The sequence below is a fragment of the Prunus mume genome, linkage group LG4 (assembly GCF_029339155.1).
Source record: "Prunus mume cultivar Tortuosa linkage group LG4, ASM2933915v1, whole genome shotgun sequence".
In the NCBI taxonomy this organism is placed as follows: Eukaryota; Viridiplantae; Streptophyta; class Magnoliopsida; order Rosales; family Rosaceae; genus Prunus; species Prunus mume.
In genome coordinates this window covers 10,571,767-10,635,790 of record NC_142701.1, presented here as the reverse complement: position 1 = coordinate 10,635,790, position 64,024 = coordinate 10,571,767, and the positions used below count along the sequence as shown (strand labels likewise).

Here is a 64,024-nt window from a genome sequence, read left to right as displayed (position 1 = left end):
TCCTCACCGCCAAGGTCCCAGCAGCTTTTGGTATTTCTACTGTAAAAATTTGAGGGTCAGAGAGACAAAGGAACAGGACAAGACCACATAAGACAGGAAAAGACAGAGTAAGGGCAGAACTCACCATAAAGCCGAACGGCAGCAGCCTACTACGGTTTCAGGAGCAGAACCACTTGTTCGCTTACTCCCTGTGCTCGATCCGGATTGCTCGCTGGTCTTCACCTGGAGCAGCAGAGAATGTTCTACTCTGGATCATCAAAAGGGCCACCTCTGAGTTAGTTAGCCCTGTCCCTATATCTTCCTCGCTACTCCGAGCCAAGGCAATGCTCTTCGCTATCACCTCGTGAGAATTTCCTCCTACTGGATGCAAGTCGAATGAAGAAATAAAAGTGCAACATGAACAAATCGCCAAATATATAAGACTCACCTCTTCTTCCACTGTCTTGGCCTTCTCTTGAGGCTCATCTCCTACTTCTTCTAGCTCTTCCAGCTCCTTTTCTTGCTCCACAGCTTTGAAAGCTTCTCTCAGATCATCATCCGTGAGTGGTGGTAGGAACTGCCCTAGTTCCCTCCGGCCACATATTCTTCTACAATCTTCTTTCTAAGTCTTTTTGACTTAGTAAGAGGAGGAGAATGACTTCCAGCTGCTACGAACAGAAAATGAGCCTTAAAAATATGGTAGAACAGGATTATGAAGAACTCAAAAAAGGAAATCAAAGAATACCTGGAGTCACAGTTGGGTAGTTTCTTTTCTTTTCTTCTAACAGAGAAGTGACCTCAACAGAGTCTGTTCTACCTGATCTTCTTCTTCTTCCTCTTCTCCATCCCCGGAGGGCAGCTCCAAATCCCCAAAGAGCAATAATGAATTAACTATGCAGAAAACAAAAGTCAATGGTCAATCCAGTAGAGGAGTAATAGGAGAAGCTGAACAAACATCAAAACTTACCAAACACCTCTCCACTCTGGGCAGGTTGGCTACCAATATTCTTTGTCAAAGAGGGATCTGATTACAGATAGAATAAAAGATTAGCATCATCACTGAAAAAAAGAATGGGCAACAACAGATAGAATTGAGAAATTACCTTCTATAACTTGCATATTGATGTCTTTAATGGTCTGCACCATGAATTTGTGGGTCTCCTCGTCTGCATGGATAGTCCAGTTGTCCCTTAAAGAGAACCGAAGTGTGGTACTAGAAGGTGAAGATCACGGAATCTGGCCTTCCACCAAGCATCAAACTCCGCATAAAGGATAAAGGGCATCTGCACTATTGTTAATCTTATTCACTGCACACTGGCATCTTTGTGGACCTCCAAGTCATCTGCATCCCTCTAAGAAGAGCCCCGATTGCGCTTCAGTATGACTTGAGGGGTATGAGCTGAGGCAGCCAAGCCGCCTTGCACGAAGTTGGGATGGTAGACTTCCGCCCCAAATGATAATTTGGAGGCTTTCCTCCTCCGTGAGGCAGATCTCTAGGTAAGGTCACACTCAGAACTTCTTCCTTGAAATCGCCTGCATATTCTTCTTTTGGCTCCTTCTCAAGCAGGACGATGTCCAGAAACCAAGGATAGGTTCTCCCGATCACCACTTGCCATCGCTGCAGACCTCTTGGTACAATGCCCAAGAACATCAGTACTCATCAATTGACCTCTTGGGACTTCACGACAAATGGTCGAGCGAACTCGATCCTCAAGCGTAACTATGTCCGAACCTCAATTCAGTGGAAATAGACCTACGGCCAGATCTGAATCATCCAAAAGGCACCAGGGCAGATTTAGCGGATACTCCAGGTGGCGATGCGTGTTCTTGAATAGATAAGCGAATCAGGCCCGAGTCCAACATCGCAGTGATTGTGCAAAGCTTCGCGGATGTCTATACTCAAGCAGAATGCAGAGGAACAATTAAGGTAATAAACTGTTCAGCCAATACAAAAGAAACAAAGATATGTCGATGGTCCTTGTCCTTCTCAAAGACTAAATTTTCTAAGATAATTGGAGAAGGAGCAATTATGGTTAATCAGTATGGAGAAATGTTGAATGGCTTGGCTAGCTTCTGCTGGTCTTTCTTCCCTGTGATAATCACCAACAGCATCAACAGGTCTTCCATGAGGCCTAAATCCAAAAATCTGAGCCATATCCAGCAGAGTTGGAGCCATGGGGCCTATACGAAAGTCGAAGGTGTTACTTGGCGAATTCCGAAACACAGAGCAAAGAACAAGTAGGTTCTCATCTCTGTTGATAGATTGCTTGGATAGGAGTATGGCATCATAAATTCCAGCCCGTTTGTGTGAACTTACCCACCAAATAAAATGAGGCCCGAATAAGGTGCAAAAAATTAAAGCAATTTGGTCTTCAAGAAACAGAAGATGAAAGCCCAAAACTGTAAGAGCCCACCAAGGCTTATCAAAGCAAACAAAACTAACTGGGCCTCATAGGCCCGATGTGATAAAAAGGGGGAGCCCAAAACAGGAAACAAACCCACGTGACATATCTAGGATAAAGGAAAGTCAACAATGGCAACTGTCATAGAAGAAGTGATTGAAAAGTTTATGACATCAAGCTCGTTTCAAAACTCTGAAAAACCGAAGATCAAAATCCCTTTACATATATATATTCAGAGATTTTTTCTTCTATTTTTACAGAGAAGGTAATTCTCCCAAAGAGATAAGCAAGCTACAATCTCAGAGAAAGATAAGCAGGAAGGCAGGGAGCTGTCCAGAAAAGAAGTCAAACTAACCATCACGGGTGAAATCTCACAAGGGGCAGTTGAAATTGGGAAAAGAGATTAGGTTCTTTTTCAAGAAAAACAGGGAAGTGATTGCCTATTTGAGAGCCTATCTGCCAAAACTGATGAAATCCTATTTTCTTTCTTTCCATTAAAGAAGAAAAAAGGGGAGATATCTTTTTGCCGCCCAATATTAAACAGAATCACCCTACTCCAGAAAAACATTTTACTATAAATACAAGAAAGAGTGAATAGGGTAAAGAACAACAAAAAAAATTCATCATCCAATCAAACAAAGATCTTACACAAGGAAACCGTCAAATAGACAGCTTGAATTTCAAGTGAAACGACAGATCAGAATTCCCAAGGCCCGGACTTAAGAAGCAAGTCATTCAAAACGAGATTTCTCTCGTTACAAATTTGGTTCAGCAAAAACCAAGACAGTAGAGCTTGAGCTTCCTCCAAACAAGGAAAACCTCAACAAGATTCACAAAGTCTCTAGCCCACTGAAGTCCTCAAAATAGTCACTTTGCCGTGTAGACCGAGAAAACCGCATTCTGTCCACTCAAAAGCTTCACAAAAGCTTAAGGTACATTGAAGCTCGCAGAATCAACCTTTGGTATCGATTTACTTGAAACCTAGCAAGTCAAAGTTGTCAACGGTCCAGCCATGCATTTCCAAATCCGGCCGGATCAGAACCTTCCATCTCGTGAAATGGAGTTCCAAAGCTGTCTCTTCATCTCTCTCTAGCATGAGCATTTATTGTTATATTTTTGTAAAAGGCAGTTCCGCCTAAAAACAGTTTAAATCCCATCAACCATTCTGACCAGAACAACCTCTTTATACTGAGATAAATTGTTAAAGTCCTCACCAGTTTGAGGCAAGAAAAGAACTTACTTGGGAGATATTCTCACCCAAATTCACAATCGCTTGTTTGCAGAAATCAGTAACTTGGGACGCAAGTTATCCATTCCAAACTAAGTATGCTATAATTTTTATTACTAGCAGTGGCACGCTCGCACACCAAAGAAAGCTGACTTGTTGACTAGTCTATGGTTCTCAAGGCAGTGGGGAACTTTGCCCTTCCATCATAGGAGTAAACGCAAAACGGGTGAACACCTTGATAACAAATAACCCTTCAAAGAAAGCTTGGAAAAACAAGTATGCCTTTGCTTCAGGGAATTGGGAGTTTAGAGAGGGTGATTTGGGCTCTGGTGCTCGAGTTCAGACTTGCTTCATCGAGCAGGTGAGTACTTGCATGTCATGTAGATCAACATGTTTTTAATCAGTGCACCTTTGTATGATTGGTTGACAGTCTAATACACGGTGTATACGGGGTTTTGCAGATAGGTGGGTCAGACCTTCCATTCGGGGTTGAAAGTTGGAGCATATCATGAGAGTCTGAGCTGAGAGGACCACCTCATCTTTAGAATTCTCAAATCTCCCTTTCTTGTAGTCTGGCTTCTCGTGTACATCATTCCGATCTTATCTCTGTTTATCTCCTACACCAGGCTGTGACGGATCCTTCCCTTCTAGTGTATCATATGTCATCTCATCAGCTATGGCGTGACGATATGCCTTGGACACCAGATCCTCATAGCTTTAAGGTGGAAACTTGTTGTAACATGGAACAGAAAATGTCCTATTCGGAACCCAGCTAGAAGGGCAGTATAGGCCGTAACTTTGGAGCAACTAGGGATGCTAATTACTTCTTGATTGAAATGGTTGATGTAGTCTAGCAACTTCTCCTTATGACCTTGCCTGATACTGAGGAGGTAGTTAGGTGGGTATCTCTTTTTTTAGGCAGATAGAAATTGGTTCATGAAAAACAGGTCAAATGAGTTGATGGAGTCCGACTTTTTAAACCAATCCTTAGCTGATACTTCTAATAGCAGAGGAAAAGCTCGACATTTCATGGTATCCCCGGCATCCTACACGTTCATCTAGTAACCAAAGTCGTTCAGGAAGTCCACTAGATCGGTGGTCCCATCATAGAGTTGCATCCTGGGTTGTTTGAAATCCTTTTGGGAGCTTGAATTCAATGATGTCCCTAGTGAATGGTAGGGTATTAGTTGTCATGGCTAGGTCGAGAGGTCCTGGACCTTGCTCACACTCAAGGCCTGTTAGGTGGACTTCCAGCTTCTGATCCATCTCATCTTGCATCCACTTCATGGCTTCCAAATTCTATTTTCTCCAGCATGCTTGTCTGCATTAGGGCGAACTTCAACTGATCGACTTCCCAATCACGATCATGATTGACTTCACGATCGCGATATTGAACTTTCTTTGTCTCAAGCAAATCCCTTTAGTCAAGATATTCCTTCTAGTTTCGGCTGGCATGCAAGAGACACTAAAGAATAAGTCGTGAAGGCTAGGCTTGAAAGTTTACAACTTCACACGATTCGTTCCATTAGGAGATAGGGGATGGCTCTCACCCTCTTCATCATCATGTCCCTTACGTTGAAGTTTGTCTCAGCGTTAGGGTTCGTAGCATTAACAATCTCCATGTTCTCGGCGCCACTCTTCTAGCCTTCGTTGTCTTCCTATATGGGTTTTCTCGGCTTCTTCTCCAACCTCCTTGTTCTTATCACGAAGTTTGTTAATGTCTTTCCTCATCTCCTTTAGGTAGGTCTCGATGTTAGTTAGGCGATTGGATTTCTTTCTCCCTTTTTTAGGCACAGCGGGGGTGACTAGTCCGCCTTGGCTGGACTCCTGACTCATGGTGTCAAGCAAATGATTGTTGTCTAAAAACTTAGATGAAAAATCAACAAAAAGTCTATTCCCATAGACGATGCCAAATTGTTAATGCCTAAAATTGGTTCAACAAAAGATGACCTCTTCGAGATCAAGGTCCGACAATTCTTCCGGAGTAAGTCAACATGACCAACCAAGTTGTCCTTCAGAACCTATAAAACAAGATAGCTTCAGTGGGTGACATCGGTGTGGTGTCGGCCAAGGACCCTCCGATGCTTAAGTCAGTTGAGTGTTTGAGAGTAAAATTGCATAATAGGTTATAGTGCTTAGAATTGCATACCTTTCATAGAGGATGGTCTTAGCCTTTTATATAATCCCAGACGACCTAATCCTTCTCGGAGTGGGACTTTAGAGCAAACCATATATCCTCGAACTAGGACTCCAGAACAACCTAGCCCTCCTCGGACTAGGACTCCGTTCAGATCGGCGTCTTGGTGATCCCGAAACATCCAAACTTCTTTGGGATTAGAAGTCCTTTGAGTGAACACCACGTAAATCAAACTTATGTACACTGAGGCTGAGCTCAAATGGGCCCACAAGTCCACACGGGTAAGGGTGGAAAAATATATGGCCACTAGGCTCGAGCCTAGCCTGACCGCTCTGGTCCAGCCTGACCACTAAGATCATGGTCTGGCAAAGCCCGACCACTAACACCATGGTGTAGCCTAGCTCGGCCTAGATGTATTTTACCTCACAAACAAAAGAGTATAAGGTTTAAATGTTCTAAGTTATCTAAAAGTATTTTTTTTTTCTTCACATTGTTGTTTCTTTTCTCTTGTAACTTCTGAAACAATACCATTTGGCTTTTTTCGAACGCCATCTCCTTAACGGTTCTTAGGAGGTGGATAAAGAGGAGGGCTTAGTTTTAAGACATATTATTAAGCTCCTTAGGTTTAGTTACCGCTTCTTCAAGTTTATAAAGTCAATTTCTATGTTTCTGATCAAGGGAAAAAGGAAGAAGAAACAATATTGTTGAAGACTTCACAATCAACCCTCCAAATCATGAACTAATGGATTAAATATTTATTGTTATCAACATTTGTATTAAAAAACATAAATGTAATGTTAAATAGCTAATTTTTAACTCTATCAAAATAAACAAATAAAGTTAAATGAATTAAATGTCTTGGATTGTAAAGGAATTGGCACTTGGTGGATTTACTTGGAAGTTATCCGTTTATTAATTGGCTCTCAAACTTTATCTCGACATTTTTCATCTTGTGGGTTGACATGCATAACTTCGTGTCCCAATTTCATTTGTATAAAAATGGTATGAGATTTTATAGTGCGGTTGGATGAGGAAATTTAAAAGTATGAAGGATTTCAAAAATGACGGCAAAACCAAACCCCTCTCCAAACTCCAAGAAACAAAGAACAACCTCCAACTAAATTATTGAAATGCCCCCTATAACTCAATTTCAATCTCGAAGTTTCCCCCCTGAAACTCCAAGTGTCTCACTTTTCCCTATGAAACTCCATATATTGTCTCAGTTTGCTTAGATTTCATCCAGCCCTACGACGTATGATATATGGGGTGAATGAGATAATGGTGTCCAGCGCCTTGAAAATCAAGGGTTGTATGATATATTGATGAAATCTTCACCCACTAGGAAAGCAAATAAAAGTATTGAAAAACAATTTGCTCCATGAGAGGCTTTTGGTTTGGTGTTTCCCTTACAAATTCAGATACTCTCTAAATCTGCAACTACACCAAGACTCATTTGCAAAACCAAACCCCTCTCCAAACTCCAAGAAACAAAGAACAACCTCCAACAATGGTGGCAGCCCAACTCCTTCTCTCTCTCATCATCCTCTCAGTTCTCTCTCTCTCCTTTGCCCTCCCCACCCAAACCCTCGTCAACGCCGTGAAATGCAATCATGGGTTTTTCTCTCAAATCATTTGTCTCGTCTGAGTTGGGAAATGAGCAATCCTCCATCTTTCATCGCCATGTGGTGCCCTGCAGGCTTTTGTAGAGCGATTTGGTGAGTTTCAATGATGGGCCGGTGTTGAGGACTAATCTGATGGGGTTTACAAACAATATCACTTGATCCCAAGACGTGTTGATGCTCAACGGTGTGTCGATCATTTTGCCGGAAGTGTATCACAATGGTGGCTTTCGGTTCACTAATCAGTGAGGTTCTTGAGGTGCCACATAGAATAGAGCAAGTGACTATGGCTCCGTTTTGCCAGGGACAAAAGAACCCAGAAAAAATGCACATGAGCCTCATTTGTGCAAGTTTGACGACTTCTGTTAGGGCTGGATGGAATCTAAGTAAAGTGAGACAATATGTGGAGTTTCATAGGGAAAAGTGAGACACTTAGAGTTTCAGGGGGGAAACTGAGACTGAAATTGAGTTACAGGGAGCATTTCAATAATTTAGCCATGACGGAATTTAAAATGACGGAAATTAATGTTCTAGAATTTGTAAAGTTTCTTGTTTGGGTGACTGATTTAAAACACGGAATTTAACCTTTATTTGTAAAGTTATCTTTTTTTAAAATTCAATATCTCTTGGGATTTTAGAAATGATGACTTTTAGATAAAATTTAAAATTGGGATTTATGATCTCCAAATTCCATGTTTTTTCCCATGCAAAATTTCTATATTTTTATTTATTTTTTTATTTATCCAAACACTGGAATTGGTTCATGTCAATTTAGAAATTCTGAGTTTTGTCAAAATCCCAAGTTTATTTCCCTCGTCCAAACTTACTTTGTACATAAATTAGAAGTAGGGGTCGATACAAGGCTGGGTTGGGTACCTTTTGGTCCCACCCCGTAACTCAACCCATACATAACAATTTATGATTTATTGAGTTCAATACCTTCTCATTATTAGGCCAACCCAAATCACCCCGACATCTCTTGTAATTGGGTTGAGTCGATCAGTTTCAACAATTTAGGATTCAAATTAAACTATTAAAGGTTTAGTTTTTTTTTTTTAATTTTGTTTTAAATTTTATATATTCTAATTATCAAGTTATATGTAACTATATTGGGATTCAAACACAAATATTAAATATGATGGTTTATTAAAAAAAAAATTAAACATGACAATTTCAAAACAATCTACCATATTGTATGAAAATGCATGATGACAAACTTTAAATTATGAGCTATGTCAAATGTGACCGTGTTTCAGTTCTTTGTCTTTTGTGATTTTACAAGTTTTTTGTATTAATATCATTTGTCATCCATTTATCAATCATCCTAGGAGAATTTCATTGGTATACATAGTTTTTTTTTTTTTTTTTTTGGGACAAATTGGTATACATAGTTTGATAGTTTGATAGCTTTTTGTATGTATGTGACTTAACTAAAAATAAATAACTTCATGTCCCTTTTTAAAACTCGTATACATTTTTCTATGTAGGTGTGGGTAGGGTTAAATTGGGTCGGGTGACCCGACAATGTGCTCACCCCTAATTAGAAGAAAGAATGAAAAGGCAAAGTAAAAAAATACAAACAGAAAAAAGAAAAAAAAAAAAAAAAAATCCTTCCCAGAAAAAAAAGAAAAAATCCTCACTAGAGAAAAAAGAAAAGAAAAAGAAAAGTAACAAGAGGCATAGAGCATCCACAGTGGAGGTGTATGTTAAATATATACCGATTCACGAATCGTCTCCAATAAGGAGATATAAATGGATATAAATATACATCACCAACAAGAGATTCAAAATAAAATTATATTTACATCTATTTTTACATCCGTTGCAGTAGATTCGAGAAAAGAGAAGAAAAATGAAGAAAAGTCAACATAAAAAGACCACGATTACACCCCATTCGAGAAAACATATTTACACCAAAAGTGTAAAGGGATGTAAAAGTGGTTTTACACTCCCGAATTTACATCCCATTATGAATGCTCTTAATCTTCATTTCACACGCGGACATAGAAACTCCTAAACCTCTCTTACCCATAAAATAAAATAAAATAAAATAAAAAAAAAAAAATCCCAAGAACTTCGAGGTCTTATTATATTCTCTCTCTTTGCTTTTCTCCTTCACAGTAGGGTTGCAGCAGATAAACGCCACCATTTTCTCCTCTCTCTCCGAACGCAGCTCTTCACCACAAAAACACACTCTCGGAGACCTCTTCAAGCGCTCTTGGACTTGAAACTCTCTCTCTTTCTCTTCAACAATGGGTGCCTCACTCCCCCCAAAAGAGGCCAACCTCTTCAAGCTCATCGTCGTAAGCTCCGATTCCTCTCTTTCTCTTACTGATAATCACTAGGATCCAAGTTAGATAACTTATTCTCACTAACACAATCACGGAAAAGTAAAAAGAAGCAAAACCCTAGATTTTGTGTCCGATTCTATGCTTTGATTTTATACTTCTTTCTCTTTTGCTCAGAAATTAGAGAACTTGAGTAAAGTGTAGTAATTGGGGCTCTTTGTGATTGATGTTGGGGATTTTAAACAAAATGAATGGTCAAGTCTACTGGGTATTCTGTAATTTCGTTAGCTTAGTTGAATTTTTTGGTTTTATCGCTAAGGAAGCATAACAGTTTAAGTTGTGTTTGTTTTCTTTGGTTTTAGTGAGTGTAAAGGTTTAAACTTTGGTACTCAATCGGGTATTATGATTTAGTGTTTGAGCAGAAGAAAGTGATTGAGAAGTGAAATTTTGAACTGGGTAGTGATTATTATGTACACAAAAATTAGTAAGAGAAGCTAATTTGAACACACTCCTTTTTCTGGTAATTTGTTGTGCTATGGTAGTGCATTCTTAAGCTTATTGAGAGTTGTACAGTGTAGACTTCAAAGCTCTGTGATGGCCTTGTTTGTTGAGTTGAAATTGGTTTAATAACAATATGTCTAATTTATATGGTGCTGATTCTGATGCCAGATTCGTAATTTGGATTGCAAGCATTTTACTCTAACTTTAACTGAGGTTGACACTACCATGACTACATTGCAGACAGTTAACTTATGAGATAGTATTGTTGACTGTATCAAACAATCCTCTTAAAATTTTACCTTTTTTTCTTTTTCATCAAAAGAGCTGCCTCGGTAGAAGAAAGAAATACATCAAAAAATTCTAAGTAAATTTCTTTTGCTGGGTGCATTGATGAGATTTAGTATCCAAGTTATTACCAGAGATTATTTTTAATTGAGCTGTTTGACTTTTCTAGTTGAAATATGATTATGCTACCGGGTCTTGTTGGTGTCTATTATTATATTGATATGGTGATAGTAATTGGCAATATGATCTGTATCTCTTGTAATGTACTTATCACAAATTATTAGTGTCAGAAATCTTTTTGCTACGACTAATTCGAACCTGTTTTTTCTTGTTTACATCATGGCAGAAATCATATGAAACTAAACAATATAAGAAGGGACTGAAGGCAGCAGATGCCATATTGAAAAAGTTTCCAGACCATGGAGGTATGCTTATAGCCTTTACTAAATGCAATGTTTAATTTAGAAGTGCTTATCTTTTGGCCCAAGTAAATTTTGATGTTGACTCATATTTGGACATTTTCGTTGACTTGTTTAATGTTTTATTTGTTTAACTACACAATAAAAGATACGAAGCACGTGAGCATGCATAGAAGCTTAATACTATGATTGCTAGGTGGGATGGAAAATGAGGGAGGGTGGAATTTTCATGCCTTGAGTCGTTCGGTAGAGTGGAAAGATAAGAGGAGGTTGAGATATCCTAGAGTTTTCCGTTTTTCTATATATTTAAACCGCAAGGAGATTTTTTGTTTTGGTTTCGCCACTCTCTCACGAGCGCAGGCACCCACACATATTCCCTCAATTCGTACAAATGTGTGGCCCTGAAGGGGTTGTGTATCCCTCTTCCACTCAATTCCATGATTCCAACCTTCCATTTTTCACTTCTAAAAAGCATATTTTAAAGGAAGAAGAGGGCATGAGATTCTTCATGAGAGTTTTTTTAAGGTGAATTCTGAAAAATGGGCAAATCTGGTAGAACAAGTGATATGACAGAGTACTGTTCTGGAAAGATAGGGAACCAGTACAACTTAAATGAAAGTATGGGATGGTGGAAATTCTTGAGCTAAAAATATGATTGCTTAACCACTTGAAATGCTCTATTATCTATCCCATATTTACAAACACTTACATTCAGACTAAGATAATTAGCACTTCTCAGAAAATTAAGACTGATACTGAAACCATGATCCTAGTGATATAGTCGTTGTCACCATCATCTTGTGGGTATTGATGTCATTAGTTAGGTTATCCATTGTGTAGGATTCCTCTGACGTGGAATATGTAATGATGATGCTGTTGTCTGCCTTGTCAAAAAATATTATTAATTAGTAGTAATCTTTATGAATTTGTAGCACGGCCCATGAAGCTGAAGATATTGGAGATGGTGATGGGTTTAGGGTGCTTTTATTTGATATGTTTTGTTTTTATTGGGGCTATGATGCTTTACTTGTCCACCCAAAAGTTTCCTTGTTTCTTTTCCCCCAATTTGCTGTGGTTTCCTTGTGATATACTACTTATGGTGTTTCATGAGTTGGTAGTTGATTTTATTTGCTGTTTTTGTTTATGGTAGACTGCTTAGTCATCTTGAATGTAAATCTTGTGACCTTTGCAGAAACTTTGTCGATGAAGGGGTTGACATTAAATTGCATGGACCGCAAATCCGAAGCATATGAACTTGTCAGGATTGGATTAAAGGTCAGGATGTTGTTTGAACTCTTTTGATATTTTAGTATTGTTTCCAAGATAATTGCTAAGGCTTTGTATTTTGTCTGGCTTACTTTTTTGTCTTTGTTTTCCCAGAATGACCTCAAAAGTCATGTTTGCTGGCATGTTTATGGTCTACTTTATCGGTCAGACAGAGAATACAGGGAGGCCATAAAATGCTACAGAAATGCGCTGAGGATAGATCCAGACAATATTGAAATATTACGTGACCTGTCACTCTTACAGGTATGCGTTAGATGCCACTTAAAGCTTGTAACCAAGTAAATGTCTGTTGAATAATTCTTATAAATTTGCGCACGAGAAGACAGTAGTCTTGCCTAAGAAAAAGGTAAACATGACATTGTGATTTATCAGTGTCTGACATTGTCGAATGACTTCACATTTTGCAATCTATCAATTGCAACATGGCTTCTTGTATGGTTTGAAAATGAAATGTTATGTATTAAGAGTGTCTTGGTATGCTAATGCTAATATTTACTGTTAGTCCTTGTGGTAACAGTATTGGATGTTTATGCTTGTCTGGTAAATTGACAGGGTTCAAGGCATTTTCTGCCAGCATGTATACCATTTCATGTTTATTTAGAGTCATTGAGTTGTGATGTCATTTGTCACAGTACTTTTTTGGAGGATATCATAAAGTCTGACTTATGAAGAATTAAAAGATTATATATAAAGAGTGACTTTATGTTTGAGATAGCTTAGAAGAGAAAGTCTCCAAATCTTGTGACCTCATTGCTCTAACAGGCCTGTAACTAAAGTTGTGAATTAAACTTGGTATAACTTGGATGAGATTTGGACACATGGGCGTATGTGAGGAGAAAGGGAAATGCATAACTAGAGGTTATACATTTTTGACACCAATAATGGGTTGCAAATGGAAGTCAACATTGGAAATGGCTAAACAGCACACATCTGTTTGGCTACTATTGGAGAGATGGTTCGCAGTATGTTGAATTTGGCTATCTGCCATTGCCTATTCCTACCTTGCGCTTAAAATCAAATCCATCTTTCTTATGGGTCTCGGGTCTCTACCACCAAAAAGATTTTGTGCTACATTTCATTGAGAACTAAGTTGAAGTGCTGGGGATTCACCTCTATGTTATATAGAATGCGGATCCTGGTCGTTTGAAATATGGCACACTTGTTTAGAAAGTGGGCAGTAATGATAGGCTCATTTAGACTTATGTAATTTGCATTTTTATTTTCTAGCTATTAGGAGTTTACGACACTGTAAGGTGCTCCATGGAAACACATTATTCTATCTTCTGATTGCCCTACAACGTCATAATATGAAATGTTTGTTAACTAATTTCTAATTTATTTATTATAGGTACCATTAATTATTTATGTAAAATATATAATATACATAGAAATATATATGAAATATAATAAAATTATGTAATAAAATATTTATGTATTTATTTTAATAGTAGATGATATTTTGCCTGGGGTCTATCAGACTTGCACAAAAGGGAATTGATATAAGAAAATATTCTGATAGCTAATATTAGTGTTCTGGTAGTGTATGAGGCATCTAGTCAATACTCCTGTATAATAATCTATTTGAAGTATGAAATTGCAGTAAATCTTTCCCACCTGTTTCACCTATATAGGATGAGTCCACCTTACAGGTTAACAACAGCTTCAAAAGTTTTTCAGGACCTGGGTGTTGAAGTTATGGATGTTCCTTTGACTCTCAAGTCTTTCTGGGTTTTTTTTTTCCCTGTTCATGTACACTTTGCACTAGGTTCACTTGTTTTGTTACTATGGTTATGATGCTTTTGTTACATTTCTTTCTTTTCTATTGCGATCTATACAAACTTTTATACTTGATTTATTTATAAACAAATTTCAATCAGCTACTGACGCATTTACCAATCATGTGTCAGGCTCAAATGCGGGATTTGACTGGTTTTGTTGAGACAAGACAACAACTTCTGACTTTGAAACCAAATCATCGCATGAATTGGATTGGCTTTGCTGTTGCCCAGCATTTAAATGCAAAGTATGATCTAACCTGTGATTTGTTAAATTCTGTAACGAGTACTACGCTAAATGAATGTTCTTGTTATCTATTAGTGCTTTAAAAGCTGTTGAAATTCTCGAAGCATATGAAGGGACACTAGAAGATGATTATCCTCCAGATAATGAGCGCTGTGAGCATGGGGAGATGCTTTTATATAAGGTATTTTTCATTGATGTTTTTCATATAAGCTCAACTCTCCATTTGCAGTACAAAATGGAGAACGCCTGTTTAATCTGGAGCCATCTGGGACCCATGGGGGGTCTGCTTCCAGTACAGGGGCAGTGTACATTGAACAGTCTGGATCAAATACTTGTACATCCCCATTTCTTATACAAATAGAGTGGAGCTTTGCCCTTTAATATAAAGCTTTTGTTCAGATACCCCTTGCACTTATTAGACACTTTTGCGGAGTTCCTAATAGGTTACTGTTCTAGTCTAGAAAACATAAACTTGCATGTATTCATTTATGATTTTTATTTAGGCTTCATACTGTCAAGCATGTTGGAACTAATGAGTTACTTTGGTTAGATCAACTTTGGTTTGAAATAAATTGATTCTTCGGAGGTTTTTAAGTAATTCGCATAAGTAGTTTTTTTTTGTTGCAATCGTATAGTTTATGTTAGATATATGTGATGAATATAGGGTTAATCGTTTTATTAGTCCCTAAACTTAGACCCGATTTGCATTTGAGTCCCTCAATTTCCAAAATCGTTCCCCTGGTCCTTTAACTTCACTTTCGTTAGGACAAATGGTCCTGCTGTCAATTTTGTTAATTTTTACTGTTAAATGCAGGGGCAAAATGGTATTTTTATATTAAAAAAAAAAGAATGAAAAACTCATATCTTTAAAATAACAATAAAAGAAAATCAAATAAAAAACCAACAAAAAAAAAAAGAAAAATCAAAATTTTGGGGGAGTAGAAATCGGGATAGAGGGGGTGAGAGAGTTTAATTTTAATTTTTTAATTTTTTATTCACATTTTAATCAATTTAATACAAAAATACCATTTTGCCCCTGCATTTAACAGAAAAGTTAACAAAATTAATGGCAGGACCATTTGTCCTAACAAAACTGAAGTTGAAGGACCAAGGGAACAATTTTGGAAATTGAGGGACTCAAATGCAAATTAGGTCTAAGTTCAGGGACTAAATGATTAACCCATGAATATATTTAGAAGTTTGGATATGCCACGGGAAGAATCAACAGAACTTAAAGGCTGAAATTGGAAGATAAAGTTGGGGAAGCTGGATTTGCTAGATCAAGTTTTCATCAGTACTGAGCTAGTATACCACAAGTAAAAATACTTTTATCTGAAGTACTTTCTGTTCACTGGTAACAGTGCCATTAAAATGATTTGTTTAATAATAGCCATAACATTTTAATTATCATTTTTTAAAGTAAATCTTTATGATATGGCTTTGTACAGTGATTTACAAAACTTTTTGTTGTTGTGGGAAATGGTGCCATTGCTCAAGATAGGAATAACTGAAAATTTGGCTTATCTCCTTTTAAATAATCATCCCTAGTTCTTTATAATTCTTTCAGCCATGACTCCATTAACTTGTTATGGTACAAGACCTTTCTAATTGTTAGTTGATGCAAATTAATGTTATATTTTAGTAGCTACCTCATAAGTTTTTTATGGTTGTTGCGTATTAATGTCTGCAGATTTCATTGTTAGAGGAATGTAACTTAATTGAGAGAGCTCTTGAGGAATTGCACAAGAAAGAGACAAAAATTGTAAGTGTGTATTTCAATTTTCTGGTCAATATGGGCTGTTTAACTTTATGCTTTGACTATTAGGATCCTATGGTACTTACCATTCTTTGTTGATGCTTTTTCTAGGTTGATAAGTTAGATTATAAAGAACAAGAAGTTTCTCTTTTGGTGAAGCTTGACCACCTGGAAGAAGGTGCTGAATTGTATAGGATATTGCTTTCCATGAATCCTGACAATTATAGGTAATTTTCTTTTTACACTTTCCACGTTTACAAAACGTTTACAGAGATGGTTTCTAATTTCTTTTTTCAAAAATTGGAGGATCTGCAAGAATTTTTTTTGAGGGAATGGAGATGTGCTTAATTTGAGTTGAGATTATAGAGAACGGTGGTTGGTTTTTCTTCGTTGTTTTTGGACAATAATATTGTTGATCATATTCTATCTTAGGACTAAAGCTTTATTGATTAAGTGAATCAATGGGTTGTGACCTTGGTCATCTCATGATTGTGTTCATCTTTTCTGCTTTTAACTTCTTTAATTTTGTATACTAAGTTTAGTATTACCATGTATTATGTAATCTCTCTCTCTCTTTGTCCCACGTGTGTGTGTGCGCACACACACACACACTCACTCTCTCTCTCTCTCTCTTATTTGTGCATGCACGTATTCCCTTATTGTTTAAGGTGAGTTTATTGTAGTTGCTTTTCAATGCTCAGATATTATCAAGGCCTGCAAAAATGTCTTGGGCTGTATGCCGAGAATGCCCAGTATTCACCTGATGAAATTGAACGGTTAGATGCCTTATACAAATCACTGGGCAGAAATACAGTTGGTCGTCTGCTGTTAAGGTAACATTTTCCATCTATTTATGTTTATAGTTTTATTGAGGGTGTCCCAGATTTATGTGGTATATAACTTATGTCCAGCATTTATCCTTTGCATGTTATTCTTCGTTCTCTCTGTCACCTCTAAAGCATGTTAGTGATTATCATTTATTAAAGTTGCTCATTCTTTTGGGCAATAATAGCACTCTAGATTATCTGGTGATTCTGAACTCTGACAGAAACCTTGTTCTGTGATGCTTTTTGCAGTGTAGGAAGTAGTGTTTTTGCATCTTCATTTTGTTGTATTGCTGGAAATTGGGATATCTAGAAAAGAACCAAGGGAACTTTGTTGCTGTTAGGAATTATTTTAGAGTTTCTTTTTGGTGATGCAATGGTATCATGTGTTCTGAGTACCTTTTTACGTCGGAAAATGTGGAAGGTCATAATAGAATTTATTTATTGTTTCGTTCTCATGGCAAAGAGAGATGAACGATCAGTGTGATATTTGATGTGACTCCATTGGTACCTTCTTGGTTGGGAAGGATATTATAGTTTACTACATAAGAGGATAAGGGGACTTTATCATCTTTGCTGCTGCTGCTGCTGTTTTTGTTGTTAGTCTAAGATGCATGCTGAAGATTTCATAGCATATCTTATAACTTTTCTTTGGTTTCCCTTCTCTTCCATCAGAGAATACCACTTGATTTTTTACAAGGTGACAAGTTTCGAGAAGCAGCAGATAATTATATCAGGCCCCTTCTTACCAAGGTATTTAGGGTCATTTGCATACAATTCTTATCAGTCTGCCTAATTTTTGGTGTTCAACTTAAATTGACTGATCTTGTTGATGCTTCTAGGGAGTTCCTTCATTATTCTCCGATCTTTCTCCTTTGTATGATCACCCTGGAAAGGTAATTCTTATCATCCTTATTAATCATTTGGTATTATTGTTTGGATTTGTTTATGGAGGTTATGAAACTGAATGGTATTTTTTGTGGAATCATTAACTCATTGGGTTTTGAAATTTTTACTTTGGAAACTCTTGTCCAGGCAGACATTCTGGAACAGCTTATTCTTGAGTTGGAACATTCAATTAGGATGACTGGCCGATACCCTGGGAGGTAATATACGATTGTAAAAAATTATGTGTGATATAAAACCAGTACGTGTTGATGCTTCCCTATGTGCCAATGATGCCTTGTTTAGAATAAAGAATGAAAACCAGTCAATAAATTCTCATGCAAGTTTAGCTAAATGGAATCACAGATGTTTCTTTTCGGTGTTCTCTTTTTAATACTGGTCCCACATGAACTCCACCCATATTAGATGGCCACTTTTTTCTTTACTTGTTCCATTATGATTTGAGAAGAATAAGCTTGAAGAGTTATGCTTTGGTTAGATTGCATATCAGAAATTATATTTTGAAGGCTCGGGTAACAGCATACCAGTTTTAAAGAATGATAAATTTAGAGACCAAAGGGATGTTGGCTTTCTAAATATATAGATTTGGAAGCTGATTTAGTTTGCGCTTCACTTGTTGGAAAGATAGGAGTTATGCAATGAACATTATGTATTTTTGGGCCATCCTTTCTTGAGGTGTTTTTCTGTCTGTACTGGCAAGGCTTTTACATGTGCTAAGAGGATACTATTTGAACTCTGTGCCTTATCAATCAGTTGCGCTTATTACTTGGGTAGTAGACCATAGTTATCACAATACATTGAATACCATATTACCCTAACAAACTGTGATCCAGGATCACTCAGTCATAAATGAGATACCTTTTCATTCCAATTCTCTACTTTTAGTGATCCAGGGTATTTTTTTTTTGTTTTAGTTTTCCCATTTCTTATTTATCCTTTCCTAAAAGAAAAATTATAACCAACACTTTCTAATATATTTCATGAATTTAGTTGTATTTGTGCCTTTGAATTCTTTTAGTATTGATTTATATTTATGTGCTGTTGTTTTTCATCTTGAATGCAGGGCAGAGAAGGAGCCCCCTTCAACACTTTTGTGGGCCTTGTTTTTGTTGGCTCAGGTTGACTGTCATTCTTTGACTATATGGTTTTTATTTTTATTTTTCTCTGGTGCTTCTACGCCTTCCATCCTTATTTATCTGAATTCACATGTACTAATGGATTCTGTGCTGATGCAGCATTATGATAGACGAGGCCAATATGACATTGCTTTATCTAAAATTGATGAGGCCATGGAGCACACTCCAACTGTGATTGATTTATACTCTGCCAAGGTTGGTTTGATACATATTACTAAGTTTATCAGCTTGTGCTGTTTATGCTCTCTTCTGATTTCACTTTCCATGGCTTTAAATAATTAGTTTCCTGAAGTGTTGCTATTCTATGTTTTCTCTTGCGAAATATAACAATGTGTGCAAACCATAGAGATGTCGAGATTGATATTGTTTATTGAAGTAATGCATATAAGCAATGGGAATTAGTACATAAGCATATATATATTTTTTTTTTGAATTTTCGATTAAATTTTAAAGTGGTGCACAAATGAGATTCAGTGTAACGTGTAAGAACCTGGTACTGAGATAATGGAAGCCTTGATAACTTCTGACATGCGTCATTATCGAAAGGTCAAACAATTAAGTGCTGTATTCTGGTATTTTCCTGTGTGGTTTGTTGGAATGCATTAAATAAAAATCTTTCCCCGGCCATATTGGAAGTCCACAAGCAAGGCCTTACGTAGACTGTCTAAATTTTCTTCCTTAGGTTGTAATTTTTTAATTTATATTTTGCATTAATGTTAGTTTTAATTATCCAAATTAGCATCCTTGGGTAATTATGTTTTTCTCATTATATTCTGTCTTGGACGTATGTAGAAAAATAGTGGATTATTTAAACTGAATGATGTTTTACATGGATTGTTGGAAAGCTTTCATTTTGTACCAAAAAAATAGTTCTCACATGTGTTATGTTCACAGAGCCGGGTTTTGAAGCATGCTGGTGATTTGCCTGCTGCTGCTGCATTGGCAGATGAAGCTAGATGTATGGATCTTGCAGATCGCTATATAAACAGTGACTGTGTTAAGCGTATGCTGCAGGCTGATCAGGTTTTAATCTCCTTTCTTACTTTGTTTTTTTTTAATAGAAAAAAACTTCATAGAAAGAGGGAACACATTGCAAAAGGGGGTGGACAAGGGGTCCAGCCGAACCAAACCACCTAAAACAAAACAAGTAATGCCATACTTAGACCAAAACAAACAAAACTATATAGGCCGCACACTTTCTATGCATTTTTAATGTGAAATTAGATTTTGATTTGTGTTGCTTTCTTCTCTATTTCTTCCCTATACTGATTGTGTTTCTACATGCTTTTTTCCTCCTTTGTTAGGTTCCTTTGGCAGAAAAAACTGCTGTATTGTTCACAAAAGATGGTGATCAGCACAACAACCTTCATGATATGCAGTGCATGTGGTGTGTATCGATTTTGTTTACTGCTTTCATGAAATCTCACTTTTGGTGAGAATGCTTAATGTTTTATGTTGTCCTTTTGAAGGTATGAACTTGCTTCTGGTGAGAGTTATTACCGCCAAGGTGATCTTGGACGAGCTCTGAAAAAATTTTTAGCCGTGGAGAAGCACTATGCTGATATTACAGAAGATCAGTTTGACTTCCATTCTTATTGCTTAAGGAAAATGACTCTACGTGCCTATGTGGAAATGCTTAGATTTCAAGATCGGTTGCATTCACATGCATATTTTCACAAAGCTGCAGTTGGTGCAATCAGGTGAAGTATTTTCATTAGAACTGTGAAGTAAGTTGTAATGAGTATAGATACTTTTGGAGTTTGTGTGTTTATTATTATTGTTGTTATACTTTTTAACATTAGTTTGTGACTTGTATTCCTTGATTTCTTGTTTCATTGAACGCGCTCTCAGATAAGGTAAACCCTGAGGATTTTGTATATATATTGTTGGCTGTAAAAGTGGTGGTGTTTTTGCATTACTGATTATCGCATAAGTTGCTTCAAAATTGGAAAAAAGGCCTGACTGAACATTGTTCTTTTGATTCCGTTATCACAAATAAAGTCGTATTATCTTTTATTTTTAATGATGTCAGAGGGGACTTCTATTCCAACAAGGGCCCCCTAGAAAAATTTTAGGTGAAAGAGGATAATTAATCTGTCCAATTTTCACAACTGCATCCAAGTAATAGTGCTATGTTTGTCACTTTGCAATAAAGCTACATGCAGTTCTTTAAATATTGACCCACACTCATACTAATGGTTGTATTTGACTTGCAGATGCTATTTGAAGCTGTATGATTCTCCTTTGAAATCTACCTCTGAAGAAGATGATGAGATGTCTAAGTTGCTCCCTTCTCAAAAAAAGAAAATGAGGCAAAAGCAGAGAAAGGCGGAAGCACGAGCTAAGAAAGTATTGTATTTTGTTTGTGTTGTTTGGGGTTGTTAGCATTTTTTCCCCATTCTAATGTTTAGCTTTCTTTTAGGAGGCAGAGGGAAAAAATGAAGAATCTAGTGTGAGTGGTGTATCTAAGTCTGGGAAACGACATGTAAAGCCTGTTGATCCAGATCCACATGGGGAGAAGTTGTTGCAGGTTATTTTTTCTATTCCTGATTGCTTCTTACCCCTTCACTTCACGTTTCTAACTGCTGTACGGGCATAGAGTAAATGGCATTATCCTGTCTCTCTTACGCTGTTACATATTTACACAGGTTGAGGATCCGATGTTAGAAGCTACAAAGTACTTGAAGCTGCTTCAGAAGAACTCGCCCGAGTCCTTGGTGACACACTTGCTTTCTTTTGAAGTAAATATGAGAAAGCAGAAGATTTTGCTTGCCTTTCAGGTAAAAATTTGTTCAAATGTTGAGTGAGATGTTTCTCATTAAGTTTGATTTCCTTGAAGCACTCCCATTTTGTTTATTGGTTCAAAGAGTTAAAGCAAAGATTTGTCACAAATATTGATACCGAAGACATCTGTCAGAAACGACAAAAGGAATACTTAGAATTTGTTCTTGTTACTTTTTCATCTCTAACAAAGAGCAGTCTGTCAGAAATGGAATTTCATGTTTGTTAGTTAAATCACTTCGCAAGATTTTAGACGTTTGTTATAATTAAACTTTCTTTTGATTTATCACAGCTTTTTTTAAATTAATTTTTTTTCTTAACTATAGGCCTTGAAGCAGCTTCTGAGGTTGAATGCTGACCACCCAGATTCGCATCGCTCCTTGGTATTTTTACTTGTTTAGTGTCTGCTTGCTTGTTTGTGTGTTGGTGTGTATGTTGTGATCTTTCTGTAGGCCCTATTGTAAGATTTCATGTATTGCAGATTAAATTCTTCCATAAAGTTGGCTCCATGCCTGCTCCTGTGACTGATAATGAGAAACTCATTTGGAGTGTGTTGGAATCTGAGCGCCCATTGATCAGGTTCTCTTTTAATGTGCACTTTGCTCTCTCTCTCTCTCTCTCTCTCTCTCATGCTCCTGTATGTGTTTGACAATTTTAATTTCACTTACCAAACATCTTTTTTTTTTTTTTTTTTTAATCTAGTCAATTGCGAGGGAAGTCTTTAATTGAGGCAAACAAGAATTTCTTGGAGAAACATAAAGGTGACTTTTAGGATTATCACTGTAAAAGAAAAATGCATAAGCATTCGTTTTCCTTACGTCTTTTGTTGTTTTTGTGTTTTGTTTTTTCTGCAGATTCCTTGATGCATAGAGCTGCAGTTGCAGAAATGCTATATACTATGGAACCAGAAAAGAAATCTGAGGCTATTAAATTAATTGAAGAGTCAACCAACAATATGGTGCCCAAGTAATACCCTGTTCCATTTCCTACTTCTAAGTTGCCTTCAAAAATTGTAAATTGATTTACATGTCTGTAAGAGTGATTGTTCTTAAATGTCTGCATGCATCAAATCAGAAGTGGAGCACTTGGACCTGTCAAAGAGTGGAAACTCAAAGATTGCATTACTGTCAACAAACTCCTTGAAACAATAATTGTTGACCTTGCGGCTGCTCTGAGTAAGTAAAGTAGCTAGAGTCTATTTCTGTTCTTTTTATATTCAACAGAATGTTAAAAGCAGTTGTACATTGATGTTTGTTGGCATATTTTAGCCTATTTATGTTTGTATATTAAAAGCTGGGTTAGCTCTCACAAATTTGGAGACAACAGTCTAGATGGCGTCTTCGATTGCTCCAGTTCATGTCGCTCTAGTTTCCATTTGCTATTGACAAAATATGCTACCTGTGCTTGTTTTCTTGTGATTTTCTCCTTCTGGGTAGTAATCCATGTTGCAAAGATGACACCTTTTTTGTTTGGGGAAAATAGGTCCTTAGGGAACTGTGAAGACTGCTGGGATTTTGTATAGCTTTTTACATGTCTTCATCCAATTTAAGAGTATGCGAATCAGTAATATGTTCATCTGGTTCAAGATATGGGCTCCTATAATTCTTTAATTCTTTTGTAGGATGGAAAAGCGATGTGCTGAGTACTTCCCTTACTCTACGTACTTTGAAGGGAATCGTAGCTCTGCAGTACCCAACTCAGCATACAACCAAAATGGAAGTGCGAACCACTCAGAAGGTGGGCAAAGTGCAGATTCAATCGCAGTAAATGGGAAATTAGAGGCATTTAAAGACCTCACCGTGCAACCATAAAGTTGAAGAGAAACATTAGCCAAGGAAACTTGCAAGTTCACCATGTTTGATTGGTGAATCCCAAAACTAAGCTGCAGGTCAGAAACATATGCCCAGCAAATAGGTTGCAGCTCGTTGAAGAGAACTATGCTGGGGTTTTGTGCACAAAGTTATGGTTTCCTTTCAAGATCAGGTTTACTTTTCCCACCAGTTCTGCCTTTCCAATTGTGAATCTGAAAATGTGTATAATCTACTTTTCCATTGTGACTCTAGGGTTTATTTTCGTTCTTTTTGAATTTGCTCACATTTTTTGTGAGGATCTTAGGTGAGGTTACGTATTGGGGATGTGCGCCTAAATTTGATCTTACTAATAGGTTGAGGGAGGAGCTACAGAATATCATTTTTTTTGGCACTGGTTTTAGATCCGGTCAGAATAGATACCGGAGCATGTTGTACTTTTCCCATTTCATTGACTTCATTATTATGTATAAACCCTAAATTATTTGAAATTTTTTGCCATGGATTCCAGCGTTGGTGGTTTGTGACATACAGGCCACGAGACTCAACAAATTTTATTTTATTTTTTCAATTAAGCTCCTTGGAATCATTGCCTTTTGAATTCCTTTACTTTTTTCCGAGCTCGTGTTTTCATTTCAAATTCTTGTTGGAACTTACACTAGTTTAATCGTTATAAGCTGAACTCAAATTTAAACTCGGATCTTACCGGGTTGCCTGCAGCATGTCTTTTTGGTATCACGTTTGGGTTAACAATATTTTTGTCTCTTTTGGGTCCAAATTGTGGCTAATAATTCAGGCCAAGGTGAGAAGAGAACTCCGGTTGTATTTTATCATGTCTGGAACAATGTTGGTATCTGGCCAATAGCAGGGAAAGAATTTTAGCTATCGCTGGTTGTGTATGCCCTTGTGCATAGAGGTGGGCATCTCATCCGAATTATCCGTATACCGACCGTACTGTATAAACGGTTTGATTTGGTTTGGTTAAATAATTATTTTTTAATTTTAATTATTCCGATCCGATCTCTATCGAAATATTTAGTTTGGTTAACGAAAACAAAATTCCTAACTCGATGGAAACTTGTACCAATCCGATATTTATACTTATTTTATTATTTAAATACAAAAGAAATCAAAGGTAAATACAATTAGCATTTTGTATCACTCATTTATCATCATTATATCATTGATTTATCACCATTTTATCATTGTTTTACCACCACTGTATCACTTCTTTATTACCATTGTATCACTTACTCAGGTATTGTAGCAATGTTTGGTCAGAGAGGAATTTATGAATTTCCTAGGTTTTCAGTTTTGACCTTTGTCCCGTTTTTGACCTGTAACTTTCCAACTGTTGATCCAAATTTTATGTTCTTTATATGGTTGGATTCAACATGAAAAACTAAAGAACTCATCACGGAACAAATGTCAAAATCATTTACATAAATATAGAGAATTCAATAAAAAGAACACTCAAAGGTTCAAACAACAAACACAAGTGGCTCCTAGTACATCTTGAGTACATATTGAATGATATAGTGACTAAGTTATTTGATTTCATACTTGGATGAATTAGACTATTGGATTTTTATATTTTACAAGGATAATTTGGTGTATTTGTTCAAGAACTTATGTTATGTGAAGTATTATAAATTGTATTTTTATCAGTATGTTTATATTACGATACTACCGGCATACTGACCAATCCGAACTGAATATGGTTAACCGATTCGAAGTCTACTGAAATCTTTGGTTTGGTTAACAGAAGAGAAAATGGTTTGCCGAAGTTTTTGGTTTGGTTAATGAAATAGTCTTCTACCGTTCCGAACCGATCCGCGCCCAGGCCTACTTGTGCATATAGCACACTTTGTCGATACAGGGGATATACAACCGGTTACAAGGCGGATTCTCACATTGGTGAGACACTGCTGCGGTTGGAGACGAGTGTTGTAGACACAAATGGGATGTACAAGGAGGCAGATGGTTTGAAATGGTGATACACTGATGCTCGCTTCAACCTCAATTTTTTTTCCTTTTTCATTTGACGCAAGCGCGATATTGGGGAATGAATTATTCAAACACAGGACCTTGAGTGCATGAGTAGATTCTCTTAACCACTTGAGTTACAAGCCCATTGTTAGGGGGGGATTATGCATTGATTTTTCAACAATTTGTCAACGCACTCCACATGAAAGCATGTAAATATGGTAGCTCTCTTAGCTCAACCTCATCTGCAGACTTGGCCAATCAAATTCAAGAAGTCTGCATCATATTGAAGGAGAAAAGCACATCAAATATTGAATGACGACAATTGTGGATACTTAAATTATTGTAATTCTTCTGACCGAAAAATTTACTGTGATTCTTAATTTCCTCTGTTTGTCCTAGTTTACGCATATAGAAAATCCTTCATGTCGGATGTTTAAACATGGACCTTACCATGTTTGCAAGCATGTCTTTGGAAATGCCATTTGTTCGGTGTCTTTAGGTTAGCAGTTCTGGTCATTAAAAAAATAATAATAATAAATAAAACCAAAAAACTCCTAAATTGTATCATATTTTGAACGGTCTGGGAATTGGTCTACATATGATTCCTTCAAGAATCAATCGACCATCATTCTGAATCTTGTGGTCACAAAAGTAGTGGATATTTCAAATTTCTAAACCTCAGTATGCATCAGTTTTAACTTTTAAATAAGAAAGCCAAAAACTAATGTATCAGGCATTTGAACATCCTGTCATGTTCAAATGTTGGCAGCTCAATATCAGAACCCGAACGGAATGGAATTTAGATAAAATTGCTTCTTAGGTGACAAGGTTTACTTGCAGGGAGTGTAGTTTGGACATGAGACATGTTTATCATTTTTTCCTTCCATAGCAAGGGCTCCATGAATGTGCCCACCAAACAAAAAGAGTACAGGACAAGGCACAAAACTCACCTGTATATTTGAATAGTACATATGAAATTTACAGATATACTGAACCGCGTGTCCCCATGACAGAACCTGAGACAAGAGACTCGTCAAAGGCTCTTCTGTGAAACAATATGGAATTTTTTGCACTTCGACGAACACCCAATTGGGGTTTGACCATTTGAGAATTCAGAATAAAGCCTGTGCTTTCATATACAATGTCATCAGCTGAGCCCATCTCCCTCACTCTACTGCTGGTCCGAGTCTCTGGCCAATGGCGAGGCACTGCTGCTCTCTCCAACCTCACTTTTACAGAGGGGACACGATGCATTGATTTTCAACCATTTGTCAACGCACTCCACGTGAAAGACATGTAAACATGGTAGCTCTCTTAGCTCATCCTCATCTGCATACTTTGCCAAGCAAATACAACAAACCTGCACCATATTGAAGGAGAAAAGCACATCAATCAAATGAAAATTTTGGAAATTGTCTCATTGTTACTTCTACTTTGCAACAATTTAGTAATATATAAACAGGCACCAGGTAGTTGATTCAGAAAAGAAAGTTACAGATAACCAATATTTTAATAATGAGGAAGGAAAGTTATATAAACAGGCACCAGGTAGTTTAGATAATTTATTACTCTACATAAACCCTTTGTTTCCCATAATAAACGTACTGTTATAGATAACCAATTAATCCACAATATAACTTAATAGTTTTAGCTAACCCAAAAAATTATCACAGCCAATTAACCAGTATCAACATCGACTGTGTTTTATATTTTCATTAATATTATGTTCAGATTATAGCAATTCAAATTCTATTTGTTCCAATACTAGATGCATCCAGCTAGCCTAATAAGTAATGAGGCAAGTTAATCAAATATTGAGGGATGTCATGGCAGCGTCTTCCTTAAAGCACTGGAAAAATGAAGTGATATCTGGATACAGATACAGAAACTGTTATGAGAAAGGGATGTTCTCAACATGAATACTTCATATTCAACATAAAAGCAACTTCTACCAGCAAGCTATGCAGAAGAAGCATGAATTTTAATTTTCTGTTAGGTAGAGTTTCCTGAACTTGATGGTGAAAGTTGGTGTGAGAATCCAAATTTGGTTAAGTGTTGCTTAATTTCAAGACCAGGAACTCAGCAGGCACAGAACCTACTCACCGCATCTTCTCCTGATATTGCGCGCTCCTTTTCTGTCCCTGCAGCCAAGAGCCCACCTTCACTATCCAGGTTGCACTCGTGATCATTATTGGTCTCATTTTCCTTTAACTTGAATTTGTAGGTTGGGAGAGCATTAATTGATTCCGCAGTGGCTCCTCTAGTCTGAGAAAAATCCCCTCGAAATCCCAGGACAGAGATGATGCAGGGCAGGCAGCAACAAATTGTTGCACATAGTATGAATGGCATGGCATATCCGATACAACTAAAGGTTAGGAACACTATGCATAACCTATGAGAAACCCAGAAAACGTTAGATGACTCAATAACCAGTATAAATTAAACATTATGTCATTAAGAGGTACCTGTACAATTTTGGAGCATCAGAGGGAGAAGAGTGACCTCCAAAAATCCACACATTGCCTACCACAAACCAGACTGCAAAAAAGCAATCTAAGGCCATCTTGAAATGATCCACTAACCCATTAAGTCTGCAAAATAGAACCAGCTTCTTCACTTCACTACACCATCTATAAATCATGTGTAAAATGTAGGGAAACACAAAGAGAAAAGAAAAAGATGCTTAAAACTTGAAGATAGCATTTAAATTGTTTGTTGTAGCAAATAGGACTACAAATCTTAGTGTAGTTATGAAAGGGTGTATGTGTGCGTGTGCAATTATCAGAACAAACACAAATTAATGAATTAAACCAAATCCATTCCCCTAAAAGCAACCACACCAGGAAACTTTACAGCTGAAGATATCAAGTAAAATGCAATACATCACCCATCAATTAAAACATAATATGGAAAAATGAGGGCAAAATTGAAAACCTTGCACTTAAGGGTCCTGCAATTTGAGGGTTATTTGTGACTGTTTCTGAGGTGCGATTGTTTTCTTCATCAGATGCTTGAGAAATTGAAATAGCTGTATAAGACATTGGTTCAGGAGGATTGCTTTCAGAAGACCCTTGATGCGATTGAATGGATTCTTGCTCAGCACCTCTGTTGCGGTTACGGAACCTCCAGTAAAGAATAGGAAGTGTTGCAACACAACCTGATGCATAACCCACAACCCATGCAAACAAAGGGGCTTGTGGATTTTCATTTGTTGACAATGACAAAACAACAATAGATGCTATAATCTGACTCACAGTGACAACAAGCTCAACAGAAATCCATAACCCTGAATTCAAAGGGCTTCTTCGGCGACGACTGTACCCATCACCTCTCCTCATAAATGACGAATTCCTAGAATTTAATCTGTTTGAGGATGAAGCAGCTTGATAGGTGGGGGCATGTGTACTAGCCAATGGTCTGTCTTCATGCTGAGGCAAGTCCACTCTAGGAGGTTGGTCATCACTAGATGAACTTGCTGAAGTATCACGATTCCTTGTTACATCAATTATGTGCACATGATCATTAGGGCTTTCCATCTGCTCTAATAGCAAAGGAAATTGGTCACTTTGAGCATCACTATTTGGTTCTGGAGAGGGAACATCCATCTAAGTCCGCCAACCAAATTGGAAGGTGAGGATGCATAGATTATACTTAACTTTCACTTTATCTACAAATCCTCCTCCTCCTTTACTTTCAACACTGTCTGAAGCTAAATGATTCAAATAATTTATTTCTATTCATATGTAAGCTGCAACAGAATCAGAATCAGAACTATAATTAGGTTTTTAAAATCATTTCTATAAAACACAAATTGAACAATGCTACATTTAAAGCATTTTTTAAAGAGAAAAGTAAAATGCAGGAGAGCAGGATTGCAATATCACAAAATTGGTAAATGAGCAATGCCAGTCCACCAAAAAGATGATCAGGATCACATAACCAAACAGACTAGTTGTTGTTCATACATTACTAATTTACACCTCAAATTTTTGGGGAGATCACCACTATACAGAAACAAGAATGGGAGCGAGATACATAACAAACAAAACCATGTTTCAACAAAAAGATAAAACCAGACAAGTGGAAGGTGAATAAATCTATCCAACAGATATCATGCAAAACTAAAGATTTGCTATCAAACGTCCCTATGTGGGTGATTATGGGCAAGTATAAGTTGATCGGATATGCATTACATTTTCAACTAATTTCTTAGTTCTCAAACCAGTACAACAACACAAGTCAATACACAACAGCCTCAAAACTCAGAGACCCACATAGTGGAAAAGCAAAATAAATCCAATTTCAGAAAATCAAAAACATATGTCAAGCATAGAAGCAAAACCCATGACTCAAAAACTTCATATACACTCAATTCACACACTAAATTACACTAAAGATAAGAAATTTCCCAAGTTGACCATCCCAAAACGATCAAATCAAGCAATGATATCAACTCCACGAAAAGCTTAAAACCCACTAACAATCCTTCAAATTAAGCAAGATATAACAATATTTCACAGAAAACAAAACCCACAACCCAAAAACGATGATGAAAAATAAATGCAAGAAGAAGAAAATCGTAGCAGATTCAACTAGATTATACCTGATAATATAAGATGCAATGAGTATCACAGTCAGGCGACCAGCTTTAGAGCTTACTTTCTTCCCATGTCTTCTATTTTTCTCTCAGATTTTCAGTTTTCTCGAGATAAAAAAAAAAATATAACGTCAGCTTTTTTGCTCCATTGCTCACGCAAACTCATCATAGAGAGAGAGAGAGAGTATACGTTGAGATCAAAGCTGAGCTGTGGCAATGAGCGATATGAATTTTTGCACCGTTGGATTGTGGACAGTGATGTCATCATGTTGTTGTCTTTGATGGACGGTTGAAATTCACTTGGTATGGTTGGACACGCCGTACCAAATCCCACTAAAATCGATTACAACTCGGGCTTGTCACGACTCACGAGTCAAAAATCGAAGCTCCAGTCTGCTACCAAACTCAAGTCAACTCGCTTACTTGTCCAAGTTATTATAATATTTAGATGCAAAAAAAAAAAACTGGCTTTTTTTGGTCGCGCAAAAATTATAACTAGGGTAAAGTACAGTAAACTCTCTAACTTATAGGGTCATTTATGAGTTCATACTTGATTTTGAAAACATTTACAAGCACATATTCAACGTCGCAGAAAACTTACAATTTGCTTCTTTAGCGAGATCGTCAGAAAATCCATTATATACTTATGTAGCATTTATGGGACCCATTTTTTAATTAACGTGGACTTACAAGTGGACAAATAAATAATAAAAAATTATATACATGTTAAAAATAATTTTTAAATAATATTAAAATCATTAAAAATAAAAAATCTCTACTCTCTTCTCCTACCCAGCCGGTCTCTTCCTCCCGACTCAACCCCACCACTCAACCACCCCTCTCTCGTCGCCCACCAAACCATTAGGAAAATAAACCATCAGACCCACCCTCCCTCCTAGTGGCTCAAATCTCTCACCACCCACCTAACACCACCCCCAAGTCTCTGAGCCCGACATCCAACATCCAAAATGAATTAAACCCAGAAAAGAAAACAGCTAGAAATCAAAGCATCCAAAGCTAAACATCAGATCAAGTGTAGAGAGACAGAGAAAAAAGAGAACTTTAAGAGAAAGAGAGAGAGACAGACGCTTCTGAAGGCCTCATGTGGAATTCCACGTCAATTAAAAAAATGGGTTTCACAAATGCCGCATAGTCAGATAACGGATTTTCTGACGATTTCGATAACGGAGGGGCAAATTGTAGGTTTTCCGCGACGTTGAGTATGTACTCATAAATGTCTCCAAAATCGGGTATGAACTCGTATATTACCCTATAAGTTGGGGGATTTACTGTAGTTTACCCTTATAACTAATTATAATTAAAATCGATACACATATTTTACTCACAAACTCTGTGGGAGAGTGCGTTGTGTGCGCATAAGAGCACTTCCAGCAGTTTGCCCTTTGTCATGGCAGGGGGCTAGGGCAGCTACTATTCACATGAATAGTGGTTGCCCTTGCAAAAAACAATGTGTGTTTCAAGCAGTTGCCTTTTGCCATGGCAAATACTATTAATTTTTTTACAACTTTTTTTACCTGAACAATTAATTTGGATAATATTTTCGAATAAGATCTTTGGGTTCCTACGTGTCAATACTATTCATATGGAATAAGATTTTCGGTTCAAATTTCAAATAAATTTCAAATTCATATCGAGTATTGGTTGGTATTTATAGAAAAAAAAAATTCAGTAATTTTTGGTATGTTTTTAAAAAAAATTTGATTTTTTTCATTTTTTATTGCAAAAATTGGCCGCCGTTGGATTGGAGGAAAAATTATGATCGGAGAGTCTAGAGTGCGATGAGGCGAGAGCGGTGGTAGTAGCGGCGTGTTCAAATTTTTTTAACGTTGGAGCGGGCACGTCGTCATGACGTCGGACCAAAACTCGGGCTCTCCTCGCCCTCAGTCAACCCAATCTTCCGGTCCCACCATCTGCCGGGCCATTTTTTGTTTGGAACGTGATTTTGGGCCAAACCCCCCCTCCCCTCACCAGCCCGAGTTTTGCCTACACTGCTGGAAGTGCTCTAAGAAGTTGATTTCAATGTCTTTTCTTTATATGATTTTTTTTTTATAATTACTCTTATTTATTAAAGTTGTTTTAATATTTGATAACAACTTGTCAATATATATTTGTTTTTACCATTTATGTTATGAGTTGACAAAAAAATAACAAGTTTAAAAATTCAACAACAAAAAAAATATAAAAAAGTATTTATTTGACCAACTAATAATTTTTGTTTAGTAATACTTCTTTTTTCCTTCTATTATTGAAAGACGTCTCAAGTTTGAATCTCCAATTCTTTAATGACAAAAAAAAAAAAAGAAAGAAAGAAAAAGAAAGTGATGTGTTTATTTTTATAAAAAGTAATCTTGTGTATATTCCTTCAAGATGAAGAAGAGAAAATCGTATATAGGGTTCGGTCACCAACGTGAATAAGAAGGTATATAGGGGTGGGTCTCCAACATCAATATCACTTTGGCTGAGTCAACCTTGAATAAAGATTTCCTGCAACATGAAGATCACATTGGTATATAGCTGTCTGTTTGATAAAACTCTGTTTAGGTGTGGTCTAAAATCCAAGCCGAGGTCGGGGTCAAGCAACTCCACTCCAAGGTCAAGGTGGAACCCAACTCTAATCTAAGGTCAAGGTGGAAAACCCAACTCCAAAAGGCCTAGATAGACAAGGAGGTTGTTATTTATAACGTCAATAAATAAATGAATAAAACGAAAAGACCCACAAGTCTTGTGGTATTAATTTATGGGACAAAAATAAGTTATCTAATGAGGTGACCTCTGGGCTACGTAGCATGACAAAGGAGACTCCCTTGGCTTGATAGGCATCAACCGAGTCAAGGTCTTCTACCAGTTGAGTCAAGGTGCCCCCGACATTAGACACAAGAACTTATTTGTTGAGAGTGAATCCCCCATCAGCCTTGTTTTATAGTTTTAAAAGATTTTGGGCCACTTCATCCATTACCAATTGATTTTGAGTTGGATATTCTCATTTTAATAGATGCGTTGTAAGTTAAAAGAAGCCAAGTTTTTTATTTTAAACTTTATATTAAGAAGTCTCTGTTTATATATGATTATGATTATAAGTTTAGCTGAGGACTTCCTTGCAGTTATTCAGTTCTTAGATGAGGGCCTCCTTGGAGCAAGACCCGGGAATGTAGGTTACAATTGTTAGATATGTCCTTGTTTTGGGTCTTTGGCCGCCAAACGTAAGAAACGTGCTGGCAAGAAGGTTGGCAGATTATACAACTCATGCAAATATGTCTCTAAGCGTTTGGTATTGCTATGTTCATAAAAAAATAAAAAAAAATAAAAATTATTTCTGTCGTACTGCGAGAATAATAAGTTATAAAATAAAATAGTGAAGTGTTTGGTAAATTGTATTTAAAAGTGTTGTGAGTGATAAAAAGGAATAAGTAGAGTCATTGCCACCATGCTAAACTAAAGGAATATAAGAAAAGAACAAAAGCTATAGGGTATTGAGCCCACTAGAGTGTTGTTTGGTATTCCGGGAAGGTCACAGAACAGTCAATATATACAAAATAACTGTTGAGAATTATGAACCAAAAATTGTTAGTTAATCCTATCCTACAATAGAGAAGGGACCATTTTAATATTAAAAATATAGTGAAATGCGCCTTATAAGTTGTATTTATAATTAAAATCTGGCATGTAAGCACTACGAGGTGATTTGGTAGCATATTCATAAAAAGTGGGCTTAAGGCTATAAGTTGTTTGGCAGGCTACATGATGAGCGCCCAACAATAACAGCATGGATTGTAAGTAATCTCACCTCACTCACTCACCCCATGAACTTATATATTGAGTGTGCATAAGTAATTTGTTTGCTCATAACCCATCATATATTTTCACATTTTTTGTTTTGGCAGATTAGAATTTGATCTGATTTGCTTGAATATCACAATGGTGCTTACATCTGCTCCACCAACACTGCCCATGCCAAGGTTGCTATCAACCCTTCCTACAAATAAATCAATATCATGTTGTGGAGGAACAAATTATGGCTCCAGTCAAAGTAAGCCTAATTCTGCACCTGCTATTAATTTTCAAGCAAAGGTCTTTCCCAAAGAAAATGTCATCACTTCCCCCAAACAAGATGATGATAAAACTGTCACACCCGCAGCTGAGAAAATACCACAACATTTGAACTGGGAATCGAGGAAGTTGGACGGGGTTTATGACACTTTTGGTGGAAAATTGGGGCGGGGGGGGCTTGTTTTTCAACAGAACTTCTCAATTAGATCATATGATTTAGGCCCTAATGGCAAAGCAACCATAGGGTGCTTGATGGAACGCTTACAGGTAGGTTTTGGATTTCTTTATCTTTATTAAAAGATAGCATAAGTAGTGTGCTAAAACTAATGCTTTATATGTGGCTAGTTCTTCATGGCTTTTGTATGTGTAGGAAACATCAATTCAGCATTGTAGGAGTGTTGGGCTCTATGCTGGTGGTTTTGGTTCGACACCAGAAATGAGCAAAAGAGGCCTAGTATGGGTGCTGTGTAAATTGCAGACTGTAGTGGAAAAATATCCTTCTTGGTAAACTTTGAATATTATTTGTTTATATAGCTAGCCTTTCATTGTTTATAACCTCTACTACTCTTAACATCTTTTTTTTTCTTTCATTCAGATATATGTATATGAACAGCCATTTTAACTTCTATGTTTGGAACTTAATTTGTAGAAATTATTTTTCATCAAACAGTTCTGTTCTGTGTTTGAAGGGCCGATGTAATTCAAATAGATACCTGGACTGGTGCATCAGGAAAGAATGGTCTGTTCCGGGATTGGATCTTTCGTGATTACAGCACCGGAGAGATCTTAATTCGAGCAACCGGGTTGGGATCCAAACTAAGATTCTCAAATGCAATACTATCTTTATTTTTTGTCTTTTTGGCTCTGGTTTGATATTGGTCCTATATGCAGTCTTTATATGATGATGGACATGAAGACAAGGAAATTTTCTAAAGTTACAGCAGAAATCACAGATGAGTTAAGATCTGGTCTCATGGATTCTGATCCTCTCATTGACATCAAAAATGCTAAACTAGGACGATTGGATATTGATGCTAGAAACTATTTTCAAACATCTGTAGCAGTAAGTATATCTTATGCTTAAAACATGGAGACATTGAAACATTGTTTTTTGTTCTTGAAGCAATTGACTGACACATTCTTAGCATCTTAAAATCGCAGAAGCCTGGTTGGAGTGATTTGGATGTCAATCAGCACGTGAGCCATGCAAAATACATAGACTGGGTTTTCGAGGTGAATCTTTTTTCAGGGCTACTTGTTCATAACTTATAGTTCATGTTCATATATATATATATATATATATTAATTGTTTCAAAAATACTCTCTTCTAATTGGAAATTCATGATCATGGTTTCAGAGCATTCCCTTCTCAGTGCTGGAGACTCATGAGCTTTCATCTTTGACGTTGGAGTATCGAAGAGAATGTCGGAGGGACAGCGCGGTGCAGTCTCTGACTGCAGTTGCTAGAGATGGAACAGGTGACTCCACTCATAACCAAGGGGTAGAGTTTGATCACTTGCTTCGCCTCGAGACAGGGTCTGAAGTTCTCAGGGCAAGGACCGTGTGGAGGCCAAGATGTGATGGCTTTTTGAGCACACTGAAGATTCCAGCCACAAATGGATGTACGTACATAACCTATTGTGGAGAAAAATAATAATTGCTACTTGCACTTGATGGAACCCTAATATTATATGAAACTAGTTTCTAATTGTACTATGTTTTATTGAATAACTGCTACCGCAGTCGCTTGTATCCTGATATATGCAACTGGTTTTTAATAAATGTACTACGTTTTTCGAGTATACTTTGCTTGGAAATAAGCCAAGAGCTTGTACAGAATGCATCAAACTTGATAGCTTTCTTCCATAACTGGGCAAAAGCCAATTTCAAAATGCATATAGCTATAGGGCAAAAAAAAATATATATATATATATATATATATGTCGAAATCGCTAAACTAAAGCATTTTATCCGTCGAAACAATTAACAAACTAGTAAGAAATGGCAGACCCAAAAGGGTTGGCTGATTTTAAGTGATGCAAACTTATATCAAAATAAGTTCCATTCTTAACATTCTAGTTCTACCGGATGCTCTGGTTTGCACTCTCTTTCTAGCTCAAATTAAGTTTGGGAGTGATTAATATTTTATTTTTATGCATCAGAAATTTTGGGAGTGATTAAGGACTTTTTGCTAATCCCAAGCAGCTCGAGTCGCAAACATAATAGCTTGACATACAACTCCCAAGAAGAACTTGTATGTCATGGGGAAAACATTGTTTTGCTATTTCTATTCAATCACATTCCGCCATATGGGCTTGGCAGAAGAACATGGTTGGTTAGGGATAGCAAAACAGTGTTATTCCCGAGACATTCAAATTTTTCTACTACTTTTGGCATAAATATCTTATCTTTTACTTATGTGCTTTTTTTTGGTCAAGTTACTTATGTGCTTTTAGTTAAATACATAAGTACTTTCAGCGGTATTTATTTAAGTTGATGGCCATATATTCTCGAGACATGCAAGTTTTTCTACTACTTAAATATCTTATCTTTTACTTATGTGCTTTTAGTTAAATACATAAGTAATTTCAGCAGTATTTATTTAAGTTGATGGTCATCATAAATTTCCGAGACATGAAAGTTTTTCTACATAAGTACTTTCAGCTGTATTTATTTAAGTTGATGGCCATATATTCATCATGTGATATCAAATCAATGGACCATCTTAATACCCATTAATAAACTTCCAGCACAACTTCAATATCTTCCATCAACAACAAAGAAACCAGATGCTGCGGTCCATATCTATCAAGAATTCTATAAGGTCCTCATTATAGAATTCTTTAGGAGAGGCTGTATCTCTTAACTGTTGGATCAAATTAGTTAATCTTTTGATTAAATTGGTTAATTTGATCCAACGGTTAAAAATAGAACCTTACCTAAGGACCATATATAAGGCCCTTACTATAGAATGGCTCTCATATCTATAAATATTATGGGTCATTTGCCTAATATCTTATTGTTTACAGGGAGGCTTTAATGAGAAGGTTGTTTGAAGTCATTAGAGCCGGCCTTGGGAGTGGGCGAGAGGGGCCTTGGCCATGGGTCTCCAATTAAGGGCCCCAAATTTTATATATATATATATATATATATACACACTATTGTCCAATTTATTTTTTTGTAAAAAAACATAAACAACAGGTGATAATTAAATTAGGTTTCTCCGTTTCCTCTTCCCATAAAGTTTCTTCGTTTCCCACGCAGAAACAGAAACATGTGCTTGAGGAAGGCGATTCCTCTCCTAGTTAGTTTCTCCATGGAAGAACTCTATTTAATCCACCCATCTCTTAATAATCCACCACTGTTATATAACTAAGGGAAAATTGTAGAGAGAATTGGAAATTAGAGAAAGACAATAGAACTGGAAATTGTTCAATCAACTTGTATCTCTCATCTTAATAAGACCTCTTATTTATAGGCTTATAATGGTAAGAAGACATTAACAACTCACAAGTTGCAAGCCCATAACTATGGTATTTAATGTATAGGTTACATAGAATTAGAAATTGTGAATGCTAAGAGGTATGGTGGTCATCCACCAACTCATGCATTTACAACACTCCCCTTTGGATGTCCACCATACAATGACATAGTTGCCTCATTAAAAACCTTGCTCGGAAAACCCGGTGGGACTAAACCTAAGCAAAGGGAAAAAGAGTGCAACATTCTTATGGATCATTAATATGGTGTTGGACGCGCTTATGCTGCCTCATTAAAACCTTACTAGGAAAAACCCAATGGGACAAAACCCAAGTCGAAGGGAAAAGAGTACAACGATCATATAATGCTCTCCTTGATGAATTACTCCCCCTAATGTCGACAAACATGAATTATTTGAAGATGCAACACAAATGATATTGATATCTCAATTTCCTCATGCAAAGTGAGCTTTGGTAATGCTTGTATAAAACTTTCTTCAATATTATCATTGGAGGATACTCCTTTGAATACCTGTTGAGGTTAGAGTAATACCAAAAATATCTAGATTTTCACAAATCCTTTTACATTAACAGTTCTTAAAATAACATCATATTTTATAATATCATCAAAATAATAATATTAGCAAACTTATATATTACCATTACGAGGACAAGAGTATAAAATTGCATGATGTAATAAGGTATGCATATAAATTTTTGTATACTATGCTAGCATGTCAAAGGCTCTTCAAGAGACCTAAATATTCTAATAACTTCTTTTAAAAATTTGAATATGTTGCAACGATTTTGAACATGAATTCGAATTCATAACTCAATCAATACCCTCACTTGAGGCAATTAGACCATTTTCATTTCATGAAAATTGAGTATAGACATTGAGTTTCAGGCTCCTTAACTTCTTAGAGATTTATTTTCAATAATTTATATAATGTATGACATTTTATATCTCTTAGAATTTATTCCTATGTATTCTTCAAAAGATTGCTTCTGGCGATACGCTTAACTTCATAATCTTTTTAGATTTTTCATCTCCAATTCATTTATTAAATCAAGGGAATCCTTTGTAAACTTGTCAAGAGTTCTAACAAAATTCTTCATATATATACTGCAATGATGGTAAACTCATTTCCAAATTATTTATATATCCCTTTTGTAATAGATATTCATTAAGACGATTATACCATATTCTTCCACAATACTTTAATCCACACAAGGATCATTACAAGCCATCATATTTTAATCATTTGCTTCAGACATTCTGAATCCTTCAGGAATTTTTATACACATGAATTTTCCATAAATATGCATAACATACCTGCATATGTTTACCATCATAATCCCGTACCTTTACTGAGAAACGTTGTGCCATATCATCAAGTGATTTATTTCACTTCATCTCAAACACCAAATTTGTAACATATACATTTTTATATCCTTTTGGTGTTTTAACTATAGGTTCAATCATTGCACTTTTTCCGAAAATATCCAACTTTACTGGACTGCCTCTTCTAGTTGGCCAATCTTTATTTATATTTGTCGACAATTATAACAAGTGGTGCAATATCATCATGTATAGCCCTTAATAACTTTAGTACGTACTACAAACCAATATATCAATTCATGATCCCACGATTCTCATGTGCATGCGCATGCATACTTTATAAGCATCTCATTGCTTTTATTATTTTCTGGTACCGGTGCCACTTCAGAGGCTTTCATTGTCACTTCATGGACAAATATCTCTTCTAAGATGTATAATTTATAGAATGTGGATCATAACCTCTTCTAGAACATTATTTTGAATATGGCTTAAACTTTGCAATTAATTTCATCTTCTGAGGAGTTGAGTCTTTCGAACCTATAGATTTTTCATGCTTCATTTCAGCACCCGCCCCAAATTTTCCGAAACCCGAGACGAATCTTGTGGAATTCCCGACATCACCCGATGTCGGGCCCACTTCTGAAATTGTAACCTCTTTTCCTTAAAAGGAGTAAGGGCACGAGACTTTCTACCGAAATTTCGGCAGAGTCTCCCCTGTAATTTGAACTTTCACCAAAATTTCAACCTGCATAAAGCACTTTTTAATAATCCAATCGGCAGCATGCACAATATAATTTCATGCAATCCAAATAATCAGCCTCCGGACTTCACATAACATAAATTAACTTCCCAAATTTTTTAGCATGCAACCACTATCACCTAACTTTCCAAACTATCCAACATTCGAGATTTTAACCTCCTAACACAAACACATCTCGTTCTCACTCGAGTAGCAGGACCAACAACAAAGTCCGCATCATACTCAATGAAACCACCTAAGTGAAGTTTAGCCCGCGGCTGCACCTAGGTGCTATCCTAAGGCTGCCTACGTACCCTTACCAAGGGATCAAGCCACATGTAGTTCTTTCCTAAAACCTTTTTTCTTTAAATCACAACTCACCAAATACTCACAAAATCTCCCCATACGCCAGAACATCCAAAGCCACGTATGGGGCTTGTCCGCACGCCGGATAATCCTACGACACTTGGGACCTCATCATTATATCACAATGTGTCCCCATATGCCGGTACTACCAATGCCACATATGAGGTCTGTCAACACGCCGGCTACTCCTACGACACGTGCGACCTCACAAGCATATCACAATATCTCCCCATATGCCGGTACTACCAACGCCACATATGGGGTCTGTCAACACTCCGGCTACTCCTACGACACGTGCGATCTCACAAGCATATCACAATGTCTCCCCATATGCCGGTACAACCAACGCCACATATGGGGTCTGTCAACACACCAGTTACTCCTACGACACGTGCGACCTCACAAGCATATCACAATGTCTCCCCATATGCCGGTACTACCAATGCCACATATGGGGTCTGTCAACACGCCGGCTACTCCTACGACACGTGTGACCTCATCATCATATTACAATATCTCCCCGTACGCCGGTACTACCAACGCCACGTATGGGGTCTGTCCGCACGCCGGAAAATCCTACGACTGTGGGACCTCACAATCATATCACAATCTCTCCCCATACGCCGGAACTACCAACGCCACGTATGGAGTCTGTCATCACACCGGATAATCTTACGACACGTGTGACCTCCCAATCACAGGGTGGTACTTAGATAGTAAAATCAAACATCTTTATCTCTTTATAATATATTTATATATACTTTCCAATATTGCATAAAGCTCAACCCTAATGTAGCATATGATAATCCCCCCAATTAAAAACAATAGATTAATATCCTAAACCCACATAACCAACATACAATCAAGGCTTGTCACTACGGTCATTTTAACCCTCCCGGGAAGGTAACACTACCTAGGAAGTCTCACGGTCAACCCAGGGTCAAACTACCCAACTTTGGTCAAACGGGCCCACGGGGTCCACGACCTCCAAATTTAGATCTGAAATTTCCTACAGGCTCTACAAAGCTTAGGACACACGTCCTGCAAGTTTGGTCCGGATCGCTCACGATCGCACGATCGGATTCGTAACCTAGCCATAGGGTTGGCATTTTCGGATCCGTATCCGAGTCCGCTTTACGATCCGTCGAATCCTACACGATTATAAGGATGTCTAGATTAACATATTATAAACTCAGACCATCCAACGGTCCAAACCTAGCTAACCAGCGCAATATGCGATATCCGCTCGTGACTCTAACAGTATCCAAATTGAAATCCGAGCACACTTACACACTCGAGAGGACCAGAGATCACCCTTTTTTACAAGACCACACGCGCCACACGCTCGTGGGTGCCTTGAGTAATTTCAACGGCCAGAAAAACTCCAAACCCCGGCCAAGCTTCCTATCCTAGGTGTAAAACCCCATTTTGAGTCACTTTTGTTCTTGGACATACCCCAAAAAATGACCTATGGCGAATCGCGATCCAACAATCGGCGAACCATAACTCGAAAATAAAACCTCCTAGGCTAGAAATTAATGCAATCCATCAGCTAGGGCTCAAGGAATAGATGGATTTCCATACCTGGATCGCCAAAAATGGTTGCGGACGACAGAGAACAAGTCGGTAAAGTTTATGTCAAACCGAGCGCTCTTCGCAAAATCGCAAAATCACGCGGGGGGCTTTTGGAAGAGGACGGCGGCTCGGTCATTTTGGTACGGCCCGTCAACTTTGGTGGCCGAATGAGCTAACGGCCGGTCAAAACGTGGCGGTGTGGTGGTTGTCACGAGAGAGAGAGAGAGAGAGAGAGAGAGAGAGAGAGAGAGAGAGAACCAGATTTTTTTATCAAATCCTTTTTCACCAAAATTATGGTTATGCCACTGATGGTATTTTGATCGTATCTCTCTCGTTATAACTCCGATTCGAGCCCACTATGTGTCTACAGACTCATCTCGCCGCGCTCTACGCAACGGTAAAGTCGGAATTTCCAAATTCCTTCCCTGTCAAAAAGTCAACTTTAAACCTAATAAAATATTTTAGGAGCAAAAATGGTCTTTTATCTGAATAAATTAATATTTACCTATTTATTTAGAACCGGGTCGTTACACTTCAGGCATCTAACAACTTTTATTGGGAGTTTAGTTTTTGCAATCTATAAATATGTCATACTTCAGGTATGCAACAAATTCATTGTTAGTAGTCACTTACTTTGTGTCTGTATATGCTTCTTGTCATTTGACTTACAATCCTTTTTGTGTTTGAATATGCTTCTGCATTTATCTTCTATACCAATTTGTTTGATGAGACAATAATAAGTACATTTCATAATCATTCATGGCAGACAATAATAAATACAATTCATAATCATTCACGGTGTTCTTTGTTCTTTCAGGAACAACTAAATCTCCCCCTACGACGGGAATTTTGGTCTCATCAAAATAATACCAAGAATGTCATAAGTATTGTCCTTCGGGGACCTTAATTCATGTCATAAGTATTGTCCTTCAAGAACCTTAATGCATTCGGCGTGCATCATATTAATATTGACATGTTAATGGGTTGTCCTTCTGGGACTTTAATCTATGCAGTGTATTATCAATGTATTCAACTTGCAATCTTCATAATTTGCACTGTATTTAATCATTTAGAAATAGATACATATTAGGATCATTCAAGCCTTTCCTCTAGAATGGTCCTTTGTTTGTAATCCAAGTCATTCTTCTATAATGATATTTTGTACATAATGCAAGTCATTCTTCTAGAACACTCTTTTGTACGTAAAACATGTCATTCTTATGGAACAATTTCTTGCATGTCATTCTTCCAGAATGGTCTTATCTTCTCATTTTGTGCTTTGAATTACAGGTTCAAATTACATATAAAAATAATTAAAATTAAGAACCAAGGAACTCGAAAGTTCCAATTAGATTTGGTTACAATATTTTGATTCCATTGTGGAAAACATGATAAATATATAATTTTTCAAAAAAATTTGATTCTGAACTTCAAGTTCAATTAAAATATCAGATATGTTATGCAAGAACTGCAGGTTCTTGACAATGTATGAACTGCAGGTTCTTGATAAGGTATGAACTTCATGTTCATATTAATATTAATCTCAATAAAAATGATGAACTTTGGATATATATATATATATATTTACATATATATCTGGAACTTCAGGTTTGAATACATATATCAAATTTAAAAAGGATATTTGGTTTTGAACTTCAGGTCCAAATTTGTATTAATATGATAGTTTTCAAGGTAATAAAATAAAACGATAATAATAATAATAATAAATTAGAAAATCTGAAATCCAAACAATGTCGAAACTTCAAGTTCTTAACATGATGTATATTTTTCAACCCAAAATCATAATACATATGAACTTGTTGAAATATCAATTTGAAGGTTGACACAACTAGAACTTCAAGTTCTAGAATTTTCCTTTTTTTAATTTAATGCACATGCGGACGAAACTTACAGTTTGAATTAGACATAATAAGAACTTCGGGTTCTAAGATATTTGAACTTCGGGTTTTAAGGTATTTGAACTTTGGGTCATATGAGGAACTTCAGGTCCTTAAATGCAAATTATTGAAATGTGAAAACAATAACTAAATATAACAATAATAATAAAATAAATTGTTAGAACTTCTGGTTCCAAGTTAGAGAAAAATCAAAGAATTCCAAGTCTTTATTTACTTTTTGAGAATTGCAAAACTCCAAGTCCTTACATAGATATTATATGGATTAAGAACTAAGAGACTTCGGGTCTTTATTTAATTATATAAGAATAATTTAGGGACTTTAGGTCCTTGCATAAAATAAAAAAAATGAAACGAAAGAAAATAACCAAGTAAAAGTGAAATACAACAAAAATAAAATAAAATATTACAATAAAATAAATTGTTGAAACTTCTAGTTCCAATTAAAAAAGAATCAAAAAGCTTCAGGTCTTCATTTGTCTTTTAAGAATTGGGGAACTTCAAGTCCACAAATATTTATATTATAAGGATTACCTTTTAAGAATTGGGCCTTACATATAAAATATTGACAAAAATAAAATACAACAACAAAAGTAAGACAATAATTAAATTGCCGCAAAATAAATAGATGAAACTTCTGGTTTTAATAGAAGTGATTGAAGAACTTCTAGTCTTTTATGCCTTTTGAGAAAAATGAGGAACTTCAAGTCCACAAATAGTTATTTTACAAGTATTGATATGGGAGATCTTCTGGTCCCATTTAATTGAAAATGAATTTAGGAATATGTAAACCTTAATTGACCGTAAATATAATATAGTATGCACCAATAATTTCCTCATATCACTTATAATTATCACATTTGTTCAATATTTAAACTTTAGGTTTAAATTATTATGATATGGACTTCAGGCTCCAATATCTGAATTAACAAAATCCTTTTTTTCATTCAAGTACTTGGTGCTAAAGATGTTCTCAATAAATTGAACACATTACTGTATAGTGGGATTTATAGCTCAAACGAGACTACACAGCTTTTGAGTATCTTCAAATTTACAAACCATAACAGTGAGAGAACCAACTAATATTTGGTATTGATCAACGTGGTTCACGTTAACATTTAATCACCTTTTCACTTTGTAAACCATGAAATTATATATGTACACACACAATATAAAAGGATTTTCTGGCCCTTTTTAGATGTATAAAAATTGTGGCTTCTGGCTCATTCCTTCACATGTATAGAATTTAGGATCTTCAAGTCCTTCATTAAATATATTGAGGATCAAGATCTTCAGGTCTTAATTCCCCCTTTTTTTTTCAGCTCCATCATAATACACATAGTATAGAGTGGAACGAATATTATCTTTTCATATAAATGTGAACCATTTATAATAAATGGGCATTAATTGCTTCTGGCAATCATGATTTCAGTTATATATATGATACAAGATCGTAAGTATCAATATTATATGCATACAAATATACATATATAGGTATATATACATATAGTAAAACAATATTTATCACAATATACATAAAGTTATAAGCCAAACCCATGAACTAACTAACTAACTATATATATATATGTATAGGTTATATAATATATTATATTACCATTGTAAAACAAAATTAACTAATAATCCAAAATAAAATAAAATAAAATGAGTAAAGTGGTATAAACAATGAATAAAATGAATAAATTAAAGACTATGAAATTCCAAGATAATCTAAATTGGAAATTGTTCAATCAACTTATATCTCTCATCTTGATAAGACCTCTTATTTATAGGTTTATAATGGTAAGAAGACATTAACAACTCATAAATTATAAGCCCATAACTATGGTATTTAGTGTATAGGTTACATAGAATTAGAAAGGGTGAATGCTGAGAGGTACTGTGGTCATCCACCAACTCATGCATTGACAACAACCACCATATTTGTCTCTCTTTAATCTTTCCATTATTTTCAGTTTCTCTCATCCTTTTTTTCTCATATCATATTGTGACCCTAAGAATCAATCTCATACTACAAAGCTCACAAATTGGCTTTGAGATTGATGGTGACCAAGAGGGAAGTAACATGAGAAGTTGAAAAGGTAATCAGATTTATAATTTATTTATTTTTTATATTTGTTCCTATCCATCAAATTATTTTTTCAATTTCCAGATTATACACACAATGACTATGCTGTTAAGAGACTTAGACTTTGCTTTATAATTGACCAAGTAGGATTATGATCTATAATTGTTTATCGTAAAATCATTATTTACATACTACGTAACATCATTTTATTTGTTATTTTTTTTCGCAATTGTATACTAAGGAAAATGACCTCATTTAATTTATCTCCTAGGGCCACCCAAAATTCAGGACTAGCCCTCGAAGTCATATCTTAATGTTTTCTGCGCCGATACCTCATAGAAAGTTATTAAAGGCTCCACAGGCTGAGGCCCATTATATTGTGACCTCTATTTCATCCATTTCGATCCTGTTGTTGCCACTTGGTAATGGAGCTTATTCATTCGAAACAAAAAGTTGCTACACGTTTTTGAATGAAGGAAAAAAATTATAGAGAAGGCTCTTATCAGTCCCGTTAAAAAATAAAAATAAAAAATCAAAGTAGAATTTCAGCATGAAAAATGATTAAGGTAAACTGCCCCGTTGTTAGACAGCATGCAAAAGAAGGATAAACCGAAATAAATTTCACAAATTCAATGAACACTATCCAAAAAATAGAAATTTAACACAATGCATGAACGTTAAAACCATATATACTCATCACTCAATTTGTAAGAGAAAATTTTTTTTTGACTGTGTTCTTCTAATATTAAAAAGAGAAATATTAATAACGATTCGAGAGCTACTTGGTACAAACTATTTTATTCGATGGAAGCTATATGTTTAACGCGGAAATTAGATATTTTATTTTGGAGATCCAAGTGCATATATTGTTATGGTGGACAACATTTTTATATTTACTTTTTAACAATATAATATTATAGGGATTTTAAATATTTTTAAAATCTTCAGGGCCATGGCCCTTCTTGTTAGATTCTTTATATGCATGTTCTAGATCTTACACACAACCTGTAATACGTGTAAAGACATGAAGACATACCTGGAGCCATCTTCCTTGAGTACACATATTTTGTATTCATCCAATCCGTAGCAGCAACAATCCTAGCAAGAACAGGAACGGCTCAAGACTTCTGCTCTCTTTCAACATATGTTTCAGCTCTCTCTGTTTGATGAGAATAGGTTTTGAGAACGTGTCAGATGAGAGCAGGATCTTTAGCTTATATATGGCTAGGTCAAGTCGTCTCTACTCATCACCGAGGGCCGACTTGACTTATCTTTCAAGCCCACTTAATTGGTTCACGCAAAAAGGAAACAAAATAGGACTCCTTAATTAGGCTCCAAAACCCTTCCTTATTCCACAAGGTTTTGGGCCTCAAGGCATAACTTAATTAAACTCTTATTAAACCTGATATGACTTAGTATCTAGTGCACCGATCTAAATAGGAAAACATAACACTCCTTGCAGATATATGAGACCACATGTGTCATATGCAATGTTGTAAAGTGTTTTAGGCTCTCTTTGATTTGGTCCAACAACAACCATACACCATTCCACAATTAGACTTCAAACTGAAGCTATACACCCGATCATTCTGATACAACAATCTTTTAAAGGATATAATTAGGCATTAATTATGTGAAGGAGCTTGAAATATATTAGATTTTCTAATGATTATATGATGTTAATTACGATAATAATTAATAGAGCTGCTAATTAAGAACTAGATAATTTAAGTATCAATTTTCTTTCTGTGGGGAGTCATCCCATGGTCTTTTTGATGTAGAATCTCTAGATTGTGTTTATTTTTTTCAGTTGTAATTTTTTATTGACCTCATGTCACTGAAGATTCTTGATTTTGGAGATATATATATATATATATATATATATATATATATATCAGTCCCCTTCTATTGAGGATCCCTCAAATAATTTTATTTGAGGGACGCCTTTAGGTACCCTACAATTTTTTTTCCAATGATCCAAACCATCTATTTTTTAGGTCTTCATTCATAGATCATCCTTACAAAAAATTAGACAAATCAGAAACCGTTTCGACATCTAATTGGGTCCTACAAAATCAATGAACAAGGTGCTTCAAGAAAGTACTAAAATTTTCAATAACTCAATTGAATGGTCAAATGATATCGGATTCAAATCATTTTTTGTAGAGATGATCTTTGAATGTGTATCTACAAAATAGACGGTTTGGATTAGTGAAATACAATCCGGAGTGGGCCCTACAAGGGTGTCCTCAAATAAGCTTATTTGAGGATCCTCAATGGAAGCTCTCTGTATATATATATATATATATATATATATATATATGTATCGTTGTCTGCAGTTTGTAGGACCGTTGATGCTAAATTTTGACTCAACATGTGCAGAAGTATAGATTCATTAGAACATTGACCCAAAAAAAAAAGTTCCATTAGAACAAGGTTCACCCCCAAATTGACATAGAGATGAAATATACTTGTTATAAGCTCACATCTTTTTCTTCACCTTTCAATATAATCAATAGCGCTAAACTCACCAAATTTTTTCTTTAAACTTATTCACTAAATGATGTATCAGTATTTTATTTATTGTTAGAAATACATGAGCCGAAGAATAGTACCCGAGATTTGAATCAATAAACACATCTATATTATTTGGTATGAAGAATGAATTCGTGGTGACCTTGACCCTAGCAGTAGTCCCAAGATAATTCACCAATAATGTGGGAGCAGATATTTTCGTCTCCAATCACAGCACGCCACGTGGAAAAGAAGATTATCTCTTTTAATTAATTAATTGAACCAGTTTATCTGGCCAATTAATTAATTGGGATAAATATCTTAATTAAATGATATTTTCTTTATTTAATAAGATAATATCATTAATTAAGATATTATCCTAATAAAGAGAAGATAATGTCATTATCTCAGATATTATCTTCATAAAAAGAGATAATATCATTTAATTCAGATATTATCTCCATAAAAAGAGATAATATCATTAAATCAGATATTATCTCAGTATGACTCGATCCCTATGAATTTGGGTAGAGAATAAACTCAGCATATTCTCTACGAAACCCTAGCCCCGAGGCTCCTATAAATAGATGACTTCATTCATCATTCAAGGTACATCTAAACCTACTCCTAATACCCGAGAAAAATACCCGAAGCTCTCTCTTTCTCCCTCTCCACACGGCTCCGCCACCACACACGGCTCCGGCCGCCCGGTTCACACCCTACATAAACACTACTCCGTACCCTTTGCTTAGCTATTGTTTTCCTACAAACATCCGAACTAACTTAGGCATCGGAGGGCCTTTGGCCAACACCCCCCGGGTGTGGTCTATTTATTCCAATCTGTTTTACAGGAATCGAGGAAGAGAGAGAAGGAAGATCGAAGGTTGAAGGATCTAGAAGCGAATATTCTCCCGTGAGATTATTTGCACAAACATTTGGTGCTTTCATTGAGAGCACGAGTTATACTCAACGCGTGCTCAAGGAATCCGTTCCTCCTATTTTCCAATCCACCGAAGCCTTCCAAACAACCATGGTTGGAAGCAAACGCACTAGGAGCAAAACCGCCGCGGCTCAATCCGAGATGGCCCAAACCCATTCCACCCACGATCCCGCGATCGACATGGTGGCACCACCACCTCTCGCCACCGTGCCACCTACCGGACCCGTGGCGGATCTAGTAACCTCCGTGGCACTGCCGCCGAAGCATGGTGGACCCTCCCATCAAGGTGGGCTCGTTACCACCACCGATTTAGGCCCGGTCTTGGAGCAACTTCAAGCGTTCCCTCCATTGCCTCCACACTCGGACGACGCTCTGGGTACACGTCCAATGAAACCCTAGGCCGTGTGCAATTGGGCTCCACATGCTTCTCTCCTCCCGATCCACAAAGTCAAGCAGATCTCAACCTGAGAGTCGACCAGCTAGCTCAGAGAATGGACGACCAAAATGCTCTTATGAGGCAGCTCATTAATCAAATAAGCGTGGCTCAAAATCTTGGCCTTGGACAACCAGGCGAAGAGAGAAGAATAGACGAATGCACCGGTGGGCAACTCAACGGGCACCAAGCGGGTCGGTAGGAGCAAGCGGACAAGGGGATGCACAACCACGTGATCAGCTTGTCGACGTGTCGCAAGCATTTGCAAGCCACACACAAAGCAACGTGCGAGAAAGGCTCGGCCCACGACTTGACGTCCGTGCTCGCTGGGCCTGGGAAATGTACTTGAGGCTAGGCTCCGGGAGATCAAGCGACAATCGCCGCAACGAGGATCGTGAAGAGAGGCGCTCCGCTGCCCACTCGCGAGAGAAATATTCACGAAGGCTAGGCCCCGGAGGTCAACCCGGTAACCTCGCAATGAGGATCGTGAAGAGAGGCACTCCACTGCTGGCCGTCAAGCTATAGAAAATTCCTTGCAAGCGCAGATCCACCAACACGCCTCCTAGGCGTAGCGCGGACGAGAGGACCGACCCTCGCGGACCAACGAGGAGGTCAATCGGCGTCGCCGAATCGCAAAAGTCGCCAACGAGATCGACCAGCAATGCGCGCGCGTTGAGAAGCTTGTTAAAGACCGACTTCGAGACTTGAAGACTGGCGGGAACCTCGAGGATGCACTACGTAAGGAGATGGACCAGGCGATCTCTACTCCTTTCACCCCGAAATCGAGCGGTGCTCCCGGCGATTCTCAACGCCTTCGTTTACGCATTTCAAGGGAGATTCCGATCCCGAGAGCCACCTAAAACACTTCAAAAGTGTCATGATCCTCTACAAGGCCAACGATGCACTGATGTGCAAGGCTTTCGCAATGACCTTGCGAGGAACACTCAGGACTGGTTCCACACCGCCATCCTGGGTCGATCAACAGTTTCAAGGAGCTTGTCTATGTCTTCACTAAAGAATACACTTCTTATCGGACGATTAAGAAGAACCCAAATCATCTGTTCAACCTGCGCAAGAAGCCCGACGAATCCATTCGAGATTACATCAAGAGGTTCAAAGCAGAAAAGGCCAACATCGTAGGGTGCGACGACCAAATCGCATCATCTGCCTTCAAGAAAGGTCTTCCAGCAGAACACGAGTTATACCGCGGCTGACTATCACTCCTAGCCGGACTTTAGCGAGAGGTCTTCGCGACGCAAACGCGTTACGCGCTCGGGATGACGATTGAATTGCCGCAAGAAGTTCACGGCGGGGAGATCGGCGACCAGCGGGCGGGCCAAAGAAGCGATAGATTTAGCAACAAGAATAAGGACAAGCGCAGGTCACACCCACAAGAGGACGCTAAGGCAGGAGAGAACTACACCAAGTTCAATATCCCTATACATCAAATCCTAGCCCAAGTGAAAAACAAACCTTGGGTAAGAAGACCGCCACCCTTGAAAGGAGATCCTAGACAGGAGGGATACTAGCAAATACTGTGCCTTCCATGGAACGCACGGACACACTACGAACAACTGATTCACTTGGAAATCACACCTCGAAGAACTCGTGAGGGAAGGTCAGCACAGAATTCATCGCGGGCCATCCAAGATAGAGGACCGCGACACGCCAAGGAGCGCCCTAAAAGGTCATAAGGATTAACACAATCCTAGCCGACTCCGAGGAATCTGGGTTGACCAGCAAGGAAAAAAAAAGGAAGATCAAACAAGCCACTATGATCTTCCAAGTCTCAACCGACCTTCCGCTAGCAGAAGACGATCTTGTAATCGGCTTCCAAAAGAAAGATCTAATTGGCCTTGATCTACCACACAATGACGCTCTTGTCATCAGCATTCAAATCGCTCAGGCCATGGTCGACCGAATCCATGCGACGAGGCGGTGCAACCAACATCCTACAATTGTGACATTATCCAACAGATGGGCTTAGAGGCAAAGATCAATAAATCAGCCAAGTCGCTGACTGGCTTCAATGGAGCAACAACGGTTACCGTAGGCACGATAGAGCTTGACGTATCGCCCCACCGTAGTCAACTCGCAAACGTTCATGGTCATTGATGAAGTCTCACCCTACAATGGCATTTTAGGCAGACCATGGATCATCAAGATCAACGCCATCACCTCCGCCACGCATCAGAAGATTCGCTACCCAATTCCTTGGGGTGGGATTGGCCAAATCGATCGTGCAATGGCGAAATGCTCGGCTCAAGGGTGAAGAAAGGCAAGCAAACACGGTTCCTCCCTGTGAATCAAGCAGATCTAAAGGGAGTAGAACAAGCAGATGAGAAAGCAGATCCCGTTCTGACGGCCGAGCATGCCAAAAGGAAAGGGAGTAACTAGTCCCCAATAGCAATCAAAGAATCAGGACCAAGTCGAGGGAATGTCCGGAGGTCTATCACGAAGAAGGATGAAAGCCCGAGGAGGGACGTTGAGCTAGTACCACTTGATCCGACAAGCCAAAGAGAATAGCGCGGATCGGCTCGCGCCTAAGCCGAGGAGGAAAAGGCAGAGCTTATAGCCTTCCTCCGGAACAACAAAGACGTATTTGCATGGTCAACATCGACATGCCGGCATCGATCCCGGATCATCCGCCATCGCCTACACGTCAACCCGGTCAAGCACTAAGCGCGAGAAGAGACGCGAACCGCCCGGCGGGTTGCTATCATTAAAGCCGATATCGACAAGCTTCTAGCCGCGGTTTCATTGAAGAAGTCTCATACGCAGAATGGTGGCGAACGTTGTTCTAGTAGCAAAGAAAGATAAAGGCTGTTGAGAGTGTGCGTCGACTATACCGACCTCAACAAGGCATGTCCTAAAGATAACTTTCCACTGCCGAGAATTGACCAGCTCATTGATTCAACTTCCGGCAATCAACTGCTAAGCTTCATGGACGCCTACTCCGGTTACAACCGGATCACGATGCATGAAGACGACAAGGCAAAGACCTCTTTCATCATCGAAAGAGGTACCTCTCACAACGTCATGCCCTTTGGGTGAAGAACGCCGGGTAACCTACCAAAGGTGGTGAACAAAATTTTCAAGGAGCAAATCGGCAAGACTATGGAGGTCACGTAGACGACATGCTAGTCAAAGCTCCCGAGCGAGCGGACCATATCGAGAATCTTGCCGAGGCATTCAGCCTACTCCGAAAATACAACATGAAGTTGAACCCGAGCAAATGCACATTTGGAGTCTCGTTTGGCCGATTCCTTGGATATTTAGTCACCCAAAGAGGAATTGAGGCACATCCAAATCAAATCAAGGCTATACTCAACATGAAGTCACCTGCCACAACAAAGAAGATACAAAGTCTAACGGGTAGGGCGGCAGCTCTCAACCGATTCCTCTCTAAATCTACCGACAAATGCAGGCCATTTTTCAAAGCCTTGAAGAAGGGACACGAAGACAAGTGGGATGACGAGTGTGAAGTAGCTTTTCAAAACTTGAAAACTTACCTCACTTCACCTCCATTGCTCTCAAAGCCGATACCAGGCGAATACTTGTACATCTACCTAGCGGTGTCCGACTCAAGCTGTCAGCTCGGCTCTCATCCAGAAGAGTGGGGGCACAACATCCGGTATTCTACACTTCAAAAGCTCTCTCTATGCAGAGACTCGCTATCCGAAAATGGAGAAGCTCATTTTTTCTCTTGTGGTTTCTGCGAGAAAGTTAAGGCCCTACTATCAAGCACACCGGATAATTGTCATAACAGAATTTCCTTTGAGATCGATCCTTCACAGCCCCGACGCTTCTCAGCGACTCATGAAATGGGCTATCGAACTCAGTCAATACGACCTCCTCTACCGGCCGAAGACTGCTATAAAAGCCCAAGCTTTAGCAGATTTTGTTGTAGAGTTTACTCCGACAACCGAAGAAGAGAAGATGGTCACGAAAAACAAGGAAAAAGCGGACGACACCTCCTCCACCGATTTGAACCTACCTAACGACATGTGGCAGTTGCATGTAGATGGAGCATCAAATCACAAAGGAGCGGGAGCAGGAGTCATCATAATCACCCCGGACGAAACCTTGTTGGAACAAGCTATCACACTAGGCTTTTCTGCTTCAAACAACGAGGCAGAATATGAGGCACTGCTTGCGAGGACTACGCCTAGCGAAAGAACTGTCGATCAAGAGCGGCCATCTACTCGGACTCCCAACCGATCACGAATCAAGCGTCGGTCGAGTACATGGCAAAGCATCCAAGAATGGTCCAGTACCTCGATAAAGTCCAAGGACTTTTGAAAGAATTCCCTACTTTCACCATCCAACAAGTTCCACGGGCAGAGAACACTCATGCAGATGCGTTGGCGAGCCTAGAATCGACCTTTGGACACCTAATTCGTGACGCTTCATCCCGGTTGAACACCTTAACCGGCCAAGCATCGAAGAAATAGAGCAGATCGACTCAAGATTGATGAGGACCCCGCTGGCAAGACCCCATCATCGACTACTTAGTGAATGAAACCGTTGACGGATAAGTTCGAAGCTAGGAAGGTCCAGAAGGCGCGAGATACTATATGCACGGCAGCAAGCTCATCCGTAGATCATACTCCAACCCTCATCTCACCTGCATAAAGTACCCTCAAACACTTGAAGTCCTCTGCAAAATTCACGACGGCGAGTGTGGCAACCACTCGGTGGTCACTGCGCCTGAAAACTCTAAGCGTAGGCTATTTCGGCCTACCATGCGCAACGACTCATTGAATATGTCAAAAAATGTGATCATTGCCAGCGATACAAGCCTATCCTAATCTGCTGCCGAAGTTTATCATTCACAAAACAGTCCATGGCCATTCATGCAATGGGCCATCGACTTAGTGGGTCCCTTGCCACCGGCGCCCGCCAAGAAAGAAATGATGATCGCCGCCACCGACTACTTTACTAAATGGATCGAGGCGAAGCTCTATCCTCTACTAAAGAAGCGATGTGGAGCGATTCGTGGAGAAATATCATCGGTTCGGCTGCCCACAATCGTTAGTCGCGACAATAGCTCACGAGTTCATTGGCAAGCGATCACCGCCTTCTTTGCGAAGTACAAGATCAAGCAACACTTGTCCACTCCAAGGCATCCACAAGGAATTGGTCAGGCCGAGGCATCCAACAAAGTCATATTAGACTGCTTGAAGAAAAGGCTAGAAGGCGCCGAAGGGAAATGGGTGGGACGAACTCCCGGAGTACTATGGGCTTATCGCACCACCAAACGGAGTCGACTGGCGAAACCCCATTTTCCCTTGCCTATGGAACTGGCGATCATTCCTCCTCACGTCACTGTCCCTCTATAGGCATTGAAGTCGGCAGTATAGAGAAGAACTCCGAGCAGATGAGACTCAACCTTGACTTACTTGAAGGCGGCGCGAGAAGGCCATTATCCAGTCGCCTCCTATCAACAGCGGTTGAAGTCCTACTACGACAAAAGAGCTAAGATCAGACAGTTTCAATCTGGCGACCTTGTGCTAAGAAAGGCCTTCATCACTGCACAAAGACAAGGGTCTTAGAAAATGAAACCCAATTGGGAAGGCCCTTATGTGATCAGGTGGTCCGGGGGCAGAGGAAGCTACACGTTGGACACCATGGATAGGAAGGAAATACCACGGCAATGGAATGCCTACCATCTCCGAAAGTATTATCCGTAATGCTTCCTACTGACTGCTAGAAGCTCCAAGTTTATGTACTCGGTGATTTTCATTTTCGAATAAAAGACTGTGATCTTATGAATATCAATATAAGCTCAGTTTCTTATTCCAAAATGTCTCATCTACCCACAAAACACGATCGTTGTCCATAAGCGGCGTCGCCGGGAGATGCAGGGCAACGACGAGCGTCCTTCGGGAGACGCGGCTCATAAAAAGCGTCCTAAGGGAGACGCAGGTGCGCCAGAATTTCCTAAGGGAGGTATCCGTGTTCCTATCCGTTCCTAAGGGGGCAAGATAGTCATATAGTTGCCCATAAGGAGCGTCCTAATGGAGACGCAGGCGACGTAGCGTCCGTTTGGAGCGCAACCCACTAAAAAGCGTCTTAAGGGAGACGCAGGTGCGCCAGAATTTCTTAAAAAGAGGTCTCCATGCCTCCTGCGGAAGTATCCGAGTTCTATCCGTTTCCTAAGGGAGGCGGGATAGTCATCTGATTGCCCATAAGCGGCGTCCTTCGGAGACGCAAGGCGGCGACTAAAAGCGTCCGCTTGGAGACGCAACTCACTAAAAAAGCGTCCTAAGGGAGACGCAGGTGCGCCAGAATTTCTTAAAAGGAGGTCTCCATGTCTCCTGCGGGAAGTATCCAGTTCCTATTCGTTTCTAAGGGAGGCAAGATAGTCACACATTGCCCATAAGTATCGTCCCGGGATACGCAGGCGACGACTAAGCCATCCTAAGGGATATGAAGAACACACCCGGAGCCCCTTAAGGGGGGCCTTGACATTCGCCAACTTTCTAAGAGAAGCCATCCTAAAAGATATGCAGAACACGTCCGAAGTCCTTCAAGAGGAACCCTGGCACTCATGAATCTCCAAAAGGAGATGTGCAATCAAAACACTAGCCGGTTACTCAAGCAGTTCACAAGACAATATGCAAATTGAAGTTGAAAAATAAAGACTGAGATTTTCATAGCAAAGCGACCAACCGGCCAAGTTCAAACAAAAGGAGATGGTGAAATAAGACCAATTATTCTAAACAAAAGCAGACTACAAAAGCTGAAAAGAAATAAAGGAGTCTTCGTCTACTCAAACACCCAGGAGATCGATCTCTGCCTCTTGCGTCACTGATCAACCACGCTTTGAGCTCCACATGGCTTATATATGACGTCGCCACCACCTCATCGGCTGCATCCTCCTCTGCCCATCTTTCTCGTTACCACCTCTTTAGCCACTTGCTCGTCAGCTCCTTCGGTGTTCACAGCATTAGCCTCCTCACTTTTCGCAGGGGGCAAGTCTGGATAGAGCATCTCGATGTCTTCATCTCCAATGGCGTAAAGGGTCATATCCTTTTGTGCAGTCCAAATAGCCCAACTTGTACGCGTCCATGGCAACTTCGGACTTGGATTCCTCAGCAGACTCATGATAGGCGTGAAATCTAGCCAAAAGCTTGTCATAGCTATGAGAGATGTCGGCATTCTTGCGCTCAAGGTGGAAGTAAGCATCTTTTCGACTTGCCAAGTCAGCAGAAAAGTTAAGCTCGGAATCCTTCTCAGAAGGAACTCTTCAACTCGGATATCATCCCCGCAAATCAGACGCGTCTTCTTCTCATAACGGCTCGGCGGAAAGTTTGCTAACTAACTTGGCATTCTTCTTCTCCAACTCATGAGCGAGAAAGGGGCAACAAGACGAGTTCGAATGGTCTCAGCAAAAACTACTCCCTTTTAGAAGCGGATGAAGTGTCGCTTCCTTTGCTTTTCTAAGGAAAGACTTGAGAAAGCACCAAGATCGCCATGACGGATTTGGTCAACCAGCTCAGCACAAGAGGATGAACTTGATAAAATTGCGTCTTTAGCAGATTAGACACGCCTGCATCCTGCGAGGCTAGATTTGTCCACCTTTGGATCAGCCATGAAGTTGCGAAGGACCTTTGTTCGGGCAGATGACTCTCTTGCTTTCCTAGCCTCCGCCAACCTCACTTCCAAAGGAATTTGCGACGTCGAATCAACTCCACGCTTGACTGCTCGTGACTCAGCAGTTGGATCATGGACGGTTGGATGAATGAGCAGACCTCCCACATCGACCTCCACTCTTCGACTGGTGCAAGCGGACCCGAACTTCGGAGAGGAACATCTGCATCTCTTTGTCTTTCAACAAGTGAGCTAGATCGCGCACGGACTACTTTACGGAGCATATCACGATCTACTCATCAGGCTTGAGCTCTCGAAGACGACATCAGCCTTCCTCTTTTAGGGGAGTTTAGCAAAACACTCCTCATGTCCAGCAGGCAAATCATCAAGGCTCGGACCATCCTGCTTCCATCTATCGACATCCTTACTTTGGGATGCACGGCAACTCCTCTCTTCGACAAGCAGTACAAAATTCTCCAAGATCTTTCTCAAGCTAGAAAGTAGAGAAGTTAAGTTTGCGATGTAAGAAAGAGTGAAGAGAAGCCCTGTATTTATACAAGTTGGACAACCCGGGTCAAGAAGGAATCTCAAGCTCTTTCCTACTGGGAATCCAACTCCAACAACAGTAAGCCTACACCAATTGAGAATCCGATCTGCAAAAGGAGTCCAACTCACGTAAGAAAGCCTGCACTCGGTTGGAGGGCGGAAAAAATAATTTCATCTCCTACATGCCACACAAGTGTCACGCAGGTGGGGGCATTTGTAGGAGCAGATATTTTCGTCTCCAATCACAAAGACGCCACGTGGAAAAGAAGATTATCTCTTTTAATTAATTAATTGAACCAGTTTATCTGGCCAATTAATTAATTGGGATAAATATCTTAATTAAATGATATTTTCTTTATTTAATAAGATAATATCATTAATTAAGATATTATCCTAATAAAGAGAAGATAATGTCATTATCTCAGATATTATCTTCATAAAAAGAGATAATATCATTTAATTCAGATATTATCTCCATAAAAAGAGATAATATCATTAAATCAGATATTATCTCAGTATGACTCGATCCCTATGAATTTGGGTAGAGAATAAACTCAGCATATTCTCTACGAAACCCTAGCCCCGAGGCTCCTATAAATAGATGACTTCATTTATCATTCAAGGTACATCTAAACCTACTCCTAATACCCGAGAAAAATACCTGAAGCTCTCTCTTTCTCCCTCTCCACTCTCTATATTTTCTCCACACGGCTCGGCCCCCACACACGGCTCCGGCCGCTCGGTTCACACCCTACATAAACACTACTCCGTACCCTTTGCTTAGCTATTGTTTTCCTACAAACACCCGAACTAACTTAGGCATCGGAGGGCCTTTGGCCAACACCCCCGGATGTGGTCTATTTACTCCAATCTGTTTTACAGAATCGAGGAAGAGAGAGAAGGAAGATCGAAGGTTGAAGGATCTAGAAGCGAATATTCTCCCGTGAGATTATTTGCACAAACAAATAATTTTTCTTTCTAAATTGTCCAGGTAATTATGTTAGAAAATTAGATTGTCACCCTCAGATAAGATGATTTTTTTAATGGTTTTTATCACCAACTAAAAGTCGATGAACTTTTCACAAGTCTTCATTTGAGTCATCAAACTTTCAAATTAATAATGCGATCCTTAATTTTTTTGTCCACACATCAGTTTAGTCCCTCTTATTGCATTCCATCAAAATTTTCGTTAAAATTGGCCACTTAACCAACTTTGTGTCAACGAGATCCTAGCTTAATTAGGATATTTATTTCCTAGTTTATTAGGATTATATTTCTTTCCTTTTGTACAGATAGTGTATAATTATGATTTTATCTTGTTTCCTAGTTTGACCCTACTAGGGTTACATCCTTGAATCATAAATAACTTCTTTTCGAGAATGAAATACAACCCGAAAAATATTCTACCCATATTGTTTGACTCTTTGAAGGGGTTTTTTTTCGGTCAAAATACAACCTATCCACCCATGAAACAAAGTAAATATCACGTATTTTTCCCAACAAAGCAATATGCTCCGCTTGATGTGGACCCTAATGTGAAACCCTAGTTGGAGAGAATATAACTTGTGGAGCAAAAAATGTCAGATTTAGGACTAAAATGAGCTATATTTAGATGATAATATTCCTTTAAAGTTGGTCACACCATGACATGTGGCCATTTTTATTCAAAATTTTGTCGAAAATATGATAGTTGGGACCAGATAGATGTGTAGACCAAAAAATGAAGGACCACGTTTATTGATTTGAGAGTTTGAGAACTACAATGAGGACTTTTCAAAGGGGGAAAAATCACTTTTGGTCCCTATAATTTACCATTCTTACCACTAAAGTCCCTAGCGGTTTCAATTTGATTAATTTTGTCCTTGTAGTTTGAATTTTAAGCAATTCAAGGACAATTCCCAATTTCTATTAAATTATTCTAATTTCTATTCACATTGAGGGGCAATCCCCCCTCTCTCATCAAACTCCAACCCTAATTTCATGCATTGCCCAAAACCTCTTCTCATGAACCCAAATTCCCAAAAACAAAATCTCGAGATTAAGACTAAAAAAGTCACAAGATTGCACATAAGGGACTTTGAGACTAGAGAGTTGAAAAAACCTACAGGAGGGGCTGCAAGATTGGACCAAAATGCCCCTATATGTGAAAAGAAATTAGAGTAATTTGATATAAATTAGGGATTAATTATATTTAGATTGCTTGGAATTCAAACTACGAGAAGAAAATTGATCAAATTGACGAAACTACATGGACTTTAATGATAAAAATAATAATAAACTACAGGAACCAAAAATGATTTGTCTTTAAAAAGTTCAATGACCACTTGTGAAATTTTTTAAATTTATTTTTATAATTCCGATTTTTGATTAGGCTTTGATTATGTAGTTATTCTTCGTTAGATACATTATTTTGGATTACAAAGTTGTTTAATATTTTATACATATACCTTCGTGTATAGTCATAATGACGCACTTAACCAAAAGGACCAAAATCAAAATCCAATTAATCTAACATGAGCTTAGAAAAAAAAGAAAAAATAGTTTTATCAAAGAATGGAAATTCTAAATGAATAGTCAAACTGATCTTCTTCGTGGAACATGAACTCAAAGTCCTTCTAATATATGCAGGAGAATAGAACCAAGGTGTGCAAGACGACATTTGGGAACAATATAAAAGCACATCGGGTCACAAATGAATGCCAAACTTAAAAAAAATTGATTATATAACTCATGCAAATATGTCTCTAAGCGTTTGGTATTGCTATGTTTATAAAAAATAAAAAATAAAAAATATTTATTTCGTACGGCGAGAATAATCAATTATGAAATAAAATAGTGAAATGTTTGGTAAATTGTATTTAAAAGTGTTGTGAGTGATAAAAAGGAATAAGTAGGGTCATCGCCGCCATGCTAAACTAAAGGAACATAAAAAAGAACAAAAGCTCTATAGGGTATTGAGCCCACTAGAGGAGTGTTGTTTGGTGTTTAGGGAAGGGCACAGAACAGTCAATATACAAAATAACTGTTGAGATTTATGAACCAAAAATTGTTAGTTAATCCTACAACAGAGAAGGGACCATTTTAATACTAAAAATATAGTGAAATGCGCCTTTGAAGTTGTAATTGTAATTAAAATATGGCATGTTAGCACTACGAGGTGATTTGGTAGCATATTCATAAAAAATGGGCTTAAGGCTATAAGTTGTTTGGCAGGGTACATGATGCCCAACAATAACAGCATGGATTGTAAGTAATCTCACCTCACTCACTCACCCCATGAACTTATATTCAAGTTTGTTGATGGTATGAAAATGCTTTCATGATTGAGTGTGCATAAGTAATTTGTTTGCTCAACAAAGCAATATGCTCAGCTTAGTCCCTCTTATCGCATTACATCAAAATTTTCATTAAAATTGGCCACTTAACCAACTTTAAAGGGGTTCTTTTGTCAAAATACAACCTATTCACCCATGAAACAAAGTAAGTCTCACGTATTTTGCTCAACAAAGCAATATGCTCAGCTTGATGTGGACCCCAATGTGAAACCGTAGTTGGAGAGAATATAACTTGTGGAGCAAAAAATGTCATATTTAGGACTATGAGCTATATTTAGATGATAATGCTCCTTCGAATTTGGTCACACCATGACATGTGACCAACTTTTTTCAATATTTTGTCGAAATGCGACAGTTGGGACCAAATAGATGTGTAGACCAAAAAATAAAGGACCACATTTATTGATTTGAGAGTTTGAGAACCAAAATGAGGACTTTTAAATGGGGGGAAAGTCACTTTTGGTCCCTATAGTTTACAACTCTTACCACTAAAGTCCCTCGTAGTCAATTTGATCAATTTTGTCCTTATAGTTTGAATTTTAAGCAATTCAAGGACAATTCCCAATTTCTATTAAATTATTCTAATTTCTGTTCCCATTGAAGGGAAATGCCCCCTCTCTCATCAAACTCCAACCCTAATTCCATGCATTGCCCAAAACCTCTTCTCATGGACCCAAATTCCCAAAAACAAAATCTCGAGATTAACACTAAAAAAGGTCACAAGATTGGACATAAGGGACTTTGAGACTAGAGAGTTGAAGAAACCAACAGGAGGGGCTGCAAGATTGGACCAAAATGCCCCTATATATGAAAAGAAATTAGAGTAATTTGATATAAATTAGGAGTTAATTATATTTAGATTGGTTGGAATTCGAACTACAAGAAGAAAATTGATCAAATTGATGAAACTACAAGGACTTTAATGATAAAAAAAATAATAAACTACAGGAGCCAAAAATGATATTTGTCTTTAAAAAGTTCAATGACCACTTGCGAAATTTTTTAAATTTATTTTTATAATTCCGATTTTAGATTAGGCTTTGATTACGTAGTAATTTTTGTTAGATACATTATTTTTTATTACAAAGTTGTTTAATATTTTATATATATTCCTTCGTATATAGTCATAATAACGCACTTAACCAAAAGGACCAAAATCAAAATCCAATTAATCTAACACGATTTTAGTAAAAAAAGAAAAAATAGTCCTATCAAAGAATGGAATTCTAAATGAATAGTCAAACTGATCTTCTTCGTGGAACATGAACTCAAAGTCCTTCTAATCTATGCAGGAGAATAGAACCAAGGTGTGCAAGACGATATTTCGGAACAATATAAAAGCACATCGGGTCACAAATGAATGCCAAACTTAAAACAAATTGATTATATAACTCTTGCAAATATGTCTCTAAGCGTTTGGTATTGCTATGTTTATAAAAAAATTAAAAAAAGAACTATTTCTGTCGTACTGCGAGAATAATCAGTTACGAAATAAAATAGTGAAGTGTTTGGTAAATTGTATTTAAAAGTGTTGTGAGTGATAAAAAGGAATAAGTAGGGTCATCGCCGCCATGCTAAACTAAAGGAACATAAAAAAGAACAAAAGCTCTATAGGGTATTGAGCCCACTAGAGGAGTGTTGTTTGGTGTTTAGGGAAGGGCACAGAACAGTCAATATACAAAATAACTGTTGAGATTTATGAACCAAAAATTGTTAGTTAATCCTACAACAGAGAAGGGACCATTTTAATACTAAAAATATAGTGAAATGCGCCTTTGAAGTTGTAATTATAATTAAAATATGGCATGTTAGCACTACGAGGTGATTTGGTAGCATATTCATAAAAAATGGGCTTAAGGCTATAAGTTGTTTGGCAGGGTACATGATGAGCGCCCAACAATAACAGCATGGATTGTAAGTAATCTCACCTCACTCACTCACCCCATGAACTTATATTCAAGTTTGTTGATGGTATGAAAATGCTTTCATGATTGAGTGTGCATAAGTAATTTGTTTGCTCAACAAAGCAATATGCTTAGCTTAGTCCCTCTTATCGCATTCCATCAAAATTTTCATTAAAATTGGCCACTTAACCAACTTTGACGGGGTTCTTTTGTCAAAATACAACCTATCCACCCATGAAACAAAGCTCAACAAAGCAATATGCTTAGCTTGATGTGGACCCCAATGTGAAACCTTAGTTGGAGAGAATATAACTTGTGGAGCAAAAAATGTCATATTTAGGACTAAAATGAGCTATATTTAGATGATAATACTCCTTTAAAGTTGGTCACACCATGACATGTGACCAATTTTTTGCACAATTTGTCGAAATGCGACAGTTGGGACCAAATAGTTGTGTAGACCAAAAAATAAAGGACCACATTTATTGATTTGAGAGCTTGAGAACTAAAATGAGGACGTTCAAAGGGGTGGAAAGTCACTTTTGGTCCCTATAGTTTACAACTATTACCACTAAAGTCCCTTGTGGTCAATTTGATCAATTCTGTCCTTATAGTTTGAATTTTAAGCAATTCATGGACAATCCCAATTTCTATTAAATTATTCTAATTTATGTTCCCATTGAAGGGCAATGCCCTCTCTCTCATCAAACTCCAACCCTAATTCCATGCATTGCCCAAAACCTCTTCTCATGGACCCAAATTCCCAAAAATAAAATCTCAAGATTAACACTAAAAAAAAGGTCACAAGATTGGATATAAGGGACTTTGAGACTTAAGAGTTGAAGAAACCTACATGAGGGGCTGCGAGGGTGGTTGTGGGAGAGTTTGGGGAGGGGCTGCAGATTGGACCAAAATGCCCCTATATGTGAAAAGAAATTAGAGTAATTTGATATAAATTAGGGGTTAATTATATTTAGATTGCTTGGAATTCAAATTACAGGAACAAAATTGATCAAATTGATGAAACTACATGGACCTTAATTATAAAAATAATAAACTACAGAAACCAAAAATGATTTTTTGCCTTTAAAAAGTTCAATGACCACTTGCGAAATTTTTTAAATTTATTTTTATAATTCCGATTTTATATTTAGGCTTTGATTATGTAGTCATTCTTTGTTATATACATTATTTTGGATTACAAAGTTGTTTAATATTTTA

At 37.8% G+C, this 64,024-nt stretch overlaps 4 protein-coding genes across 5 annotated transcripts; 3 read left to right on the top strand and 1 right to left on the bottom strand.

The window, feature by feature from the left end:
- Positions 1-9,476: 9,476 nt before the first annotated feature.
- Positions 9,477-22,800, top strand: EMB2753 (tetratricopeptide repeat (TPR)-containing protein). The gene is given in 26 exon segments (XM_089051006.1): positions 9,477-9,668; positions 10,786-10,864; positions 12,051-12,133; positions 12,239-12,388; positions 14,053-14,168; positions 14,243-14,348; positions 15,858-15,929; positions 16,035-16,150; positions 16,625-16,719; positions 16,722-16,756; positions 17,423-17,500; positions 17,590-17,643; positions 17,783-17,853; positions 18,717-18,771; positions 18,889-18,984; positions 19,684-19,812; positions 20,094-20,176; positions 20,259-20,489; positions 21,006-21,138; positions 21,212-21,319; positions 21,438-21,569; positions 21,897-21,953; positions 22,052-22,149; positions 22,273-22,331; positions 22,425-22,536; positions 22,645-22,800. Coding segments are annotated over 26 exon segments (2,508 nt in total). The 5' UTR covers positions 9,477-9,617; the 3' UTR covers positions 22,754-22,800.
- Positions 22,801-26,165: 3,365 nt separating this feature from the next.
- On the bottom strand, positions 26,166-30,133 carry LOC103327998 (RING/U-box superfamily protein). 2 transcript variants are annotated; one of them, XM_089051007.1, is made up of 5 exons: positions 29,971-30,133; positions 28,302-29,115; positions 27,833-27,997; positions 27,471-27,759; positions 26,166-26,727 (listed from the first exon to the last, which is right to left on the bottom strand). In XM_089051007.1, exons 2-5 carry the CDS (start codon positions 28,970-28,972, stop codon positions 26,539-26,541), a joined length of 1,314 nt encoding a protein of 437 aa, XP_088907133.1. In that variant the 5' UTR covers positions 28,973-29,115; positions 29,971-30,133; the 3' UTR covers positions 26,166-26,538. The 2 variants fall into 2 exon arrangements, with proteins under 2 accessions (XP_088907133.1, XP_008228607.2); XM_008230385.2 differs by having other exon boundaries at positions 27,833-27,958.
- Positions 30,134-33,763: 3,630 nt separating this feature from the next.
- On the top strand, positions 33,764-35,834 carry LOC148917887 (palmitoyl-acyl carrier protein thioesterase, chloroplastic-like). The gene is made up of 6 exons (XM_089050884.1): positions 33,764-34,299; positions 34,403-34,536; positions 34,722-34,835; positions 34,924-35,095; positions 35,194-35,265; positions 35,390-35,834. Exons 1-6 carry the CDS (start codon positions 33,901-33,903, stop codon positions 35,684-35,686), a joined length of 1,188 nt encoding a protein of 395 aa, XP_088907010.1. The 5' UTR covers positions 33,764-33,900; the 3' UTR covers positions 35,687-35,834.
- An 18,444-nt stretch (positions 35,835-54,278) lies between these two features.
- LOC148917886 (uncharacterized) lies at positions 54,279-54,764 on the top strand. The gene has a single exon (XM_089050435.1). It carries the CDS (start codon positions 54,279-54,281, stop codon positions 54,762-54,764), a length of 486 nt encoding a protein of 161 aa, XP_088906561.1.
- The last annotated feature ends 9,260 nt before the right edge of the window (positions 54,765-64,024 follow it).

Coding starts and splice junctions, on each gene's coding strand:
- LOC148917887 (XM_089050884.1), top strand. CDS start 33,901: ATGGTGCTTACATCTGCTCCACCAACACTGCCCATGCCAAGGTTGCTA. Junction 34,537..34,721: donor GTGGAAAAATATCCTTCTTG/GTAAACTTTGAA, acceptor CTGTGTTTGAAG/GGCCGATGTAATTCAAATAG. Junction 35,266..35,389: donor ACATAGACTGGGTTTTCGAG/GTGAATCTTTTT, acceptor TCATGGTTTCAG/AGCATTCCCTTCTCAGTGCT.
- LOC103327998 (XM_089051007.1), bottom strand. CDS start 28,972: ATGGATGTTCCCTCTCCAGAACCAAATAGTGATGCTCAAAGTGACCAA. Junction 27,760..27,832: donor GATGCTCCAAAATTGTACAG/GTACCTCTTAAT, acceptor GGTTTCTCATAG/GTTATGCATAGTGTTCCTAA. Junction 26,728..27,470: donor CAATATCAGGAGAAGATGCG/GTGAGTAGGTTC, acceptor AATATGGTGCAG/GTTTGTTGTATTTGCTTGGC.
- LOC148917886 (XM_089050435.1), top strand. CDS start 54,279: ATGCAATGGGCCATCGACTTAGTGGGTCCCTTGCCACCGGCGCCCGCC.